At 44.6% G+C, this 72,089-nt stretch overlaps 1 protein-coding gene across 5 annotated transcripts; it reads right to left on the bottom strand.

The window, feature by feature from the left end:
- Positions 1–13,293: 13,293 nt before the first annotated feature.
- Positions 13,294–64,456, bottom strand: nudt12 (nudix (nucleoside diphosphate linked moiety X)-type motif 12). Of its 5 annotated transcripts, none has more exons than XM_041186316.1 (7): positions 64,376–64,456; positions 60,648–60,864; positions 58,648–59,237; positions 49,037–49,204; positions 41,572–41,685; positions 20,366–20,565; positions 13,294–13,757 (listed from the first exon to the last, which is right to left on the bottom strand). In XM_041186316.1, exons 2-7 carry the CDS (start codon positions 60,851–60,853, stop codon positions 13,647–13,649), a joined length of 1,389 nt encoding a protein of 462 aa, XP_041042250.1. In that variant the 5' UTR covers positions 60,854–60,864; positions 64,376–64,456; the 3' UTR covers positions 13,294–13,646. The 5 variants fall into 5 exon arrangements, 2 of the variants coding, with proteins under 2 accessions (XP_041042250.1, XP_041042251.1); XM_041186317.1 differs by lacking the exon at positions 64,376–64,456 and adding an exon at positions 61,194–61,292; XR_005942831.1 differs by lacking the exon at positions 13,294–13,757 and adding an exon at positions 45,646–45,839 and having other exon boundaries at positions 20,531–20,565.
- Between the last annotated feature and the right edge of the window lie 7,633 nt (positions 64,457–72,089).

Genomic DNA, 72,089 nt, shown 5'->3' with positions numbered 1-72,089 from the left:
TCCTACAACTGAGAAGAAGTCCAACACATAGGGCAGAACTTTGCCGTCGGCAAGCAGGGTGCGGGGCCTGCTCACCACCGTGTAAAATGATGCAGGATGACATCGGGTGGAACCCCTGAAGTCATCCCGCCTCATGTAAATTTTCAGGAAGGTGGGGGCGCAGCAAAATCAGCTGTGCGTCTGCCGACGTGGCCATTGACAGGATCATTAAAACAATTAAAGGACCTGCCCGTCCAACCTTAAGGTTGACGGGCAGGCCAGGAGCCCCGGTGACAAACAGATAAAACACAAAACCTCATCCACTGGCGGGGTGAGGTTTCATGCAGGGTTTTAAAATTTTTAATAAAGTTATTATGTTAATCATGAACATGTCCCATGAGACATTGTCACATGTTAGGGAATTTTTTTTTCTATTTTTAATATTTTTAAAAGTGTAAGTGATCTCCCTGAGGCAGCACTTAGCCTCTGGTAGATGTGCGCTCTTTCGTGCACATGCGCAAAAGAGCGCACTCTCACTTTTGGGAGATCCACCCCCGCCCGCACAGGAAGCACATAGCGCTTCCCGCCAGATGTCACGCTGGGCAGGCCTTAATTGGCCAGCCCACGTAAAATGACGGCAGGACCCATTTCTCCGGCGGGGATCGGCTCCCCGCCCGCCGGAGATTGGGTTGGGCCCGCCCATCCGACAGGCAGAAAATTCTGCCCCATTTGTTCAAAACTTTATCCTTATTGCTATTTTAAAAAATATGTATTTCCTGCTGAACCAAAAGATGGCTTCTACAAGTCATATGACTACAGAGTTGGCCCTTTTTCTGGGAGCTACCCCCAAGAGTTTCAAGAACAAAATAATTCCTTTCTCAGCTTCTGGAATCTCACTGCTCATTGTATAGACCCCTGGCAATCGTGAAACCAGGAGGCTCGCACATCGAAAGTCAAACTTGGGACTTTCCAGCCCATTTCAAAAGAGAACCAAAGGGACAGCATTTGCATCTGATAAGCTCACCTTGCTAGCAGAGTCAGTGGGTCTGCCTGGACAACAGATTCCTGGCACCAGACCCTCAATATGAATGGTAACTCTTTCAACAAGGACAATTAGGGATGGGCAATAAATGCTGACCTAGCCAGTGAAGCCCAAATCCCTAGAATGAATAAAAAAAAATAATGACTGGGATATGATCAGTCCTGGAATCAATGCCAGTTCCAGATACTGGATAAACATCCCTTTCAAAGTCATTGTGGAGAGGAAGGCCACATAACTCATGTAACCATTTTGAAGTCTCTATATGCCTTTGAGATCTGACAGTCAATCTGCTGTTTTAACATCCAATTGGTGAGCCATCAAGAAGCAGGCCCCTCCAGGCAGAACAACAGCCTGCTCATCAAACCTGTCTCTGCCAGAAGATTTTGTGCCATCACCTACAGAACTGACCCAGTCTCTGTACCAACTTCACCTTGTGGTTATCAGCACCAACTGAACAGCAAATGCTACAACTTCGATCTTCAGCCAGCTGAACCCGAATGCCTATGTGAAAAAAATCCTCAATGAACTCTGACTTTGAACTCTGGAAATCACATGAATTAATATTCAATTCTCTGGTTCTTGTTCTGTAAAACTCCTTTTTTCTATCCCCCACTTTGCTGTGTGTGTGGGTGTGTAGAGTGGAAAGTTGGAAACATTCCTCGGCTGGGTTTTGAATGTGAAGTAAATTAACCTTCTGAGCTAATCCTAACTCAAGTTTGCTGCAGATTATTTCTAAATTGTATCATAATAACCAAAGGATTGGGGAAAACATACCAATGCATATTTGAAAAAAATTCAAAACACCTTCTGCTTACGGACAGGTGGCAAGAGCAAAAGGTACAGTTTGCCTGTCTCTCTCCTGTCCATAACAAGTGGCATTGGAAAGTAGATAAGAACAGTCAATATATAATTCAGGCATTATTAATTTCCCCTCAAGTGTCCATGCCGCCAAATATCAAGCACGGATGCACAATATTCTCTGTTTGATTTTGGATTACTAAGCAATTCCTAGAAACAAGACTTCCATCATTTCCACTGCTAATTTGGCATTCAATGTGAATCCACAGATCAAAGATATTGCAGTACCATCATTTACATTTCTAAATTATACTTAATGCCAAATGCACAAATACTAAATGACTGCCATACAGAAAAGACCAGTCATTGCAAAAATTAATAGTTGGCACCAGAGGATCTTTCAGAGTTGAAACCAGCAATACCTCACAAAAGAACATTCCTACATCCAGCTGTTTGCAATGAGTTCATTTTAATCTTAGACTATAATTCTGAAATGATAGGGTGTATTGAGAGGATGGACTACTGATAGAATGTAAAGTCCAACAGTTCTTTTTTGCTTTTATATTCTTTGAAGTTATCTTTCAGAAGTTGAAGATATTGCTTTTCTGGAATTGACAGCTTGAATGTGGGATGAAAACCAGATTGCACATTGCACAAATGCAGGTTATCTTTCAAGGACAGACACTACAGCATTTCAATCTTCAGCGCCTGCTTGAAGGATAGTCTTGTACAAAAAAAGCTCATATTTATAAATAGCTAGTGAAATATGAATCCATCATTCAAAGGGTTTTAAATGTTCCAAGTAATTTAGTCCCTTTCCAAGACAAAAGCAAAGGTGAAGCACTGGATGACCAGATAAATCTCTAAAACCTTGAATAAGAACTTATCCCAGAAACCTATAGGTTAAATGTAGTCACAGAGCATATTTGAAATGCTTTTTGAATATGGACACAAAATACACAATGCAATTCTTTGTCTAGGCATTGGAAATGTTGTCACCAGATGTTTAACTAGCAATTTCATTTCTTTGAGCTCCAGATAAAAGATTCTGTTGACTGGCAAGTTTCAGCTTCTTGGGAATGATATGGAAGAGAGATATAATAGGTTTGTATGGAAGGAATATTCTAACTAGAAATCAATTTTGATCAATTATAATTTACATTCTTGAGATTGTAGCAGAGAGTTTTACATTTCATTTTATGTTACTGAAGGAGATTTTAAAAATCATTCATGGAAACTTTATGGGCAGAATTTTCTGCCTGTTGGGCAGGCGGAGCAGGAGCGGTCGTAGGCGGGCATGGACCCGATTAGCATCCGCAATTGGGTCCGTGCCATCATTTTGCCAATTAAGGCCCGCCCAGCCTATTTGCCGACTCCTGTGGATAGCGGGAGTGTGCGGGCTGCGGTGGGCGTGCACAGACCGCTGGGTCCAATGGCGACCCTGCAGTCTGTTTAAAGGAAGGCCTGGCAGCCTCCTGTAGGCTGCTCACATTGGCCACTTTGAGATCACACCGCAGGGAGTCGGCTGAGCAGGGCACACTGGAGAGAAAGGCAGAGGAGCAGGGCAGGCTGCAGGGTCTGCCACAGGAGCAGGGCAGGCTGCAGGGTAGGCCAATAGAGGGAAAATGTGCCCCTCGATTTTCAGATGACTGCCTTGCTGCCCTCCTTGAGGAGGTGGCAGCATGGCGGGAGGTGTTGGTCTCCCAGGATGTGAGGAGAAAGCCCCCCCACATGACCAAATGTGTCTGGGAGGAGGTGGTGGAGGTGGTGAGCTCCCGCCACGTGGAGCGGCGCACCTGGATCCAGTGCCGTAAGTGCTTCAATAATTTGTTGCGCACTGGAAGGGTGGGTACCATGTTGGCATTGGGCATTTAACCCAGTAGGTAGCCTTAGCCTTTGAGGCCCCCCCTCCAAAGTCTTACTGTTGTGACACTGCATTGAATCATGTTGGGCATTTCTCGTACACTGGGTGGGCAAGCAGATAGTGCCCATTCTTAGATCAGTCTGAGTGGTTCGTGAGGAGATGAGTTCTCCCCCGCACCATGTGTTGCCCTTAGTTGCACATGACTAGACTGGGGGCAACCTGCAGGAAATGCAGCTAGGCTCATACTCAGAACTCCAACACATGTCCTATTCACGGTGATGAGATTGTGAAAGTGGAGCCTCAAGGTGTCGTGGCCAAGAACTATCTGATGCTCTTGACGCTGCACGTAGTTGCGCATCCTGGCTATGGGAGCAAAGACCGTGTGTTTCCTAAAGTGAAGTACGCAGAATGTGTCCAAGGTGGCCGTTGGGGATGGTTGGAGCAGGCGTACTATCTTTGTGTGACTGATCAGCAGTAGCTGGGAGAGGAGGTACTGGAGGCCTGATATGGGCCACTGTGATTGGTATGCGGCGTGCGCGCATGCAGAGTCCATGTGCAAATTGCCACAATGAATGGTTTTCTCTTTCTCAGGAGAAGAATGCTCATAATGCGTCTGAGCGTTTGAGGACTGGAGGTGGCCAGGGTCACCCTGATGATGTTAAGCTACTTCGAACAGGAGGCCCTGGAGCTTGAGAGGCGCCATGCACCCAGGTCAACTGGTGTCCATGAGGTTGGGGTGGAACAGCCAGGTATTTGAGGCCAACAGTGACATCTACAATGTCCTCCCAACATTCATAGCACTGATGATTGTTTAATTTGTTATTGTTGCAACATTGCTCGGTCACAGAGTGATAGAGTCAGAGGTGTGGATCATAGAAAAAGGTCCTTCGGCCCTTCACGGATGCGTGGGTCAAACACATTCCGAAGCCTCCTAATCCCAGTTCCCAGCACTATGCCCATAGCCCTATATGCCATGACATTGCAACTGCACATCCAGGTAGTTATTACATGTTAGGAGGATTTCTGCGTCCACCACCCTTTCAGGCAGTGCATCCCACATTCCCTTCACACTCTATGTGCAAAAGTTGCTCATCACATCCCCTGTCAACCTCATGCCCCTTACCTTAAATCTATGCCACCTGGTGACTCATCCCTCCGCCAAGGGGAAAAGTTCCTTTCTGTCGACTCTATCTATGCCCCTCACAAATTTAAAAACCTCAATCATGTCACTCCTCAATTTCCTCTGCTGCAGGCCAACTAACCCCAGTCTATGCTATCTTTCCTCATAAGTCAAACTCTCCAGCCCAGACAGCATCCTGGCCAATGACCTCTGCACTCTCTCCACACCAATCACATCCCTCCTGTGAAGCGTATTTCATAACTGCACACAGAAAAATAACTGTGGCCTAGGCAGCGTTTTCTGCACTTGGAACATTACCTCCCTACTCCTATCTTCTATGCCTCGGCCAATAAAGGCAAGTATGGCATTTGCCTTCTTAAACATCTTATGTACCTGTCCTGATACTTTGAGGGACTGTTGAGATGAACAGCAAGGTCCCTCTGATCCACCTTACTTTCCATGGTCCTACCATTCATCGTCTATTCCTGTGCCTTGTTTGTCCTGCCTAAGTGCATCACCACACACTTATCCACATAACATTCCATTTGGCATTCATTAGCCCATCTGACCAGCCCATCCGTATCCTCCTGTAAGGTAAGGCTATCCTTCTCACTATTTGCCGCCACACCAATGTGCGTGTCCATTGGTTCTGGAAGGTTGAGCGCATAATGAGCCGGGGAAAAGGGATGAAGTATGTCATTGTGTGCACGCTAACTGATCCACTATCCTTGTTCATTTCAGCATCCTCAGAGCATGGCCACCAGGAGGAACTGCAGATCCTCCTCTCACACCTGAGGGCCCTCAAGTGTTACCTGCGTTACACCATTTCTGCGAGGTAGGCACCAGCACAGATACTAGCACCGTGGTGTGCATTGCAACATCGGCTAGTGTCCTGGGGCACAGTGGAGAGGGCACTTCACGTTCGCTGGAGGAGCTGGCAGAGACAGCAGTCGGGGATTCCACTTCACATGCACATGCTCAGTCATGGCGTGATGATGTGCCTCTGGAGTCGTCCACAACACAGCAGCTGCAGGAGCATCTGGGAATGTTCATGAGACAATGCTTCACTTGGTGTCCATGGTGGAGGAGTCCACATGGAGCATCACTGATGCAATGAGCCTCATGGCAGAGCGTCATGCTTCCTCCATGGAGAGAGTGGCGACTCTCGTGGAGAACAATCAGGTCCTCCTGGGATCATGCTCGGACCTGCAAGCCCTCATAGTGCCAGTGGCCACAGCTGGTCACTGCCAGTGTGGGAGATGGTGTGGGCTTCAAACTTTCTGACTCGTTGTCCATCCATCCACAATGACCAGGAAGGCCTGAGGCAACCTCATGTCAGCGCAGCAGCTGCCTGTTGTACCTGTGGGCTCCTCTCACGGCACTCCGACTGAGGGCACCAGCTCCTCCACCCCTCTCCCAGTGACCATTTCATCGGGTGAGACTGTGACGACTGGGGAGATGCCAGCTGTTGAACTGTCAGATCCCGCTCAGGCAGGCCCAGCACAGGCTCCACGGGCCAGAGGGTGACCGCCAAGATTATTGAAGCCAACAGGACAGCAGAGTCAGCAGGCTGTCTCAGATGCTACTCTGAGTGATGTGGTGGCAGCAAGGCGTAGCACCCAGAAACAAAAGCATAACGCGCCTTAGGCACACCACGGGTTTCTCACTGGTGCTTTTGTGTTGGCCCGAGATTAGGTACTTATAATGTTTTTCTGCTTGCTTAAGATTTTGTTTTGGATTTGTGAGAACTTCTGATGGTTCAAATAAAAACCAGATGTGTTACTATGGCTGAGGGTGTCGCCTTTGCTCTGCATTTGTATGTTTAAGATAAATGTCATGAGTGTTTGTTTGGACATTCAAGTTTATGTCCAAAGCCCTTAGTTGCAGCTGATGACCTGGCAGATTTAGCACTTAGGTGCCGAATATGGAAGTGCCAGGCTAGGCTGGTCCTCCTGATCCATTTGTGTTGAGCTAGCTGAAGGTTCATTGGATTAAAGCCTCCTGGGTGTCCCTGCCTCCTTGGTGTCCACAGTGTCCCCCCTTTCCAACGCAAGATTGTGGAGAGCGCAGCATGCAACCACTATCAACGACACATGATCTGGGGGGTACTGGAGTGCACCCCCTGAACGGTCCAGGCATTGGAAGTGCATCTTGAGAAGGCCGATGGCTCTCTTCACCACAGCCCTTGTGGAGGTGTGGCTCCTATTGTACCGCTGCTTAGCTTCTGTTCTTGGATGGTGGAAAGGCATCATAAGCCACTTTCTGAGGGGATAGCCCTTGTCAACCAGCAGCCATCCATCAAGCCAAGCCAGAGGACTAAAGAGCCCCGGCACCTGGGAATGCCTGAGGATGTAGGTGTCGTGGGAGCTGCCTGGGTACCTCGTGCAAACTTTAGAATCTGCATCCTGTGATCTCACACTATCTGCACGTTCATGGAGTGGAAGCTCTTCCTGTTGATGAAGGCACTGGGCTCACCTGCTGGCACCTTGATGGTCACGCGTGCGTCTATTGCACCCTGCATGCGGGGGAAGCCAGCAATGGCTGCGAAGCCTCTGGCTTGCCATGTCTTGGCTTTCCCAGTCCCAACGGAAGTGGATGAAGGTCAATGCACTCCTGAACACAGCGTCTGTGATCTGCTTGACACAAGTGTGGACAGCTGATTGGGAGACACCGCAAAGATCACCCATTGAACCCTGGAAGGAGCCAGAGGCATAGAGGTTGAGGACAGCTGTGACCTTTAGAGCCACTGGAATGGGGTGTCCACCCACACAGTTAGGGGAGATCTCAGGGCCAATCATCTGACAGATGTAGTTGACTGGCTCCCTTGAGAGTTGGAGCCTCCTTCGGCACTGCACCTCAGTCATATTGAGGTATTTGCTTTGCCGCCTGTATACCCTGGCAGAAGGATAGTGGAGTCATTTGTGGCCTCATCCACCTTGGACAACCTCTTGGTCCTGCGCACCTTATGCCTGTGCCTGTACTCCCAAAGGTGGCTCCCCTGGAGGCTGAATGTGCAGTCCTAGCCTCCTCCTCATTCCAGCCCTCCCTTCCTCCTTAGAGGAGCTACCTCCAGTGGACATGTCAGAACCCATACCCAGGCTAAGGGGGGGCCTCCAGAAAGCTGCAGGTCCGATAAAGATTACTGACTGCAGAGTGCTGACCTGAAGGTTCAAAGTACACAGAAAGCTGCTGGAATTCGTTCTGAACTGTTGCAGATCACAAGTTTAAAACACTTTCTGCAATAAATACTCACAGACCAGATTGACAAACTCCACTGAGACCTCTTACCCCGCCTGTGGATGAGTTTCATTAAAAAGTCTCTTACCCGCCTGCCCGTTGCGCCCATGCGCCGACCCGAAGATCGCACAGGTGCCTGAAAATCACTGTTGATTGACGATTTAAGGGCCTTAACAAGCCCGTTAATTAATGACGGGCACACGTCGAACTTCATCGTGCACCCGCCCAGTGAAATATTGCGATGGCACGCAGTGACGTCGGGACACTCATCTGAGGTCATTGCGCGTCATTTTACGTGCAGACGTGCAGGACCCGTCAAACAGAAAACTCTGCCCATAAAGAATTGTAATCTGAATAGTTTTATTAAACACTCATGAACATTGAGACCAAAACAAAAATAAAAATACTTGGAAAAACTCAGCAGGCCTGACAGCATCTGCGGAGAGGAACACAGTTAATGTTTCGAGTCCGTATGACTCTTCAACAGAACTAAGGGAAAATAGAAGAGAGGTGAAATATAAGCTGGTTTAAGAGGGGGTATGACAAGCAGAGCTGGATAGAGGGCCAGTGATAGGTGGAGATTGACAAAAGATGTCATAGACAAAAGGACAAAGAGGTGTTGAAGATATTATCCAAGAAATGTGCTATAGGTGACATTAAGGGTAGAAAGCAGGACGAGCAAGGTACAGATAGCCCTAGTGGGGGTGGGGTGGGGGGAAGGGATTGAAATAGGCTAAAAAGTACAGATAAAACAATGGATGGAAATACATTTAAAAATAACTGAAATAGGTGGGAAAAGAAAAATCTATATAAGTTATTGGAAAAAATTGGGGATTGGAAAGGGGGTGGGGATGGAGGAGAGAATTCATGATCTAAAATTGTTGAACTTAATATTAAGTCCGGAAGGCTGTAAAGTGCCTAGTCGGAAGATGAGATGCTGTTCCTCCAGTTTGCGTTGAGCTTCACATGAACATTGCAACAGGCCAAGGACGGACATGTGGGAATGAGAGCAGGGTGGTGTGTTGAAATGGCAAGCGACAGGGAGATCTGGGTAATGCTTGAGGACTGACCGAAGGTGTTCCGCAAAGCGGTCACCCAGTCTGCGTTTGGTCTCTCCAATGTAGAGGAAACTGCATTGGGAGCAGCGAATGCAGTAGACTAAATTGAGGGAAGTGCAAGTGAAATGCTGCTTCACTTGAAAGGAGTGTTTGGGCCCTTGGACAGTGAGGAGAGGGGAAGTAAAGGGGCAGGTGTTGCACCTTCTGCAATTGCATGGGAAGGTGCCGTGGGAGGGGGTTGAGGTGTAGGGGGTGATGGAGGAGTGGACCAGGATGTCCCGGAGGGAACAGTTCCTGTGGAATGCCGCCAGGGGGGTGAAGGGAAGATGTGTTTGGTGGTGGCATCATGCTGGAGATGGCGGAAATGTTGGAGGATGATCCTTTGAATGTGGAGGCTGGTGGGGTGATAAGTGAGGACAAGGGGGACCCTATCATAGTTCTGGGAGGGAGAGGAAGGTGTGAGGGCAGATACACGGTTGAGGGCCCTGTCAATCACTGTGGGTGGAAAACCTCGGTTAAGGAAGAATGAAGGCATGTCAGAGGAACTGTCTTTGAAAGTGGCTGCATCAGAACAGATGTGACGGAGGCGAAGGAACTGAGAGAATGGGATGGAGTCCTTTCAGGAAGCGCGGTGTGAGGAGCTGTAGTCGAGGTAGCTGTGGGAGTCGGTAGGCTTGTAATGAATATTGGTGGACAGTCTATCACCAGAAATTGAGACTGAGAGGTCAAGGAAGGGAAGTGTCAGAGATGGACCATGTGAAAATGAAAATGTTAGCGGGGTGGAAATTGGAAGCAAAGTTAATAAATTTTTCCAGGCCCAGCCGAGAACATGAAGCAGCACCAAAGTGATGTACCAGAGAAAGAGTTGTGGGAGGGGGCCGGAGTAGGACTGGAACAAGGAATGTTCCACATACCCCATACAGAGATAGGCATAACTGGGGCCCATGTGGGTACCCATAGCCACACCTTTTATTTAGAGGAAGTGAGAGCAGTTTAAGGAGAAATTGTTCAGTGAGAGAACAAGTTCAGCCAGACGGAGGAGAATGTTGGTGGATGGGGATTGTTCAGGTCTCTGTTCGAGGAAGATGCGGAGAGCCCTCAGACCATCCTATGAACATTGAGATATTGAACATAGACAGGTTCATGTATTTACATTCAGTATAGTATTGTATACAGAGTACATATCAGCAATGAAAAATACCTTATTTAAATAAATTTCATTGAATTACAGAACTGTTTTTAAAAACTAGTTTGGCAATGCAGTTTTATTACTGAGTATCAGTAAGCAGGTTATTGCTAAACAAGTGCTGCTTTCTAACAGTGTCAGTGACATTTTATGTTACCTTGTTGATGATTGAGCATAGACTGGATTGAATTTGTCCTGCTCTTGCAGGGCAGGAGCTAGAATCATAGAAATGCCTGGACAATTTACCACGTTAGCGGGTAGATGTCCATATTATCGCTGTACTGGAACAGTTTGGTTATGGATGTGGCTAGTTCTGGACCACAAATCTTCAGAGCTCAAGAGGCCTCAGAAGGAGGCTGAGATCAGGGCCCAAGATGGGGGGGTTGCGATGGTGCCAAACACTGGGGCCCTGGGCTCGGTGTTTTAAACAGAGTTCTCAGGTCGTCCACCATGAGCTGCAGACTTGAAGGACAGGCTTAAAAAAATCCTAGCTGTCAGACTGAGAGTTCCGATTTATTTAAAGCCGTTCTGAAATGGCAGTTTCACTGCACTGAGTTGCTGCGCTGCTGCTTCCGACCTTTGGACAACTTCGTGGTTCCGATTGATTCTTTTGAAAGGTTCACCAGAAAACCATATTGCTGCCTGAAGGTCAGCAGCAGCAGCACAGCAACTGTCATGAGAGTGCACTCAGTTTAAAAATGGTAAGTGAAATCCCTGCAATTTACAACCAATTGGATGCTGTGTGTGTTGTGTGGCGGTGGGGGGTGACTTTGTGTTGAGTGGGGGTTGGGGGAGGTGGGTTTTTCACGGGTTGACCAATTAGCCACCAGCCATATTGAAGCACACACTGAAATGCTCAGCGCTGCTGTGGCAGGGTTGGGAGGAGGGCGGGCGCTGACGTAAGCGCAGGCGAGCGTTGTTTGAAAGTTCCCTGAAGGCAGAGAGCTGCCTCAGGAAGCTAAGACGTCAAAGCAATTAAATAAAAATTTTGAAATCACGAAAAAATGCCCAAGCATCACAATCCGTTACCTGAACATATACATACTAAAAATTCTGTCCATAGATTTTTTTTCCCTTTCATTTAATAACGGAAACCTCATCCCGCCCTTGGATGAGGTTTCATCAAAAGTGAAAAGTCTGCCTGGCAGATTTGCCTGTCCGTTAATCATAAGGTTGGACGGACCATAAAAAATCAGGGACAATTGGAACTTTAACAACTTTAATTGTTGGCAGGCATGCTTCTGACACCCGCGCGTGCCCCTGACTGAAATATCTCACGAGTGCAGGATGATGTCGGGAGGCTCGTCCAACTTCATCTTTTGAGTCCGACTGGGTCGGGCATGCGCCCACACTCTGACCTAAAAATTCTGCTGCATGAACTTACTGTCACTGTCTTAATATGGTGCAATGTGCAGGACATGTTAATGAGGGCTGAGGCAGTCACCAAAATCGTCCGCAGTGTTACAAATAACTAATGGGATATTTTCCTGTCAAATTAACAATATTGCACAATACTTTTAAAGTAAAATTTGTACTCTCTTATTTGTTTATTAGTTGCAGTGGGATAATCTGGAGGATGCACACAAACTAACACTGCACTATGTTATTGCTGCTCTTAATTAATGACCCATGCTGCATATATATCAGACTATATTTGTTACCAGGTGCCAACAATGTGCATTATCATTTCACTGGGGCCTTTCTGTGATTGATGAATTAATTGGTGAATTTTGAAATGTCATGCGTGATTGAGGAGGAGGGTTAAAGTGGGGAGTAGGGGAATAAGGGGCCTAGAAGCAGGAGAAGTACCAGGGCCCATGGTTTCACTCCTTGTCCAGGATGGATCATCCACTTGGCACTTCTAGCCATGTATCATGACAAGGATATTTGGTTTTGCAATAGGCCTGGTAATTTCAAAGAACCTGCAATATCATCACAACATCCCCTGTAAAGTATATGATGTAATGTTCACTATTGTTGCTAGGTGTATAATGAGTAACAGCAACCCCGCAGCTCTCTTCACACTTCTGATTTTATTTTCCATGATGCTCATTGACTGCCATTTGGCTGGAGATAAAAGTGAAAATTATCCCCTATGTGCTTCATGGATGCAAGCAGATTTTTTATTGGACATTTCTCTGCAGGGATAAAATTAAGTCTTGTTTCTAACTTGTAAATGTCTTAAGAAGAGATCAACAGCTTTAAGCTGTTTTGTTATAATTTGTATTTGAAGGAAAACAATTCTGAAAATAGAAGTGGTGTAAAGCTCTGACGACTGTAAAGAAACACATCCAGATGTCTGGGAAAAGTGTCAAAAATTTCTGGCTTGGGAAGCTGCTCTGAATTGAGAACAGAGCAAATCACTCTTATAATTAGAAGTAACAAATCATAAATTTCTAAATCAAAATCACTTCAAATTAACGTTACAAATTTTCCAATAAATGCAATACTAATTTTAAACCTACAAATAAACAAATGTTCATGAGAATTATTTGATAGGTTAGTGAATGTTCATTTCAAAATCAGTCTTCAAACGACAGGGGCTGAATTTTATGTCCTGCAGGCAGCCGCGTGCCCGACCTGATTGGGCGCAAAATCGTGCGAGAAGATGTCGGGCGAGCGACCCAACATCGTCGTGCGCTCACACGATATTTCAGTCAGCGGGCGTGCGCAGAAGTCGGGAGCACGGCCGCCGACAATTAAGAGGGCAATTAAGCCTATTAATGGTGCAATTGTCTCCAATTTTTCGAAGCCCATCCAACCTTACAGTTAGCAGATGGGTGAATCGGCCAGGCGGACTTTAGCATTTTTCATCAAACCTCATCCAAGGGCAGGTTGAAATTTCTGTTATGAAATAAAATAAAACTAAATATTTATGGGCAGCATTTTTATCAGCTATATTTTCAGATGATTGATTGTGATGCATGGACATTTTTTTCAGCTTTTCAAACCTTTATTTAATGATTTTCAGGTCTGCAGCTCCCTGAGGCAGCTGTCTGCCTTCAGGAAGCTTTCTTGCAGCACTCACCCACGCCGAAGTCATTGCCCGCACTCCCACCCTGGCAGCGCTGAGCATTTCAGCACGTGTTTCACACTGGCAGGCCGTTAATTGGACAGCCAGAGTGAAATTGCGGTCAAGGGCTGATTGCGATTGGCGGTCTGTTTCCTGACTGCTCTCCGGCCCGCCGATTGGGCACGCCCGCCAAAGGTAAAATTCAGGGTCAGCGCTGTAGTGGGTGAAAGGTTATTTCAGTAATGGTGTCTTCTCTTTTTGGTAATATTGTTATGGTCTTCTCACAAAGATTGACAGATCAGCTGGTTTAATTGCAGGTCAACAGAATGATGCTATCATCATGGTGAATTCAGAGATTTGCATTCTTTTTAAGCCAATTTTTAATTAGTCCATGTGCGATAGTTTGCTGTGGTGGAATGCTAATTGGATGCTCACCATGTTGTGTCAGGATTTCAGCGATCTGCGATACCAGCAAACAAAAGAAAACACATTAGTTTTCAAACTGAATTAATTTTCAACTGGAAATATTAACTTGATTTTCAAATGACATTTTGAATAGCTGAAATAACATTAATTTAGTTTGGCCTCTAATAATTAAAGCTACTTTGCAATTTCATTATGTACTTGTAATTGCATACATTTTTGTAATAAGCAAGACTGTATACAATTTAATCACAATCAGTTTATTTGAGATAAAGATTACTATAAACTTCAAAGAAAAATAGTAAATTAGTAGGGCTGTGTCACAAATAGAGTTTAAGCTCTGGTCTGCAATTAAATCAAGGAAACAGAAAAATAATTTGTTTTTATAAGAGCAAAATACTGCAGATGCTGGAAATCTGAAACTAAAAACAGAAAATGCAGGATATACTCAACAGGACAGACGGCATCTTTTGAGAAAAAAAAACAAAGTAAATGCTTCAGGTTGATTACCTTTCAATAGAACTGGGAAAAGTTAGAAATGTAACTGGTTTTAAGCAAGTGAAACAGGAGAGGTGGAAAAAGAACAAAAGGGCAGGTCTGTGATAGGGTGGAAGGCAAGAGAGATTAAATGACAAAAGAGTTGGTGATACCAGGCCAAATGCAGTGGCACTGGGACAAGTAAAGAAACAGAAGGTATGTCTAGAAGAGATATGAATAGCAGAATGTTGAACAATTGCCATCCAGAAAGCAAAAATAGGGAAAAACGAGACTAAAACTGAAATGTGCAGAGAAATAGGAAACAAAATGGGGGTAGAGATTATAGTCTGAAATTGTTGAACTCACTCTTGAGTCCGGGAGGCTGTAGTGTGCCCATTGAAATATGAGATGGTGTTCCTCATGCTTATGTTCAGCTGCACTGGAACAATGCAGGAGGCCAAGGACAGAAAGGTGGAGAATTGAAATGACGGGCGACTGGAAGCCCAGGGGTCACGCTTGTAGACTGAATTGAGGTGAATTGAAAACGGTCACCCAGTCTGTGTTTGTTCTCCCCTACAGTAGACAACATTGTGAACAGTGAAGACAGTATACCAAATCGAAAGGGGTACATGTAAATCGCTGTTTCACCTGGAAGGAATGTTTGGGCCTTGGATGGTGAAGAGAGAGGAAGTAAAAGGATGGTGTTGCATCTCCTGAGGTTGCATGGGAAGGTGCCATGGGAATGGGATGAGGTGTTGGGGGTAATTGAGGACTGGGCCAGGTGTCGTGGAGGGAATAGTGCCTATGGAATGCTGAAAGGGGAGGGAAAGGTGCTTTTGGTAGTGGCATCACACTAGAGGTAATGGAAATGGCAGAGCATGACCTGTTGAATACGGAGGCAGGTGGGGTGCAAGTTGAGGACGAGGGGAGCCCTATCATGGTTCTGGGAGGGAGGGGAAGAGGTGAGAGCAGAAGTGCAGGAAATGGGACAGCCATGGTCATGGCTCCTGTCAACCACAGTGGAGAAAAATCCTTGGTTGAGGAAAAAGGAAAACATTGGAAGTTTTTGCTGGTGAGGAAGGTAGCATCATTAGAACAGGTGGGATGGAGATGGAGAAACTGGAAGAATGAAGTGGACTTCTTACAGTAGCAAGGTTTAAGAAAGTGTAGTTGAGGTAGCTGTGGAAGTCAGTGGGCTTATAGTGAATACTCATAGATATCCTATCTCCATAAATGGAGGCAGAAGGTGGAATCTTGCTGAGGTCTTGCCTGCTGGGTGGAGAGCTGGCGAGAGACCCATGTTTCCTCTTATCCAGAAAACTGACCTAACCAAACACCAATCAGGTTGTGATGAAGCCAGCAGTGGGCCTTCCCCTAGAATCCCTGGGGGCCTAAGTCCTGCCTGGTGCTGCTGCCAGAAGGACACCACTCCCAGAGCCCCAGGAATGCGGAGGACCCAAACTACAGTTAAGTGATGTGGGGGGTTTGGGAGGGGGCGTGAAGGAGGGGGATGTACTTGCGGGGCGGAGGTCATGGGGAGAGGGGACAGAGGGATTGGAAGCAAGGGCAGGGGGGTGGCTCCCAGTGGGGCCCCCCCCCTTCCTGATGTCCACTCGCTCGACCAGGCACTGAGTGCCTTTAATCAAGGGACACCTCCCCCCAACCCCAGTGACAAGTGGTGGGTACAGGTTTACCTCTTATGCACACCATGGGGTTCAGGTTTGCCACCGTACTGCCTATGTAATTGTCCTTCCCGCCTCTAAGCTCTTTACCAGCGAGAGCAGAAGATTCTGCCCAGAGAAGTCAAGGAAGGGAAGGATAAATTTGGAGAATGATCATGTGAAGGTGAGAGAAGGGTGAAAGCTGTAAGCAAAGTTGATGAAATTTTGCAGGAAGCAGCACTTATACCTCTTTTTCTGGTACATTGCAGACTGTGAGGGAGGGGCCCAGCAGGATTAGAACAAGAAATGTTCCGCATATCCCATCATAAGGCAGGCATACAAAGGACCTATGTGGTTATTCATGGCAACTTCTTTTACTTGAACGGCTTGAGTAGAGTTGAAGGAGAAGTTGTTAAATGTGAGAACAAGCTCAGCCAGGCAGAAGATGCTGATTGTGGATGGAAACTAGTTGGGCCTCCATTTAAGGAAGAAGTGGAGATCCTTCAGTCTGTCCTGGTGGGGGATGGAGGTGTCGAGAGATTGGACATCCATGGTGAAGAGGATGGTTTGGGCCAGAAAAATGGAAACTGCTGAAGTGGCGGAAGACATCAGAGGAGTCATGGATGTAGAAAGGAAAGGACTGGACAAGGAGGAAGAAATCAGTTCAAAGGGGTATGAACAGGCTGAAATGATAGGTATAGAAGGGAAGTCCTGTTTGTGTACCTTGGAAAGGAGATAGATGTTAGCTGTTCAGGGTAGGGGTACAATGAGGTTGGAGGCTGTGGAGGGAAGATTTCCAGAGGAGATGAGATCAGTGACACACCTAGAGATGATGGCTTGATATTTGGTAACTTGGTCATAGTCCAGAAAGATGTAGGGGGAAGTTTTGGAAAGTTGGCATTCAGCCTGTGTAAGGTAGAAGTTGAAGAGTCACATGGACTCGAAACATTAACTGTATTCCTCTCCGCAGATGCTGTCGGACCTGCTGAGTTTTTCCAGGTATTTTTATTTTTGTTTTTGTTTTGGATTTCCAGCATCTGCAGTTTTTTGCTTTCATATTAAGGTAGAAGTTAGATTGCCAGACAGCAATAGCATTACCTTAATCAGCAGGTTTGATGATAATGTTAGGGTTAGCTCTGAGAGAATGGAGTGCAACAAGTTCAATTTTGAATTCTTATTCACTGTTCACGATGCGGTCTGCTCTACATGGGAGACCAATGCAGATTAGGTGACTGCTTGATGAAAGCGGGGTACCTGCATGGGCCCCAGTTGTGCCTGTTTTTTTGTGGGGTGTGCGGAACATTCCTTGTTCAAGTCCTCCTCAGTCCCACAACTCTTTTTTTATGTACACCGATGACTGTATCAGTGTCGCTTCATGCTCCCGTCTAGACCTGGAAAGATTTTTGTCAATTTTTCTTCCACTTTCCACCCCTCTCTCACCTTCACACAGTCCCTCTCCGACACTTCCCTTCCCTTCCTTGACCGCTCTGTCTCCATTTCTGGTGATAGACTGTCCACCAATATCCATTACAAGCCTATTGACTTCCACAGCTACCTCGACTACAGCTCCTCACACACTGCTTCCTGTAAGGACTCCATCCCATTCTCTCAGTTCCTCTGCCTCCATCACATCTGTTCCAAATGATATCAACTTCCAAAGCGGCGCTTCTGACATGTCTTTCTTTTTCCCTAACGGAGGGTTCCGCCCACTGTGGTTGTCAAAGTCCTCAACCGTGTCTAACCCATCTTCTACACTTCTGCCCTCACGCCCTTCCCCTCCCTCCCAGAACTTTGATAGGGTCACCCTTGTCCTCACTTTTCACCTCACCCATCTCCATATTCAAAGGATCATCCTCTGCCACTTCCGCCAACTCCAGCATGATGCCACCACCAAACACATCTTCCCCTCACCGCCAACTGCACCCCCCCCCCCACCCCTTCCCCCCCCACTGGCATTCCGTGGGCACCTTTCTCTCCGTGATACCCTGGTCCACTCTTCCTTCACTCCCAAATCCTGATCCCCTTTCCACGGCACCTTCCCATACAATCGCAGATGGTGCAATACCTGCCTCTTTACTTCCTCCCACTTCACCGTCCAAGGCCTGAAACATGCCTTTCGGGTGAAGCAGCGCTTCAATTATACCTCCCTCAATTTGGTCTACTGTACTTGCTGCTCCCAATGCGGCCTCCTCTACATTGGGGAGACTAAACGCAGAACACCTTCGTTCAGTCCGCAAGCATGACCCAGACCTTCCTGTTGCTTTCTATTTCAATACATCATCCTGCTCTCATGCCCATATGTCCTTCCTTGGCCTGCTGCAATGTTCCAGTGAAGCCCAACGCAAACTGGAGGAACAGCACCTCATTTTCCGATTAGGCACTTTACAGCTTTCTAGACTTAACATTGAATTTAACAACTTCAGACCATGAACTCTCTCCTCCATCTTTACTCCTTCTTTAATCCAATTTAAAAGAAATAATTTTTATTAAATTAAAAAAAAATATTTATTTTCATTCATTTATTCAATTTTTATCCTTTGCCCCCAACCATCCCCTGCAACAGGGCCATCAGTCACTTGTTTCCATGTTGTTCTTTCACAGAGCGCTGACCCTTGTTCTTCTATTGACACATTCTACTATCTTACCTTTATGCCACTATCTTATGCACCTTCTTTAGCCTTGACCACTACCATTAACACTCCCTTTGTCTTGTGCCCATGACACCTTTGTCAATCTCTCCTTAACTCCAGCCTATCCCTGACCTTCCATCTTGCTCCACCACCCCCCCCGCCACTTAAACAGTATAATCTCCATCACATTTCTACACCTCTTTAGCTCTGTAGAAGAATCATACAGACTCTGTTTCTCTCTCCACAGATGATGCCAGACCTGCTGAGTTTTTCCAGCATTGTCTGTTTTTATTTGGGTGACTTTACGGAACACCTCCATTCAGTCCACAAAACATGACCCTGAGCTTCCAGTTGCCAATCGTTTTAATTCTCTACCTTGCTCTAATGCTGACCTCCCTGTCCATGGCCACCTGCTGTGTTCCAATGAAGCTCAGTCAAGGTTATCTGAAAAGGAAGAATGTGCAGGGCTACGGGGAAAAGTCACTTGGCAAACTGTTCCTTCAGAGGGCCAACACATTCATAATAGGCCAAATGTTTTTTGTTCCTAGCTGGGTGAAATAATAAAATATGATCTGAGAAAGTATAAGTTGGTTTATCAAACCGACTTCTGGGCTGTAACCATTCTGTGATCCAATATAAACTCAAGGAACAGCACCTCAATCTTTTCATTAATCACTTTACAGCCTTCAGGACTCAACAATGAGTTCAACAATTTCAAATCATAACCTCTTCCTCCATTTGTTTCCTATTTTTTTTCGGTTTTGGTCTCGTTTTTTCCCCTTACTTTTGCGTTTGAAAGGCAGTTGTTTCAGTCTGCCATTCACACCTCCTCTGGACATGTCTTCTTTCTTTACTTGTCGCAGTGCCACTCTGGTCCTGCACCACCAACTCTTTTGCCATTTAATCTCCCAAGTTTTCCACCTTATAACTGGCTTTCCCTTTGTTCTTTTTCTACTTTCCCCCCTTTCACTTGCTTAAAACCGATTATATTTCTAACTTTTCCCAGTTTTGATGAAAGGTCACAGACCTGAAACATTAACTCTGTTTCTCTCTCCACTGATGGTGCACGGCCTTCTGAGTATTTCCAGCATTTTCTGTTTTCATTTATAATTAGTTCTTACATTGCTGATGGAGTTAGTGAAATCCAACTGCTTATTTTTGTTTAGATGATTGTAAGCCCAGGCTTGGAAAATTAACCTGATCAAGTTTTTAAAGTCAAAGCAAGAAAGAGGGCTGCTGAAGCTTGGAACCCAACAGTTGTTGCATAGGTAAACTGGTCAGTGGCACTACACAAAAACAGAAATACCTGGAAGAACTCAGCAGGTCTGGCAGCATTGGCGGAGAAGAGTATAGTTGATGTTTCGAGTCCTCATGACCCTTCAACAGTTCATAAGGAATCGAAACATCAACTGTACTCTTCTCCGCCGATGCACCCAAACCTGCTGAGTTTTTCCAGGTATTTCTGTTCCTGTTTTTTGTTTTGGATTTCCAGCATCCACAGTTTTTTTGTTTTTATCTATTATGGTCAGTGGCACTTATTGAGTTAGTACAAGTTATTTGTGATGAGTGGGCTGAGTCCACCACATCCAAAACTTTGTCAAGTTGCACCAACTGACCTAGAACTTAATTGGGTTGCCTTGAGTTTGAGAAGGAATGTTAGAGAATTTTGTCTTTCCTGAAGTTTTATTTCAGATTATCCACTTACCTCAGGATACTTAAGGGTGAAAGAGCCAATGACAGTGTCAAACGTGTACAGGTTGTGGAAGAAATTGGTTTACGTTCTCAGATTATATTTTATTACTTCACACAGTTAGGAACAAAAATCACAGCATCAGATAAACTAGTTGTAGCCCAAGAATCTTAATAGTTTGCCCTACCTGCTGCCGACTGAACCAGCGGGCATCTATAATTTCCTCTTTGTCCACAATAATTTCTGTTGTTACTGCAACAGCTTGGCAACCAATCATTAGAGACGAAGGCATTGGCCAGGGTTGACTGGAAACATATTGAACATGCCCAACCTTGACTGCAGTTTCTTCTGCAACCTCTCTTCGAACAGCATCCTCTATTGTCTCCCCTGTTAACGAAAGTAAAGTGCTTCATAAAGATATCACAAAGCTTGCCACTTTCTCAATAATTCCCTCTGTTAATATTCAGGTTTACAAGTTCAAAGAAGTCACCCAGGTATTGTCTACAATTGGAGAACTTGATATTGGATCAAGAGCTTGTGGGTTTCTTCCAATCAAACCTGGAGGTAGCTGAGTGGATTATATATTATTTACTGGGTCTCTATTGCAGGATCATAAGAAAATGAATACAATTAGTAAAGTTGCTTTCATTGTTCTGCTCTGAAAGCATTCCCTCTGTCACAGACTGAAATAAACTTGAATGGATGTTTCACCAGATTTTGAGAATCAGCAGAATCTTCAAGATTTTTATCATTTTCTGATGATTTTAATTTTAATCAATAGAACACAACAGTAGGTACACACACCACGCCCCAGGACGTTAAGGGATTTCAACACGATTTAATCAGTGAAAGATCGTAAGCATTTTTCAGAACCTCATGCAGTGTTGGTCTCGACAAAATGATAATTACAGTAAACAGAGGCAAAACACACGTTGCCCATTGGCAACAATTTTTGGGTATACAAATGAGAAAGGTTTGTTTTTCAGTAACAGGAAACTGCTGGTACAATTTCTAACAAGAATTCCCTTTATTATTATTACTATCTTCCACCCTCTATAAACCCAGCTCATCCAAAACTCTGCTGCTCATTTTTTATCCCACACCAAATATCACTTACCCATAATTTCTGTGCTTGCTGATCTACAGTGGCTCCTAGTCCACCAACACCTCAATTTTATATTTCTCATCCTTGTGTTCAAATCCTTCCACAGCCTTGGCCCTCTTGTAACCTCCTCCAACCCAAAACCCTCCAAGAACTCTGCATTCCTCCAACCTTGGGACCCTTTTGCATCCCTCACATCCTTTGTCCCACCATCGGTGGTTATGCCTTTAGCCCCTAGGCTCCCTCCCCAACCTCTACATCTCTTAGGCAAAACTCATTTCAACTCAATAGTATTTTTGAAGTACTTTCCAGCATTATGGTTCTTCTAATGATATAAAACGAAGGCAAAAAAGAATTTTAAAAATGTTTCAAAAACAATGCCTAACAGTAACTGCTTAAGAACACTGTTTGTGTAAAGCATGCCACCATATACATTTCAACAGTTTTTTAATGTATCTAAAAATAAGTGGTCTTGGAAGGTACAGAAGCCATAACTGGCTTTGATAAATCTCAGACCAAACTGCATGCTTATGCAGTTTATTATCATCAAGACACTGAATACAACTTAGCTTTCCACTTGAAGGGTTGAAGAGTTTTTGCACTTACTGTAGATTGTGGCATATAAGTTGACACCATTTTCCCATCCGCAAAAATCATGTTTTTGCATTATTTGGTGTGTAAGTCGACCACCTTTTTGCAGCCATGACATGCTATACTCACATTAGTAGTCAGCCCCAATTTTTCACCCCACAAATGCAAGTTTTAGTTGCCAGTATCTTATAACTGGGTGCAAGAAGTGTGGGAGTTTAAGACACGCTTACAAAGAGCAGACCGCAGATATCAAACGACAAAGAGAAATGCATCTTCCAACAAAATGAATGAGGATAACTCCCCTTTCTTCCAGCAAAATGAAAGATTTCAAGCCAAAAGCCATAACATTTGCTAACTCGTCAAATAACAGTTGCAGTAAGGGAATTTGGTGCTAATGAAAAGCCGGTTCAAGAATGGTGCAAGAAGAAAGAATCTGCTCTGAAGAAGATGCTCAAGACTAGATGTGCCATGAAAATAGGGACCAGCCACTGCCCTGATCTTGAGAAGCATGTATTGGAACGTGTCCTTGAAAATCACCACCAGAAATTCAATGCGTATATACGCACTTGAGTGGATCAAATCAAACCCTTAGTCCAGCAAAGATTTCAGGACAACAGCTAGTTGGTGTAGCCGCTTTATTGAACAAAAAGGTTTTGTGTTGTGGCAGGAAACCAAGGTCGCTCAGAAGTTTCCAAAATACCTTGATGCCAATATCACCAGTTTCTAGCAATTCACCATCAGATAGCGGCAAAAACATATGTACCCAATATACCATATCGGCAACATGGATGAAGTGCCCATGAATTTTGATACGCTTAGCAACCGAACTGTGGAGTGGAAAGATTCAAAAACAGTTCTAGTGAAAACCACAGGACATGAGAAGACACAATTCATGATGTTTCTAGCCTGCATGGCCGACAGAATGAAATTAAAGCCTATGGTAATGTTCAAACGTAAAACCATGCTGAAAATCAATTTCCCTAATGGAATTCTTGTGCATTTCCATGACAAAGGTTGGATGGAAGATGATGGAGTGAAGTTGTGGATCAACGTGTGGAATAGGCATGCCGGTGGCCTATGCAAAGAGCGTAGCTTATTAGTGTGGGACACATTCAGATTCCATGACCTGAATTTTTCAGGCGGTGGGCGGGCTCAGAAGGAGCGGACAGGGGCAGTTGCGGAGCCGAATGCCGCCTGCAATCGGCTGCGCGCTGCCATTTTATGCGGGTGGGCCAATTAAGGCCTGCCTTGTTTAAAATGCGACTGGTAGCGCTCAGCACTACCTATGCGGGTGGGGGGAGGGGGGGAAGTCGGGGCCAGTGCTCTTTCACACATGAGATGGGACATGTTTTTATTTTCATGAAAATTTTTAATTTATTTAATAAAAGCTTTAGGAAACTTCACCCCGCTCGTGGATGAGGTTTCCTAAAAAACACGAAGGCCGCTTGGCCTTTTCGCCTGCCCACCAACCTTAAGGTTGGATGGGCAGCATTAGCAAATACTTCAATTAATTTCTTAATGGACTTAATAAGCTGTTTACATAACGGCAGGCGCGTAGCCGACTCAGGCGCGTGCCCACAGAACGATATATCATGGGACTGTGCAATGACTTCAGGACGCAAGCCCGACATCATCATGCGTCATTTTATGCATTGGAGTGTCGGCCCCTACCCCGCTCACAGACTGAAAAATTCTGCCCCAGAGAACTGATGAGATCAAGAGGCGCATACAAAGACACAGTACCCACATTGCAGTTATACCAGGGGATCTAAGGTTCAATCTTTGGATGTGTGCCTCAACAAGTCATACCGTGCTGAATGGTATAGGTGGATGATTGAAGGAGAAAAAACCTTCACAAAGAGCGGAAATATGTGTGCTACCCTGCTTGATGTTTTGTGTGGCTTCACCATTGAAGCGTTGGCTGGGATTGGTGCACAAACTATCATCAGATCGGTCCAACAATGCAGAATGTCCAATTGAATGGATGGAGATGAAGGTGATTTGTTGTGAAGGGATGATTTTGAAACCAAAACACCTGATCCTTACAATTATGTCATAGCCTGAATTTGACTTTTTTAAAAAATGCTTTTGATTGTGGTTAAATGTATATTTGTAGAATTACTTCGTTCATTAAACTGTGGTACATTAATTCAATATGAATTGAATGTTGTCGACTCTTACTGCCCTCTGAACTAGGGCAACTAGGGATGGGTAATAAATGCTGGCCTGACCAGCAACGCCTACATGTCCCATCTCATGAGCGAGTAAAAATATGAATTACCAGTGTTTTTTTTTTGCATGTCAAAATGGCAATCACACACACCAGCGGTTCACATTTTATACTCAGCATATAAGTAGACCCTCCCATTTTTGGAGGCTTCAAAGATCGACCTATATGCTGCAATCTATGGTAACAGCAACAAGATGAACTGTTCAGCTATAATGCAATCTGGCCAATAATCCCCTCAAGACATTTGGACAATTAACCAATGGAACATTTCCAATAAGGCTGCACCTGGCATTGGGAATGACCAGGAGGTGGTTCCATGCACACACTCAATTTGGTCAATCCTGTGAAAACAACCCCAGCTGCCATTTGAAAGGAAGCCAGAGAATAATCAATGAACATGCTTCATCCAGCATTCTAATGCCCTCTAGACATCCACAGTCATACACACAGAACCAACCCAGTGCCTTAGCAAGCTCTGTTTTATATTCCTAGCATTACCAGGTCCTCTGCTAGAAATGATCTGGTCCTGACAAGAAGTAAAGCTATCCAAATTTGGAGAACTATGTGAGGCGAAGAGCATGTGAGGTGAAATCAGGGGATTGGGAAGCCTACAAAGACCAACAGAGGACAACTAAAAAAGAAATAAGGAGGAAGAAGAATAAACATGAGGGTAAACTAGCCAGTAATATAAGATTGCAAGAGTGTTTTTAGATATATAAAGGATAAGAGAGAGGCAAAAGTGGACATTGGGCCGCTGGAAAATGACGCTGGAGAAGTAGTAGTGGGGAACAAAGAAATGGTGGAGGAACTGAATAGGTACTTTGCATCAGTCTTCAAAGTGGAAGACAGGAGTATCATCCCCAAAGTTCAAGAGAGTCGGGAGGCAGAGGTGAGTATGGTGGCCATTACCAAGGAGAAGGTGCTAGGAAAACTAAAAGGTCTGAAGGTGGATAAATCACCTGGACCAGATGGATTACACCCCAGAGTTCTGAAGGAGATAGCTGAAGAGATAGTGGAGGTGTTAGTGGTGATCTTTCAGGAATCACTGGAGTCAGGGAGGGTCCCAGAGGACTGGAAAATTGCTAATGTAACCCCACTGTTTAAGAAGGGAGTGAGGCAAAAGACGGGAAATTACAGGCCGATTAGCCTGACATCGGTCATTGGTAAGATTTTAGAGTCCATTATTAAGAATGAGATTTCAGAATACTTGGAAGTGCATGGTAAAATAGGGCAAAGTCAGCATGGTTTCATAAAGGGGAGGTCATGCCTGACAAATCTGTTAGAATTCTTTGAGGAGCTAACGAGTAGGTTAGACAAAGGAGAGCCAATGGATGTTACCTGCTTGGACTTCCAGAAGGCCTTTGACAAGGTGCTGCACAGGAGGCTGCTCAGTAAGATAAGAGCCCATGGTGTTAGAGGCAAGGTACTAGCATGGATAGAAGATTGGTTGTCTGGCAGGAGGCAGAGAGTGGGGATAAGGGGGTCCTTCTCAGGATGGCGGCCGGTGACTTGTGGAGTTCTGCAGGGGTCAGTGTTGGGACCACAACTTTTGATTTTATACATTAATGATCTAGATGAAGGAACTGAGGGGCATCCTGACTAAGTTTCCAGATGATACAAAGATAGGTGGAGGGACAGGTAGTATTGAGGAGGTGGGGAGGCTGCAGAAGGATTTGGACAGGTTAGGAGAATGGGCAAAGAAGTGGCAAATGGAATACAACGTGGGGAAGTATGAGGTCATGCACTTTGGTAGAAAGAATAGAGGCATAGACTATTTACTAAATGGGGAGAGAATTCAGAAATCTGGAATGCAAAGGGACTTGGAAGTCCTAGTCCAGGATTCTCTTAAGGTTAACTTTCAGGTTGAGTCGGTAGTTAGGAAGGCAAATGCAATGTTGGCCTTTATTTCGAGAGGACTAGAATATAAAAGCAGGGATGTGCTGCTGAAGCTTTATAAGGTTCTGGTCAGACCACATTTAGAATATTGTGAGCAATTTTGGGCCCCGTATTTAAGGAAGGATGTGCTGGCCCTAGAGAGGGTCCGGAGGAGGTTCACGAGAACAATCCCAGGAATGAAAGGCTTAACATATGAGGAATGTTTGAGGACTCTGGGTCTATACTCGATGGAGTTTAGAAGGAGGAGGAGGGATCTGATTGAAACTTACAGAATACTGAAAGGCCTAGATAGAGTGGATGTGGGGAAGATGTTTCCATTAGTAGGAGAGACTAGGACCCGAGGGCACAGCCTCAGAGTAAAAGGAAGATCTTTTAGAACAGAGATGAGAAAAAACTTCTTTAGCCAGAGAGTGGTGAATCTATGGAATTCATTGCCACAGAAGGCTGTGGAGGCCAGGTCATTGAATGTATTTAAGACCGAGATAGATAGGTTCTTGATAAAGGGATCAAAGGTTACGGGGAGAAGGCAGGAGAATGGGGTTGAGAAACTTATCAGCCATGATAGAATGGTGGAGCAGACTCGATGGGCTGAATGGCCTAATTTCTGCTCCTATGTCTTATGGTCTTATCTACATCCATTTATCTGCAAATGAAAAGTATTTGCATTTACATAATGCTCAGCAGATGTCCCAAAGTGCTTTACAGCCAATGAAGTACTATTTTGGCATCTAGTCATTGTCGTAATATAGCAAATGCGGCAGCTAATTTGTGGACAGCAAGCTCCCACAAACAACAGTGATAATGGCCAGATAATCTGTTTGGGGCTGAATTTTTCCGATCTTGGCGATACCCCAACATCAGGGCCACTTTTAGGTCCTGACCCTGTACAGGTTTGGAGTACGCTAAACGCAGCATTTTGGGGCAGGCTAATTAGTCAATAGCCTCCGTGATATCTGTTCAATGACAGATTGCAGGCATGAGAAGGTGGCAGGTGTTAGAAGGAGTGGGTTCCATTTAAAGGGCACCTGCCTGCATTCAAAGGCAAGCAGCCTGAGTCAATCCTGAGGGAACTGGCTTTCAGAGCAGTAACATGGCAGCCTGTTGGGGCAGGGTGGCCTCAAGATTCTCCGACACCGCCCTGGAGGTCATGACAGAGGTCATCTGAGCCAGGCACAACATTTTGTTTCCTGAGAGTAACAGGCAAACGCCTGCCAAGCAAACAAAGGAGGCATAGCTGACGGTCACCAGAGAGGCCAGCAGGTGAAAAGTGGTGAGCAGCTCTTGGATCCAGTATGTATTCTGGCAAGGCTAACATGAAATGAAGTCAAGCTGTCAGCCGTGAGCATCTTATGGGATGGCACAGCTCTGAGCAGGATGGTCTCAAGGCAGGCAGTGGTTAGGTAGGAGATTATTGTCCATTACCAACCCTCACCAGAGGGATGTGATCAAAGTGATGTAACATTAAGACTAACCTGTCTCCACCCAGGTCCTAGGTTGAGAACAGGTTGGTTTAATTTCAGACTGCTGTCAGGGAGTGGGATGGAACTGATAGCTAAGGAATGGACTTTGCAGCAGAGATCCTAAATAATGGCTTCAATTTTCCTTATATTTCACTGTAGAGAATTTTTGTTCATCCTGTACAGGATGTTGAATAAGCAGACTGATAATTTAGCAACAGTGGAGGAGTTAAGAGAGGTATTGGTGACTTAGAGCTGATTGTCATCAACGTACGTGTGGAAACTGACAATGTGCCTTTGGATGATGTTGCTGAAGGGCAGCATGTGAATAGAAATAGGAGAGAAGCAAGGAGAAATCCTTGGGGGTTGGGGGAGCATGTGGGGCATGAGAGGTAATAGTGTGGAAGCAAGAAGAGAAGTCATTGCAAGTGATTCCCTGGCTATAGCCAATAGATAAGAATCGAATCAGGCGAATTCAGTCCCATCCAGTTGGATGACAGTGGAGAGGTGTTGGAGGAGAATAGTGTGGTCCACCATGTCAGAGGTTGAAGGCGTCTTAAGAAGGATGAGGAGGAATGGTTTGCCTTTGTCACAATCATGTAGGATGTCATTTGTAACTTTGGTAAGAGCCATTTTGGTACAATGGCAGGAGCAGAAACCTGGGATGGAGGCATTCAAACATGGAGTTCTGAGAAAGATGGGCATGGATTTGGAAGGCAACAGCACATTCAAGGACTTTGGAGAGGAAAGGCAAGCTGGAGATGGGGAACAAGTTTGCAAGGACAATTGGGTCAAGGGTTTTTTGAGAGGGGGTGCTGAAGACAGATCTAAAGGAAAGAGGGACAGAACCTGGGGACAGAGAATCATTAATAATGACATGGGCACCAGGAGGGGGAGTAGTTATTTTGTTATAACTAATGTTATATTGTTGAGTTGAGAAGCTATTTTGCCTATAATTGTTCAAAAGATATATGCTTAAATTGTGACATGCCTTAAGGGTGACAGGGTGATGAGAGGATGACAGGGTGAGGTTGACTGAAGGCAGTTAGCCTCCTGGTAGCCATGTCTTTGGATATAGAATATAATCATTGGACCCATTGAGCGGTACCTTGTGCCCTCCCCCATGATGAGTTTTGTTGTGTGGGGGCAGTTAATTGAGTGGGAGGGTGGTGGGTGAAGTCCTTGGGTGCTTTCCCATCTCCACCCCATGGAGGGCCTTCCAGGTCTTTAGCTAATTGAGGCCCTTAAGTGGGCAATTAATGTCCTGTGGGGAGCAAGACAGGCAAACACTGGTGTGCTTGCTTGAGGGCTCCTGGGGGTGGGGGCCCTCTTTGAAAAGCACTTGGTGCCTGATTGAGAGACCTGGCATCAGGAGGGGATGGGGGGCCCACTGAAAGCCACCCTCTGTCCTTGCTGTCAACCCTTCATCCCCTAACCCCCACCCCACCCACTTCAACACCCACCCCACGACCCTCTTCTACCATTACTCACCTGTGCCTGGGTCCCTTGTTGATCCGAGGCCTTGGCTGGGTGTAGCACTCTCCTCTTTGATGACGCTGAGCATGAAGGATTGCCGGCCGCTAACTGGCTAGCGGCTCTTGGCAGGCAGGAGGACTTTTGGCCCTTGGGTCTTTGATCTTGGGAGAAGGCCCGCTGCTGGCCTGTTAAGAACAGGATGCGGGGGGCCTCCTTGAAAAGAGGTGATGTGGAGGTCGCGTCTCTCCTGCTGGCGGCCAAGACCCGTGTCACCTCCACAAGATCCCGTCCATTGTTTCTCTGCTGGCTGGCTGAATAATCAATCCACTTAGTCCCACTGTACTGTTTTCCCATTCTCCTTAACTTTTCACTTTCAAAATCTCAACTGTCTAGACTTTGCCCTCCAATCGTCATGACATTTCTATAGCTTCCTTCCTATCTGCCCAGCTGCATTCCCACCTTCACTTTTACCTTCGTCACCATTAAAACCTTTACTCTCTCTCCCCCTGTCTGTTCCCCTTGGGAAGCCTTTCATCTCTGCTCCATTAAATGGATTTCGTGGTTTAGTAATTTATTGTGAGTTCAGGCCGGACCACATAAAGCAAAATCAGATCCTGGTCTTGTCTGCAAAAACTGCCCTCTATTCATCCCAGAATGCAAAGATAACCTCCAGCTTCTTTTCTCTACTACAAGCTGTCTTCTTAAACCACCTCTCCCCTGTCTCCTCCACCTCCTTCTTCTTTTTAGACAATCCCTCGGGATGGAGAATTATTTGCTTCTAATCCAGTTCAATGGGTTCTGAGATAGTTAATAAGTCCAACGCACGATCAGCAGACTCTGCCGCAGGCAGGACCAGTGATACTTGAAGGATTGGGTGTTTGGAGGGTTGTGTGCTCTTTCCAATGACTTGATTTTGCCTCTATGTTCCCGATGAAGTCATTTGATGTGTTCAGTGTCTTCTTGGGTGAGCCATCTCCATTTTGGTCTGTCACAAGCCAAGGACTCCCGTGAGTCGGTGGGAATGTTTGACATCTTCAGGGAAGCTTCCCTAAAGTGTTTCCGCTGCCGTCCTGTGAGCCTCCTGCCGTGACCAAGTTCCAAGTAGAAGTCCACCTCACATCCAATAACAAATTCACGGATTTCTTTATCGCCAAGATCAAGACCATTTAAATCAACTGCCTCTACCACTTCCCTCCCTTTCTTGGCTCACTGGGTCAACTTCTCCTCTGGATCCCTCCTGCCTAGCCCTGGACTAGTTTCTCGCTGATCTCCTCTCTTGCCCTTTCTAAGCTCATCTTGTCCATGAGAACCATCTTTTGTTCTCTTCCCTTTCTGGCTCCCATGTTAGTTGGTATTGTTAACTGTTCCTTCTCCTCAGCTTCTGCTCCTCTCTCCTTCAAATCTGCCATCATCTCCCCCTCTATAAAAAATCCTTGACCCCTCCAATCTTGCCAACCATCACCTCATCACCAACCTCCATTTACTTTCCAAAGCCCTTGAACATGTTGTCACCTCCCAAATCTGTGCCCATTTTCCCCAGAACTCCATGGTTAAATCTCTTCAATTAAATTTCCATCACTGCCACAGAATCGGACATCTTTTGTCAAAGTCACAAATGGCATCCACCTCGGAGGGTATCCCTCTCTGTCCTTTGACACAGTTGATCACACCATCATCTGAAGCTGGGTGGTTCTGTGCTCACCTGGTTGCATTATCTACATAATTGGAGTCAGAGAATCACCTACAATAGTTTCTCTTCCCACTGCTGCATCTTGTCTGGGGATAGCCTTGGCCCCCGATTTTGCATCTCCATGCTGCGCCTAAGTGATATCATCTGAAAGCATTGTGTTATCTTTCACATGTACAAGGATGACACAGCTCTACCACCACAACCTCTCAACCCCTTCACTGCCTCCAAGTTGTCAGACTGCTTTTCGGTGAGCAGAAATTTCCTCCAATTAAATATTGGGAAGACTGAAGGTATTGGCTGAATTTTCTTGGTTTGGGTGTGATCCCAACGTTGGCCTCAATCCCGGGTTGGGAACCTAGAAGTGGCTATGGCAGGAAGTTGGTTGCGATCTTCCTGGATGTGATCAATGAAGAAGCCTTATCCGGGAGCCCCGTCCAATTAAGGACAATGGGTGGAACAGAGAAGCAGGAGGCCCAATGAGAGGGCCCACAGCAGTCTGGCAGGCAGTTGCATGGAGGAAGGTAGGTGTTGCTGAGGTGGGGAAGACCAGGAGATTGCCTCAAAATCAAGACACACTCTGCAGCATTGGTAAAAATAATAAAACACACATGGTCACTGTTGTTGGGTCGTATATATGGAGGGTGAAGCCCCTCCACGGGATAGCTTGCAGCGGGAAGGTGGCCGTTGCCTCCCAGCAGATCTGTCCTAATTTGATCGAGTAGCGGTGTTGATTGCCCTCTGCCATGCTACCGGGAGGCTATGCCCAATTGTCTGCTGGGCTCTAGACTCAGCGGGGAGGGCACTGCTGTTGGGAAGTTCATGGCGGCACCATCAATACCTTCCAATTGGCCTATTGATGGGCTAATTGGCTACTCGCTGGAACATGTCAAGAAGCTGACCTGATGTGCTATTTCACAAATTTGCTCCCAGCGGCGTAGAAAATTCAGCCCAATGTCTTCGGTACCCTCCACAAACTCCTTTTGCTAGCCCATTGACTCCATTCTTCTCCCTGGTAACTGTCTGGGGCTCATCCAGGCTATTCGCAAAATTGGTGTCATATTTAACCCCGAGATGAGCTTCCGATCATTATTTGCACCATAACAAAGACAATCTTTTTCCATCTCTGTACCATCGCATGCCTCCGCCCTTGTCTCAGCTCATGTACTGCTGAAACTCTCATTCATGCCTTTGTTACTTCTAGACTTGGCAATTCAAATGCACTCATGGCCAGCCTCTCACATTCTAGATAAAAGCAAAATACTGTGGATGCTGGATATCTAAAATAAAAACAGAAAATGCCAGAAAAACTCAGTGGGTCAGGCAACATTTGTCAAGAGAGAAACAGAGCTAACTTTTCGAATGTATGACTTTTAAAAATTCATTCACGGGATGTGGGCTTTGCTGGCTGGATCAACATTCACTGCCCATCCCTAGTTAGCCTTGAGAAGGTGGTGGTGAGCTACTTTATTGAACCACTACAGTCCATGTGGTGCAGGTACACCTACAGTGCTGTTAGGGAGGGAGTTCCAGGATTTTGACCCAATGACAGTGAAGGAACGGTGAAATATTTCCAAGTCAGGATGGTGAGTGACTTGGAGGGAAACTTCTAGGTGTTGGTGTTCCCATCTATCTGCTGCCCTTGTCTTTTTAGATGGTAGTGGTGGTGGGTTTGAAAGGTGCTGTCGAAGGAGCCTTGGCAAATTCCTGCAGTGCATCTTGTAGATGGTACACACTGCTGCTACTGTGCATTGGTGGTAGAGGAAGCGAATGTTTGTGGATGTGATGCAAATCAAGTGGGTTGCTTTGTCCTGGACGGTGTCAAGCTTCTTGAGTGTCGTGGGAGCTGCTCTCATCCAGGCTAATGGGGAGTATACCATCACACTCCTGACTTGTGCCTTGTAGATGGCGGACAAGCTTTGGGGAGTCAGGAGGTGGCTTACTCGTCACACGATGCCTAACCTCTGACCTGCTCTTGTAGCCACAGTATTTATATGTCTAGTCCAGTTCAGTTTCTGTTAAATGGTAACCCCCAGGATGTTGATAATGGAGGGATTCAGTGATGGTAATGCCAATGAACATCAAGGATGATGGTTGGATTCTCTCTTGTTGGAGATGGTCATTGCCTGACACTTGTGTGGCACGAATGTCACTTACCACTTGTCAGCCCAAGCCTGGATATTGTCCAGGTCTTTCTGCATTTGGACATGGACTGCTTCAGTATCTGAGGAGTCGCTAATGGTGCTGAACATTGTGTAATCATCAGCGAACATCCCCACTTTTAACCTTATGATGGAAGGAAGGTCATTGATGAAGCAAACACTATCTTACAACAACAAAGTGCGGCATTTCTGTGCCTAGTGTTTATGAAGATGGTTGGGCTGAGGACACTGCCCAGAGGAACTCTTCGTCAGAGCTCCCACATTCTATCTTCTGTAACTCTGAGGTCACCCAAAACTTTGCTGCCTGTGTCCTAATTCCCACTAAGTTATGTTCATCCATCACCCCTGTACTTGTAGACCTACACTGGCTCCCAGTAAACAAAGCCTCAATGTTAAAATTCTTGTCCATTTTTTTCCAATCCCTCCCTATCTCTGTAATCTCCAGCACCACAACTTTTCAAGTTCCTCTAATTTGGTCTCTTGAGCATGACTGTCATGAAAGTATAATAATTCTCATAACGTTATTGTGATTTATTGTAAAAGTAGGTTAATAGTGGGGTTTAGATAGTATGTGTGTGTGTGTGTGAGATTTAATTGAATTGGAGACAACTGGTCTGGAAGCTTTGACTCATCAAAAGAAGCTAGGTGTGAAATGCTAATTACATAAACATGGCTGGGGTTTCAGGATGTGAGGTTAGGAGACTTTGTAAATAAATCAAGATAGTTTGAATTTCAGAGATGGTCGGATGTTACACCTAGCCAGAGAAACTAGGCCAAGCAGTATGTTTAGTTTTCCCAAAGGTTACTGATAGTTTTAGCACCATGAAAAGATTCATATTATGAGAAAGGTAAAGTTCCAAAGACATATGGGAACAATGGGATTTGCATTAAAAGGGAGAAACACGTATAAAGGAGAAGAGGCTATGTGTCAGAAAGGAAGACATTGTAAGATCTACTAGAAGTGTGAAAAGCCTCCAGTATTTGTGCATTAAGCTGCTGTCTACAGAAACCGAGCTGGGAAAAGTTACTTTGAATTCTACTGTCCAGGGGTTTCATGTTGACTTGCCTGGGTCTGTTTAAATCTATTTGTTTTTATTGTTGCCTTACCAGGGGTGTAAATGGAAGCCATATTATTTGGGCGTTTTAGGAGTTATTATAGTGGCAACTTGTAGACCTGTGTAATGTGCTTTAAATTTTTTCTTTGGTTAATAAATGTTTAGTTTAGTTTTCTAAAAAATTTCTAAAGTCTTGGTGGTCTTGTTACTGCTGAATTCAGGGCATACATCTTGAAATAACTACAAACTGCAAAATCATTGGGCAGGATATTGAGGTCGGCAAGGGGGGGGCGGGGCATCGTCACCCCGTGCCATTTCAATTTGCAGGTCAGCGGGGGCGCAGCCAAATCAGCTGTGCGCCTGCCGACCTGTCAACGGCCTACTGAGGCCATTTAAAAAGTAATTAGACTAGCTAATAGACCTGCCCGTCCAACCTTAAGGCTGGGAACCCTGGCTGGCTTTAGAAAAAGCATGAAATCTCATCCACGGGTGGGATGATGTTTCATGTACATTTTTAAAAATGTAATAAAAGTTTAATTAAAAGTGATGGACACGTCCCAACTCATGTGACATTGTCACATGAGGGCACATGTCGGGGAAATTTTATTTTTCTATATTTAACATTTTTGAATTTGGAGCCAATCTCCCTGAGGCAGCACTTAACTTCAGGGAGATGGGTGCGCTCTTTTGCACGCATGCACGAAAATGTGCACTCTCGGCTTAGGGCCCGCCCCCCCCGCCACCCCCCCCCCCCCCCCCCCCCGTCTGCATAGGGAGCGCATAGCGCTTCCTGACAGAAGTCACGCTGGGTGGGCCTTAATTGGCCCGCTCATGTAAAATGGCGGCGCGCGCCCACATGCGCCCGCTCCTGAACTTACCCCCCAACAGGGGGAAAATTCTGCCCATTGTGATCGCGTGATAAAGTTTCCCTCGTGGATCTGATCCGCCTGGCACACATCATCTGCCGCATCATAACAATGGTTTTAATCACTCCACCACTGGTGGCCATGTCTTCAGCTGCCAAGGCCTTGAGCTCTGAAATTCTCTCCTGAAACCCCTCCGTCTCCTTTTCCTCCTTAAACTCTACTTCTTTGACTAAGCTTTTGCTCATCTGCCCTAATTTCTCTTTGTGTGGCTCAGTGCCATATTTTGTTTTATAATATTTTCTGTGAAGCAACATGGGACATTTTATTACGCTAAAGGAGCTATATAAATACAAGTTGTTGTTGTTTAGCTTTTTTGAAATATTTATCCACTTCGGTTAAAAAAAACCAACATAATTGCTCCTACTTCAACCACAGTTTCTGTTAGGCCTCCCTATGTCTGAGCAACATTTTCCTTTTGTTCTTTTAATCATCTTACATTCATGTCCTCCAACTATTAGTTTTGCTGACTAATGGAAAATTTCCTTTTACTTCCTTTTAGAAGATCTTTTATAATATTGAATACCGTAACTATTAATCCTTTAAACTGTCTATACACTAGTGAGAAAAATATATTTGTTCTTCTATCTTCATAATGAAAACTTCTCATTCATGGTATCTTCAAAGTAAATTTCCTCTCTATGATGTTGACATGCTTCCTAAGTACTGTGCCCAAAAATGGACACAATGCTAACCATAGTCTAACCAGTGATCACTACAGATTTAGCATTATCTCCTTGTTTGTGTACTCTATGCCCATGCTTATCAAATCAAGGAATCTGTATGCCTTTTCACTGTTTTATCATTCCATCCTTCCACTTATATAGACTTGTGTATCTAGGGCCTGAACCTTTGCTCCCCACCCAGGACATATCTCAGCTCCTCAAACACAACCTGGGAGAAGGTGCACTGGAACTAGGGATTATCATTCTGGGGTGGTGGGATTCTCTGGGAATTGGGCTGGGTGACCCCAGGACGAGTGGGGAGGCTGCTGGGTGTGGCGGTGGGCTGGGCAGAAGGCCTGCCTCGGTGTGCCAGCACTTTGTCAAAGATTTTAAAAAATGCATTGAAACAAAAACAGCCCTCCAGCCCTCACACACTCCCCATGCATCATCCATTGCCAACCCAAGGAACCTCATACCCTCTACTCATGCCCTATGGCCTCTCATACCCTCCATGGCAACCTTTGTCCCCCATTCACCCCCATGACCCCTTGTACCCTCCATGCTAACCTATGCTCTCACCCTATGGTCCTTTATAGCTGCTGGGCCAGCTTAGTGACAACTCATGCCAACCCATGTCCCCCACCCACCACCTTTTTCCCTTACACCTACCATGCCAACTCCTCCAGTATCCACTATGGGCCGACATTAGGTGCCATGCTGAGTTTAAGTAAAATAAAGTTCTAAGTATTTATTACAGACTTTATTTTAAAAGAAACTCTCATTCATTAAAAAAAACTTCACTACAGTTACATTCCTTCAACTGCATAATCCCTTATAATGTTAGGAACTACAGATAGTTTTAAGTAAGTTATATGTGTATTTCTGTGTGTTAGGGATAAGCCAAAGCTTTAAGTTTAAATTTAGTTTAATTTTTTTTACTTGTGGGTTAAAAGGGTGAAACCTGCATCTAGTTTCATTTAAAGTTTTCTCTGTGAAAGGGAGTCAGCAGATCTAGAGCTGTTTGTGCATCTGATATTTTAATAAAGTTGTATGACCCTTGAGGTAGCTCAGGGAAATTAAAACAAAGTAGGGAAAACTGTGCTGTTGCCTAGCAACAGGGGGCCCACAGAGACAGGGAAAAACAGAAAAGCAGGTTGATGCCAGTGGTTTGGACCATTTCCACAGAAACTGCCAGAGTAGGCAAGACAGGAGCTGCAGAGAGCACACTTCCCAAAAGAAAAAAAGAAAGGTCCAGAAACGGGGAGTGGGACAGAATGAGATCCCAAGGAGACCTTCTAGTCAAAGGAAAAGAACAAAAATCTGAAAAAGGTTCTGTTCAGTGAAATTAAAGTAAGGAGCAGCGGAATAGGCTCCAAATTAAAGGGAGAAAGCTGCAGGGAGCAGAATCAAAGCAAAGAGGGCTCGAGAGAAGCCAGGAGGTCTGAGGAGACAGCCAAAGATTGGTGAATCCTTTCTACAAGCCTGTAAAGCATTGGTGTTCTGTTGACATGGCTGAGTATCTGAGACAGTGCATGGAAGGTGAAGCTTAAATGCATGTGGTGATCCGGGGATAGAAATATCGGAAGGAGAGATCGAAATCCTGAAGGTGAATCCTTGTTGAAGATGTCCAAGTGAAAGACAATTTTCCATGCCCGTTGAGGGTGGGTTTGTTTGGTGGTGTGAGTGGACAATATGGCGAGAGGGCCAAAAATCAGTTTCACAATGTTGTGAAACCAGCTTGCAATCGTCCGTTCTGCCCGTTAATGGCAGGATGTATTTCCCTCCATCAGACGTCGGGAGCTTCCTTGTAATAAATCTGCATATTATTATGAGCCTAGTCTGCCGGAATCATCCCCCCATGCTGGATCATCTGAGCATGTCGGAGTGATTGGACACCTACACGTTTCACAACTGTACATGAGCGATGTAAACCTGTTGAGCTGCACTTTGCTCGTGACTTCGAGGTTTGTTTGCCTACCTCGCTGTCATCAGCTTCACAGACAGCACCACATCATATTCAGGTGGGTTCGTGGGCAGGTCTCCACCTAACAGACCAGCCATAATGCAGGATTGACTTTTCAATGGCTGCAGGGCTAGGGTTTGCTCGGGGAAATGGGGGAAGTGGCCTCAAGCAAGGGAAGAGGCTGCAGGGTGGTGGCTGTACTGAAGAAGGGAGTATCCCAGAGTTTGTATGGGGGCGCGAGTTGATCAACTCGGGGAAGTGGGGGAAGTGGCCTCAGGCAAGGGAAGAGGCTGCAGGGTGGTGGCTGTACTGAGGAAGGGGGTATCCCAGAGTTTGTATGGGGGCTACTGTCCAGAGTTGATCTGTGCAAGTGGCCTCAAGATGATGAGGGCTGAGGAGGCAGTCTCCAGAGGAGATGAGGCCAGATGGAGATGTGAGGGCGTGTGTGTGTGTGTGAGAGAGTGAGTGGTGGTGTCCCTTGAGTTAGTAGTGAGAGATGCCAGTGATTGTGTGATGGGCTTGTGAGTTTAGAATGATGAGATGGTTGCCATACCCTGGCGGCACGGATGAGATCATTTATTCTCTTTCTGCATTGGATGGCCAACCTCTTCTGTGCAGCATCAACACTGATCACCAAACCAGGGTGATGAGATTGCAGGACCTCCTGCGACCAGATCAGTGGTAGAGGACATCACGGCAGGCCTCCACGGCATCCAAAAGGCGTTCCAGGGACGCATCACTGATTCAGGGGGCTGCAGTCTTCTTGCCTGTCAGGGCCATGTTTTCTGTGCAGCAGTCCTGGGCTGGAAGCATTAAGAGGTATGCACGTGGCTGCACTTTAAATATGGCACTCAGTGCGAAGAAACGGCGAGGTGACAGCGTGGTGGGCAAATGAGAGCCTGCCTGCCATTGAAACTGTGCACATCCCAGGAATGCATGATTGATGAAGCGGCACTGGGATGATATGGCTTGAAAAGCTGTCATTGTGGTCGGTGGTTGAAGCGTTCTTTGTCCAGCCCACTATGCACTTAGTGCAAATCTGGGAGGATTCCACCCAGAGTTTCAGTGGAGACTGGTTAGCTCATAGTGACAAGTGACTGGGGAGTTGATGAGAGATCCATAGCATCTGCTTTGGGTGGCATCTGTCACTTGGTTTCAGAGTGTGGTGTGTTGCCTATTGGTTTAAATGGATGGTGTACTTACTGTGAACATTAGAGTATAAGATAGATTTTGTAACTTGTGTTATCCTTACAAATCTGTATATAATCTGTAAAGGTATACTTGTGGGTGAAGGAGTAGTGTAATATAGTTCACTGTTCTTCTTAAATAAACATTTTGTTCTTTTGTTAAAAGTTCATCAGCAGACCATGTGACTTGGTTCAGTGGCCGCCCTCCATGTTTCTAAACACAAAGTAAAGGTAGGATCTATCAAGCCAGGCTCCATCCTGGGATCTGACTTGTCCAGTAGTAACATCAGCTGGGATCATAACAAGAACAACAAATATTTCATGCAAGTGCTTAATCCCCTATAAAAACAAGCAGTGAAGTTCATAGTCTCACTTCAAAGAATCTATAACCACTTGGAGCTGTCAATAAAACTGCAAAATGGAAGGCATCCAGTGGTGATAATGGAAGGCTGTGAAGTCAGTCATGCAGCAAAAATCCAATAATGATAACCTTCTGGCGTTTGTCAACAGAGTGAAATAGCAAGCAATTTTCTTTAACACTACAAGTTTTTTTTTCAAAGTTTTAAAAGGCTGGAGTTTTAACCGCCTTGACAGCCTGACAGTTGCTTTTGACAGTTCATCTTGACAATTCCAATGAGGTTATGCACATTCATGTCCACTTTTAACTATCCCAAAGGGCAACTTACCTCTCCCATAGGGCAATTTACCTCTCCCAAAGGGCACCTGACCTCCCAGAAAGGTGTCCTGGAACCATATCCAAAGGAGTACCCTACCTCTCCAAAAGGGCACCCCACCTCTCCAAAGGATTCTGCAAAGTTTAGACCTGCTTCTACCAGGTCTAATTTGCACATGCCATTTTTCCCACTCTTAGCTAATGAAAATCAATCATGACTGGAGGCAGCTGCTGTTTTTTAAGGGCAACTATCTCTACGAAACACATATGCGTGGATCACAACCCGGCCCCGTTCCCACCCCCGCAAAAATGATCGGTGCCGTGTTTGAGGCAGGACTTCCATATTTCTGTTTCTTGCGCCATTTTTGTAACGACAGAGGGCTCTCATGCCTAAGTGTTTAAATTTCCCTGCTCTTTTTTTAAAATTTTGCCATTTAGTGCATATTTTCCCTCCTACTCCTGCCTCAGTTTCATCTCATATCTATCTGTCCAATCTATTACTTGGCTCTGCTCTCCTGAAGGCTTTTAACTGTCCTCTTCAGTTAACCAAGATCCCAGTTTTGGATGCCATTGACTCAATTATTTCATCACCTATTTTCCACCATAAAATCAGCGCTGTCAAAAAGATCGTGGAGTTCTGTTTTGGACTTGAAAAATAAATTTATGTGAAACACCAGATGTGTTGTAGATTTTTTTTTATATCAACGAGCAAGCCTGTTAAACGCTTAAGGTTATTCACTGGTTCTTGTTATGGAAAACAAAAATGTTCTGTTACTATCAGCTTATAGTGGTGGGAAATTAAAGTAAAAAGTTAGATCTGCTGGCATCAGCTTTTGGATGTTCACTAGAAACGGAGGGGTTGTTGCTTTATTTCAAATACTACACTTAAAGTAGCAAACACAAACTGAATCCCATTCTAACTACTAAAGAGGTATAAACCTTTTCCTCCATGATTTCTCTAAACTACGATTTCTTTCCTCTCCCCAAATATCTGTATTCTTCGTCAAAATTGTACATGATCTAGATTCTCAAGTTTATTCCCTCATATCAATTTTAAGCAATAGTTTTGTGTATACAGAATCACACTTAAGGGATGTTTGTTTATAGTGAATGAATAGGTCAAATTTTGTTTTCATTACATGGCACTCTGGGATTTATACATAGGCTTTGGAGATTGTATTCAGTGATTCAAACCTTGATTATCACACATAAACTTAGATTTTACATAGAATTACATAGAATGTACAGCCCAGAGACAGTTCATTTGGTTGAAATGGTCCAAGTGTTTATGTGAGTTCCACATGCTGTCCACTCCCAGGGAAAAAAAAGTTTCTTCTGAATTCCTTAACAGATATTTTAGTGTATATCTTATATATTTATGGCCCCTAGTTTTGGTATCCTCCATGAGTGGAAACATTTTCCCCACATTTCCCCTATCACCTTGATCAGGTAACCCTTCAGCTTTATCTTCTCAATGAAAGCAGCCCCAGCCTGTTCAAACTTTCCTGATTAGTATAACCTCCCAGCTTTGGTACTATTCTTGTAAATCTTTTTTTGCATTTTCTCCAGTGCCCCTATGTCCTTTTAATACTGTGGAGTCCAAGATCACGCAGAATTTAGAACAAGGTTTTACACAAGTTTAATGTAACTACTCTGTTTTTCACTTTTCTCTCCATAGAAATTAACCTCAGTGCTTGGTTTGCATTTTTTATGTATATAAGATATACACTAAAATATCTGTTTGATACGTAATGAAAACAATATTTGACCTATTCATTCACTATAAACAAAATATCCCTTAAGTGTGATTCTGTATACACAAAACTATTGCTTAACATTAATATGAGGGAATAAACTTGAGAATCTAGACCAAGGTTTTATACAAGTTTAATGTAACTGCTCTGTTTTTCACTTTTCCCTCCATTGAAATTAACCTCAGTGCTTGGTTTGCATTTTTTATGACCTTATTAGTTTGCGCAAACACTACTATTAGTGATTTGTGTACATTTTCTGAGAGGCATTATTTTAATAACTGTCTAAAATAAATAGATTACTTCTAATGTTATAGTAACATTGACTTGAAAACGGTGACCATTGAGGATGTGAACTATAACTGTCTCGGCTAAGTTAAGGGACCTATTATATATTATTTTCCTTGATCTGGCTATTTCTGAGAAACCTGTCATAAAGCAGTAGAGCTACAACATTATAAGACCAAGCAATCAAATACATCACTTTTTCCAAGCTTGTTAAACCATATCGCTTTCATAAGACATCTCAAAACAGCAAAATTGATTTTTTCATATGACATGAAACCTTCTCTCACCTGGTTCAATAAATCCTGCCAGACAGGAAAACATTCCTGGAGGGTAACGCTTCTGTCTTCCCAGAAGACAATTATTGCCATCAGGATGAATGACCAGCATTATTACAACTGGATCTGCAGAATGTAAAAATATCATAATGGTTTTATAAAGTGTATGCATGCCTTAACCTGATAAATGCTTTTAAAAGGTGCCCACGATACACCAGAATACTCCACACAGTCAGTTATGCAATACAGCCTTTGTTCCATAAATGGAAGTGATTGAAAATATGACAGCAGGAATCAAGAGAAGCTTAAGGTGGATGAACCTCACAAAGCTTGGTACTTGGGTAAGGCTCTTGCCTCAGAGTGAGAAGATAGGGACTCAAGCTGTACACCAAGGCCAGAATTTTACTGAAGATGAGTCATATGGATTTGAAATGTTAACTCTGTCTTTTTCTCCACAGATGCTGTCAGACCTGCCCAGTTTTTCCAGCAATTTTTGTTTTTGTTTCGGAATTTTACATTGATCGGGTGGGTGCTCGCCCGACCTGAACAAGCGTGAAATTGTGCGAAATGACGTTGGGCGTGCATCCCGATGTCACTGCGCATGCGAGCAATATTGAGGTCAGTGGGCGCGTGCAGGAGTTGGAGCCGTGCCCGCCGACAATTAAAGGGCCAATTAAGGCCATTAAAAACCCTTTTGTCCAAGATTTGTCCATGCAATTTCATGCTTGTCACATGGGCAAAAGGGGCAGGTGGGCAGCCTGTTTTGAATGAAACCTCATCCAAGGATAAAAAGGGTCTGTAGCATTGCCATTGTGATTAGTGAGGAGTTTAGGAGATAGTTTGCTGCTGGTTGCTTAGTGAAACTTGACAGCTTTATCTGTTTTGAGCTTCAGTCTTTGCATTGCTAGCCTTCATTTCAGGGCTCATTGGTGTCTCCGGGGCCCCTGGAGGATTTATACTGTGTGGACCCTTCCAGCCACCAGACAGCCTCCTGTTACCTTGGTAATGGGGATTGTTTAGTCCACTGGTAGTACTTTCTTTGAGGAGAAAGAGAGGGCCAGAAGGAGAGGAGGGCAGGTGTCCATGGGCAGCGTCCAAGGAAGCGACCTGTGAGGGGAGAGGTGCAGGCACAAGGGGCGCAGTGCCAGCAAGAAGGCCAGGGCTGAAGGGGCCGCAGAAGGACACTATCCTGCTGCCAGGGTTTACAGGCAACGGTGCAGCTACCTCAATATGTCCGAGGTGCAATGCCAAAGGAGGTTCTGCCTCTCCAGGGAGACTGTGACCTCTATATGTTAGATGATTGGGCCTGAGATCATCTCCAACTGTGTGGGTGGTCATCCCATGTCAGTGGCTCTGAAGGTAACGGTGGCCGTCAACATCTATGCCTCCAGCTCTTTCCAGGGGTCAGTGGGGGATCTGTGTGGAGTGTCCCAAACAGCTGTCCATAACTGTGTCAAGCTGGTGACTGACGCCCTCTCTGTTCAGGCGGGTAATGGCATGTATTCATTTCTGGATGGACGAGGCCAGCCAGACACAGCGACTCAAAGGCTTCACTGCGATTGCTGGGTTCCACCTCATCCAGGGTGCCATCGATTGCACACATATGGCCACCAAGGCACCAGCGGGTGAGCACCCACAGGTGCCAAGGCTGTTCATGGCTTCAGCTCGACTGCATGGATGGCTGCTGGGTGACAAGAGCTATCCATTGAAAAGGTGGCTTATGATGCCTCTCCAGCACCCAAGAACAAAACCACAGCAGAGTTATAATAGGATCCATGCCTCCATTAGGGCCATGATAGAGAGGACCATTGGTCTGCTGAAGATGAGATTCAGATACCTGGACTGTTCAGTGGGTGCACTACAATGCCCCCCAGAGCATGTGTCTCTGATAGTGGTTGCATGCTGCGCTCTCCGCAATCTGGCTCTGGCAAGGGGGACCCACTGGAGGAAGAGGATCTTGAAGCAGCTCCACAGGCCACAGATGATGACTCCAGTGGTGGATCAGAAGAGGAGGAGCCAGGGAAGAATATGGTGAGGACGTGGAGGCAGACCTCCAGATCCTTCAGGGAGGCAGGGACACCAGGGAGGCCTTGATTCAACACTCCTTCAGCTAGGCTGCCTAGGCACTGCTGCCACCTCATGCCAGGGGTGCTGCCTCCTTACTGAATGTTTGAAAAGATCTGTTCCAAAGTCCACTCAGTACCGGTGCAATAAAGTTTAGAGCCACTCATGTCGAGTATGAGATACTGGTGTGCCCTGCACCTACAAAACAAGTGAAACATACTCAGGTCATTAACACAAAAATAAAATTTATATAATGTTGGCACTCACAGAAAATGAACATAACAATATAAGGTGTTAATGGTCACAGCACTAAACAAATTAACAAAACATGGCAGAACAGACGATCTTGTGCTCACGGTGCCTTAAACTTATATATGTGAGCGCTGTGTCTTTGGGACCCCCACCCCTCACTGGCAGTGGCACTGGAGGCAGCCTGCTGAGTGGGCCTTGATAACCTTGGCGGTTGTCCTCTGGCCGGTGGAGGGTGTGCAGGCCCCTGCTGGGAGGGTGTGGCCAGCGCCCCAGCTGGACACTCCTCAGTCATCACAACCTCATCAGATGCCAGTCACTAGCAGAGGGACAAAGGAGCTGTTGCCATTATCCAGAGCACCCTGAGAGGAGCCCACATAGATGACAAGGAGCTCGTGTGCCAACATGAGGTTGGTCTGGACCTCCCTGCTTGCCATTGATGGACGGGCACCTAGCAGAGATACTAGGTGCCTAATCCATCTCTCCCACTGGCAGTGACCTCCTGAGATCAGTGCCTGTGTGAGGGCTTGGAGGTCCGAGCGCAACTCAGGAACCCCTGTTTCTGTTCATGGAGCTGCCTCTCCATGAGAGTCGTCACTCTCTCAATGGAGGAGGCAGCGTGCTCGACAATGAGGGTCAATACATTTCTCATGCTCCACATAGACTCCCCCATGACAGAGACCATGGCACACAAACCCTCAGGAATCTCTGCCAGATCCTCCTGCGCATCCCACTGGACATCCAGCATTTGCCGCCTAATGGACAACTGCGGAAGCTCATCATCTGCCTTGGACCCAACATGGTCCTTGTCTCCAGCAGTCCTCCAACTGCCTGCACCCTGGACACTCTCTACCTCCGCTTGCTCCTCATTTAAGTGTGCTGTGCCCTCACCGCTGTGCACTGACATTGTAGCCGACGATCTAATGCCACTGAGGTGCTGGTATCTGCGCTGCCTGGTGCAGAGAGGGGGTGCGATGCAGGTGCATCTGACAGGCACTGGTCCTCTGGCCTCAAAGGTGGCCCATCAGGATGCTGCACTCATTGGCTGGATGGCGATTCTAGGGGAGAAAATTGACATCATTAGTATTAGTCATCACACTGTCACTGTGCATGCCACGTGGGCTGGTGAGACAATGGAGCTCTGCAACATGGGTGCCATAGTCTTTCAATGAACAATGGGGACTCCAGGTTTGAGGTTTCCATTACAGATGAGACAACACAAGAATATTTACATACTCCAATGCTCACATCTGTGTACTGCACTCTTACCTTCATCAGCGCCCCTGCCTCTCCATTACCAGTGGACCGAGTGGGCACTGGCACTCCGTCTCCAAGGCACTCACTTCATACCTCGTCAATGTGAGCAGGTCTGGGGGGGGTCACCGCCTGTCCTTGATCTCTCGATGTTGTTATGGCTTCTCTTCTCCTGAAAGCACAGGGGAGCATTGATTATTCCACTCTCTACCTGCAACATCATTGCAGCCTGGCCAATACCACCTGAGGAACACCTTGCAGGGCACATCAAGTTGTGGCCCTCAACCCGCAAAGCATTCAGGCCAAGCAGCCAGAGATCACCGCCTTGGCCAGCACCGATATTACTGACAGTTGGCACTCAGACTCTTAAACCCGAGCACCACGGTGGTTGGCCGGCTGTTACCACATCGCCACACAGATCCGTGCCAACTTGGTACTCACCCTTGCAGAGCACAGCAGATTGTTGAATCTTTTGTGGCACGGTACCCATGTAAGCTACACAACATCATGGCCACTGACCTGGGCTGCCACCTCTGCCAATGCTTTCTTGATCAGGTGTGGTGGCCTCCTCTTGCTATCCCTGGAGATGAGGATGTCCCGCCTGGCACTAACCTCCTCCACGAGGATTCCTAGATACTCATCCAAGGGGTGGGGGGAGTGTCCACAGGACTTGCCCTCCAGCCTCGCAAGCCCAGCAGGTGCAGATGCCATTGCTGCTGAAAAAAATGTTTCGTCAGACAACTCCAAAGCTACAACGCCAGACAACTCCAACATCAGGCAACTCCAAAGCAGCTCCCCTGGCAGCCTTCAGGGAGCTGCCTCTACTACTTTTCAATCGCCCACTGGGTCGCCATTGGACCTGGCGCCTGACAGGATCCCACCCCCAACTGGCCCATCCGACCCATTGAGCAGATGCGTTTCATGCTGGGAAACCCTTAATTGGCCACCCAGCATGAAATCATGTTGGAAACGCAACCTCGCCTGGGAGCGGATAATACGTTCACTTCCGGGCCTGCCCACTTGGCGCGCACGTCAAGCATGAAATTCAGGCCCAAGATTTGTGTATGTAAGTTAGATTGGTACTCTAGTGCAGGACAGAGTGGTTATGTCTTTTAGGTAAGATATTGAAATGGAGGAGCCATCAGCCTCGAGCTGCTCACATGGTTGCTAGAATCTGTTGATCCATTATCTGAGGAATACCAGGGAGTTCTCCAAGAGGTAAATTCAGAAATCCCATAATTCCAGTATTGGCCCCCACTCAAACAGCATGGATCAGAGACCAGCCTACAACATTATAGCCTTAATTCTCTGATCCACAATCTCCTCAACCATGGATTAACGTTGGGATGTTGAATTCACCTTTGCGTTCTCGCAACATTCCTCTCTCCAATGCCATCCATCTCATTGTTATTTTTGAGATCTTGCTGTGTGCAAAATATCTGCTATGTTTGCCCGAAACTAGTCATTCTACTTGTCAGTGTGATAACTGATAGATGTGAAGATGTGAAGAAGTGCTACGACCACATTAGTCTTCCTTGATTTGGGCAAAAAGAATCAGACCAGAAATTGTTTCTTTCAAGTATAGGTAGGTCACAGAACAAACAACAGTGGAAAAGAGAGACCATGGGTGGAATTTAATGCCCTCTCTGGGTGGCAGGGCAATCAGGTGACCAAGTGGTTGGGACCCTGCCGCCTTCCCTCCTCTGCTCCAATTAAGTCTGGGGGATGTGGAGGCTTGTGGATGATTACCTGTCCCGCTGCCAATTGAGGACCTTAAGTGGGCAATTGATGTCCACTTTAAGGCTTCATCCTACTACTGCTGGTATGAGGGTGGTCCCTTTTTATCAGGCACTCATGCCTGATTGAGGGACCTTGCATCAGGAAGGTTTGGGAGGCCACTGAGAGCCACTCCTTTGCCCTTCCTGCTGACCCCCCCCCCCACCACACTTCCTCCTCTTCCTTCCCTGTGATCCCCTCTCCCTGGGTCCCTTGCCAATCCTGGGCCTTGGGTGGGTGCATTACTTGCAGCAGCCAATGCAGAGCTGTTAGCCTCTGATTGGCTATCAGATCTCAGTGGGCAAGATTTCTGCCTAGGGAAGGTCTGCAACTGCCCAGTTAAGTGGCTGATTGGCACTTAATTTGGTGGGCTTTCCTGAAAGTAGGTGATGCTGGCAGGCGAGATCCCTGTTGCTATATTAAATTCTGCCCCATTGGTTTATAAAGGTAAGCTCAAATAAAATGGGTTGTGCAGAATTGTATGAAATATTTGACCTACAGCATAACCATATTTAGAACAAAATCAAAATTACTTCCTGCATATAAAACCAGGGATTCTATTAGCTTTTTCTTGTAAATGACCTTTTCTGCTTGCACTGTCATCTTTAAAAATCTATGTAGCATCACTCTAGATGTCTCTATCTGTGAATTTTGCTAAAGCTCTGATCATATAAAGGTATAGTTCTCTTTCACTCTTCTTTTATTCTTAATATGCTTTACAGTTCTCTGCATTAAACTCAATCTGCTGCTTATTTGTCCACTCTACAAATCTGGCTATATCCTCTGTGATCTCAGCACTTGAATACATCCACCAGATTGGAATGTACTAAAGGAAGATTTATATCCAGCCTCTATGATGCCTATTTTACTGATGTTCAACACTGGCAGATATATCACCTGCCACTCAGCACGTGCCAACAAATTACAGCAAGCAGCCCATGAATTCCAACCATACATTTTAATGGGCAGAAGTTCATGGACAGTGCAACCTGTTACTAATGGGAGAGTAGTGCGCAGATGTGAATTGGCCCTTACAATGTAACATTCTGCACACAGTGGAGCTAGTTACACATTTAGTTGGTGAGGTGAAAACGTAATATCATGTTTATTTATTTTTTAAAAGCAATTTGGGAGCTTTCTGGTTAATTTCAAAAGAGAAAGTCTTTGGTACAAAAATGTATTGAAATAAAACTAAAATATGTATCTATACCATTCAAACTGTGACCTGATCTGTCACTACTTCACATGAATTTAATTTCATTAGAAAAAACTTAATCTGCCACTGCCCAGTTAAGTGGCTGACTGGCACTTAATTTGGTGGGCTTTCCTGAAAGTAGGTGATGCCGGCAGGCGAGACCCCTGTTGCTATATTAAATTCTCACTATACCAGGAATGTTGTGCTGACTTTACACCTATAGTGTAAAGGCACTGAAACATGTACCAGTTTTGCTGTGCTGTGACTTCCAAGACTAATTCAAGAAGGAGTAACTGCATCAGTACCAATCCATAGAATTCCCACAGTCTATCTCATCCACAACATTGTGATGACTTCTTGGATGGGCAGGCATAACTTGTTCTTAGTACACTGTTCCACTTTCTCTAAAATTTTGACCAATTTGGAGTTATCATGAAACATTATCTAATACGCCTCACCCCTCTTATTCGTGATCAGCATGAATTAGAATAAAAACTAACACTATTACTTAATTCTGTTGATATGAAATCAATTTACTTTCTCCCCTGTCAAACACTGATATTTCTTGGCTAAGCGATAATTCTGGCTGTTCTGCGAGCAGGTTTCTGTCAATGCTGCCCTGATCCAGGTGTAGAAAGTGTGCCAATGAATCTCACATGTCTTTGTTTTTGAGCCTCTCACAGCACTACTGACATTAGGAACTTTGTTGAGTGAGAAGAGGACAAAACCTTTATCCCCCTGTTCTGTGCTGTCTAGCACTAGTTGCCCAATGTGCTAAGTTACTGTGCTGCTCTAAAAATGACTAATTTCATAGTTTATTAAAGTGCAAAATTAAGTTTATAAACTGACAGCAAACCGAACCAAGATTGTACAACAGTAGTCATCTTTCAGCAGAATAAATATTCAGAGGAAAACTTGCTTTGCACATATTTCCCATACCTACACGTGGATAGCAAGTATTATGAATACCCTGGAGGCTCAGACAGTTTTCCATCAAGCATGTCCTCTTGTAACCACCGTCTTGAACTTTTGTACTACTTCCACAGGTAGGACAGAACTTATACCTTCCATGCCAGGCAAGGACGGACCTGGCCTGCGCTACCACACCTAAATAAAAAAAATACATACAACCTGCGTCAAGAAATAGACTGTTTGAAACACATATAATATTTGTATAAAATGCAAAGTATTACAGGTGGAAATCCAAAGTAAACACAGCAAATGTTGGAAACACTCAGCAGGTCAGGCAGCATTTGTAGAAAGAGAAGCAGAGGGTTAGTTATTAAAATCAATAACCTTTGTTCAGAACTCAGAGATGTTACAGATGAAGATGAAGAGCTAATAAGTGGGTGCAGAGACAGGGAAAGGGCATGAAAGAGAAAAGTGTCTTTGATTAGGTAGAGGACAAATAATTAACTGACAGGAGTGATGATGATGAGCTCTAAGTACAATCCTGGGCCATTCTCTCAGATTTTCAATGCTTTCTTTTCCCTTTGCTATTCCGCTGTAATTATTCACACATCCACTGGGCACATCTTTTGTTTCTCCAGTTTCTCACCATGTTGGAGTGTCAGCTCAGTGGCAGCACCCTTGACTCTCTGACTCAGAAAGTTATGGGTTGCAGTCCGACTTTAGGACTTGAGCACAAAAACCGAAGCTGACACTGTAGTGCAGTACTGAGGCATTACTGTGCAGATGGAGATACCGTCTTTTGATTACAATGTTCTGCTTTCTCAGGTGGGTAGAAAAGATCCCAAGGCACTACTTCAGAGAAGGCCAGGGGAGTTATTCTTGGTGTCACGGCCAATATTTATCTCTCAATTAACATCACTAAAAACAGATAATCTGGTCATTATTGCACTGCTGTTTATGGGAGCTTGCTGTGTGCAGATTGGCTGTTGTGTTTTGCTATAACAGTGATTACACTTCAAAAGTATTAATTGGCTGCAACGCATTTTGGGATGTCCAATGATAGTGAAAAGTGCTATATAAATGCAAGACATCTTTCACTATTGCCTCTTCTTGCCTTGCACCAACACAACTTCTCTCATTTTATCTTCTCATGTCCTTCACCCAATTACGGTCCGTTTCTTTTGCCTTTACTTTCTTGCACCCTTTTCCATGGCTATGTACCTGTTTAAAAATCTGTAGCTGTTAGTATGTAATATCTTCTGGTTCAGTGAAGATTATCAACTTGAAACGTTAACTCTATTGTTCTCTCTCTATGGAAGGGAGGCGGTATCGTAGTGGTAATGCTGCTGGACTAGTAACCCAGAGGCCCAGGCTAATGCTCTGGAGACACGGGTTTGAATCCCACCTCAGCAGCTGGTGGAATTTAAACTCAGTTAATAAATAAGGAATTTTAAAAAAAACAAGTCTCGGTAATGGTAATCATGAAACCATTGTCGATCGTCGTAAAAACCCATCTGATTCACTAATGTCCTTTAGGGAAGGAAATCTGCTTTCCTTACCTCGTCTGGCAATGGGCTAACAAGCCACTCAGTTGTATCAAACCGTTACAAAAAAGGAATGAAACCGGACGGATCACGCGGCAACGACATAGGCACCAGAAACGACAATGGCAAATCCAACCCTGTCGACCCTGCAAAGTCCTTCAAACAAGTATCTATGGGCTTATGCCAAAATTGGGAGAGCTAACACATAGACTATTCAAGCAACAGCCTGACATAGTCATACTCATGGAATCATATCTTACAGATAACGTCCCAGGCACCACTGTCACCATCCCTGGGCATGTCCACCAGCAAGGCACATACACCAGAGGTGGAGGCACAGTGGTATACAGTCAAGAGGGAGCTGCCTCGGGAGTTCTCAACATCGATTCCGGACCCCATGAAGTCTCATGGCATCAGGTCAAACATGGGCAAGGAAATCTCCTGCTGATTACGAAGTACCGCTCCCCCCTCAGCTGATGAATCAGGGCTCCTCCATGTTGAACAACACTTGGAGGAAGCAATAAGGATGGCAATGGCCCAGACTGTACATTGGGTGGAGGGCTTCAGTGTCCATCACCAAGAGTAGCTCGGTAGCACCATTACTGACCACACAGGCTGAGTCCTAAAAGACATAGCTGCTAGACTGGGTCTCCAGCAGATGGTGAGGGAACCACCAAGAGGGAAAAACCTACTTAACCTCATGCTCACCAATTTACCTGTCACAGATGCATCTGTCCATGACAGTTCTGGTAGGAGTGACTGCCACATAGTCCTTGTGGAGATGAAGCCCCTTCACAATGACCCTCCATCATGTTGTGTGGCACTACAACTGTGCTAAATCAGATAGATTTTGCACAGATCTAGCAACTCAAAACTGGGCATTCATGAGGCACTGTGGGCCATTATCAGCAGCAGAATTGTACTCGAACACAATCTGTAACCTCATGGATCGGCATATCCCCCAATTTACCATTACCATCAAACCGGGGGAACCAACCCTTGTTCAATGAAGAATGGAGGTCGGCATGCTAGGAGCAGCACCAGGCATCACTAAAAATGAGGCTGCAACAGAGGACCACTTGCATGCCAAATAGCGAAAGCAGCATGTGACAGACAGAGCTAAGGAATTCCACAACGGATCAGACCTAAGCTCTGCAGTCCTGCCACATCCAGTCATAAATGACTGTGGGCAATTAAACAAGTAACTGGAGGGGGAAAAGACACAAATATCCCCATCCTCAATGATGGAGGAGTCCAGCACATCAGTGCAATAGACAAAGCTGAAGTATTTGCAATGATCTTCTGCCAGAAGTGCCGAGTGGATGGTCCTTCTAGGCCTCCTGCTGAGGTCTCCATCATCACAGGTGCCAGTCTTCAGCCAATTCGTTTCACTCCACATGATATCAAGACATGGCTGAAGGCACTGAATACTGCAAAGGCTATGGGGCCTAACAACATTTCAGCAAAATACCAAAGATTTGTGCTCCAGAACTAGCTGTGCACTTAGCCAAGCTGTTCCAGTTCAGCTACAACACTGGTATCTTCTCGGCTATGTGGAAAATTGTCTAGGTATGTCCTGTACACAAAAAGCAGGACAAACCCAACTTGGCCAATACCGCCCCATCAGTCTACTCTCGATCACCAGCAAAGTGCTGGAAGGGGGGTCATCAACAATGCTATCAAGCGGCACTTACTCAGCAATAATCTGCTCACTGAAGCTTAGTTTGGGTTCCACCAGGGCCACTCAGTTCCTGACCTAATTATAGCCTTAGTCCAAATGTGGACAAAAGAGCTGAACTCAAGAGGTCAGATAAGAATGACTGCCTTTGACATCAAGGCAGCATTTGACCGAGGGTGGCATCAAGGAGCCCAAGCAAAAGTGGAGTCAATGGCAATTGGGGAAAACTCTCCACTGGTTGGAGTCATACCTAGCACAAAGGAAGATGGTTGTGGTTGTTGGATGTCAATCATCTCAGTCGTGGGACATCACTACAGGAGTTTCTCAGGGTAGTGTCCTAGGCCCAAACATCTTAGCCTGCTTATCAGTGACCTTCCTTCCATCACATGGTCAGAAGATGCACAATGTTCAGCATTATTCACAACTCCTCAGATACTGAAGCAGTCCGTGCCCAAATGCAGCAAAGCCTGGACAATATTCAGGCTTGGGCTGATAAGTGGCATGTTAACATTCGCACCACACAAATTCCAGGCAATGACCATTTCCAACAAGAAAGAATCCAACCATCGCCCCCTGATGTTCAATGGTATTACCATTGCTGAACCCCCCACTATCAACATCCCAGAGGTTACTATTGACCAGAAACTGAACTGGACAAGCTATACAAATACTGTGGCTACAAGAGCAGGCCAGAGGTTAGCAATTCTGCAGAGGTTATCTCATCTCCTGACTCCCCAAAGCCTGTACGTTATCTACCAAGTATAAGTCAGGAGTGTGATGGTATACTCTCCACTTGCCTGGATGAGTGCAGCTGCAACAGCACTCAAGAAGCTCGACATCATCCAGGACAAAGCAGCCCACTTGATTGGCACCACATACTCAAACATTCACTCTCTCCACCATCGACTCACAGTGTGTACCATCTACAAGATGCACTGCAGGAATTCACCAAGGCTCCTTCAACACCACCTTCCAATCCCATGGCCACTACCTTCTGGAAGGACAAGGGCAGCAGATAGATGGGTACACCACCACCTGGAAGTTCCCCTCCAAGTCACTCACCATCCTGACTTGGAAATATATCCTTCTGACTTGGAAATATTCCTTCACTAACGCTGGGTCAAAATCCTGGAACACCCTTCCTAACATCACTGTGGGTGTACCTACACCGCATGGACTGCATGGAGGCAGCTCACCGCCACCTTCTCAAGGGCAACTAGGGATGGGCAATAAATGCTGGCCCAGACAACAAAGCCCACATCTCGTGAATGAATAAAAAAAACCTTCCAACACCACTAGCTGCATGTTCCCCTCCAAACCACACACCATCCTGACCTGGAACTATATCGCCATTCCTTCACTGTCACTGGGTCAAACTCCTGGAACTCCCTGCCTAACAGCACTGTGGTGTAACCACACCACATGGACTACATTGATTAAAGAAAGCAGCTCACAATCCTTCTCAAGGGCAATTAGGAATGGGCAGCAAAAATGCTGACCCCCAGGTCCTTGTGAAAGAATAGAAAAAACTGCTACCTGACCTGCTGAGTATTTCCAGCAGTATTTCTTTTTATATGTATTTATATGGTCACCTTGGTTGTAACAAAAGTTTTTAAATCAACACTGACTGTCATTTAAAAAATTTAAATGCCAATTTCAGAATCACAGAATCACACAATTGTTGCATTGCAGAAGGAGGCCATTTGGCCCATTGTATCTGCACCAGCTCTCCGAATGAGCAACTCACTTAATACCATTCCCCCGTCTTCTCCCCGCAACCCTGCACATTGTTTCTTTTCAAATAATCATCTAATTCCATCTTGAATGCCTCGATTGAACCTGCCTCCGCCACACTTTCAGGCAGTGCATTCTAAACCCTAAACACTCGTTCTGTGAAAAAGGTTTTCCTCATGTCAGTTTTGCTTCTTTTACCAATTACCTCAAATCTGTGCTCTCTCGTTCTCAATCCTCCTGCCAATGGAAACAGTTTCTCCCTATCTACCCTGTCCAGGCCCCTCAGGAATTTGAATATCTCCATCAAAATCTCCTCTCAGCCTTCTTTTCTCCAAGGAAGAGTCCCAACTTCTCCAATCTAATTTCATAACTGAAGTTTCTCATCCTTAAAATCATTCGCGTAAACCTCTCAACAAGAGATTTATCAACAAGAAAAGGAAGTAAATCTCTTTAAGCTTTGAAAATGGAAGGAGGAATTTCAACAAAGACTCAAAAATAGTTTTGGTGACCTAGATGTTGAACAGATGGACCTTGAAACAAAATGTGATAAAGTTACTACAATAATAACTTAAGAAGCTGCAGTAACAAGACAATCAGACAAAATAAAAACAAGGAAGACAAGGAAATTGATGTATTTGATCCAAAACAAAGTACTCAGGAGAATACCACACAAAAGAGTCTCTGAGAAAATTGCATATATTGAAGTGGTTAAAATAAGTTGGAGAAAGCGACACCAAAGAAACAAAGAGCAGCAATTAGAACAATATAAGAAGCAGGGCGAGGGCCAAAATAAACTTTTAAAAGGACGAAGGCACCAAGAATTCAAAGAAAAGCAGATGGCAACCTCACATTAAGTAGGGAAAAGTGTTTAAGGTATGTTCAGGCTTCTACCAGGACTTACAAAATTCTAAAACAGAAGGATCTGAAGGCAAAGAAACAAAAGTCACCAGACACAAACCAACAAACAAGGCAAAATACATTGAAACGGATGAAAAGAAACAGGGCCTGGGGGAAGATGAACTAACAAAAGAGATACCCAAAGAGGGAGGAAATGAGACAATTACACAGCTCATATTCTATACAACCAATTAGTCAAAGAACAAAATATACCAAGAAGTTGGAAAGAAGCAAAAATTATTCCTCTTCATAAGGTAACAGCTGGTGCTATTGGGGGGGATTTAAACTAGGTTGGCAGGGGGCTGAAACCTGAGTGCAATTTCAGAGCAGGGAACGGGAGGTGGAGAATTAGTGAATGAGTCTGAAAGACAGAAGAAGCACAGGTTAAAAAATGTACAGCACAGGAATTTGGCAGTGTTAAAAGGTGCATATGTAAACGCAAGGAGTATAGCAAATAAAACCGATGAGCTGAGGGCACAGATAGACACATGGCAGCATGATATCATTACTATAACGGAAACTTAAAGAGGGGAAAAATGGCAGCTTAACATCCCTAGATATAGAGTTTTCAGGCAGGATAGAGAGGGTGATAAAAAGGTGGGGGTGTAGCATTATTGGTTAAAGAAACAATTAAAGCTGTGAGGAGGGATGATATACTAAATGAATCATCAAATGAGGCCATATTGGTTGAGCTCAGAAATATAAAAGGGGCAGCCACATTGTTTAAAGTGTACTACAGACCCCCAAATAGTGGAAGGGAGTTAGAAGAGCAAATATGTAAGCAAATTTCTGAGTGCAAAAACAATAGGACAGTAATAGTTGGAGACTTCAACTAGCCTAATATCAATTAGGATATGAACAGTGTGGAGGGCACAAAATTCTTGAACTGCATCAAGAGAACTTATTCAGCCAGCATGTAATAAGCTCAATGAGAAGGAGTGCAATTCTAGGTTCAGTTTCAGGAAATGAAGTTGGGTGAATGGATGAAGTAGCAGTGGGTGACCATTTTGGAGATAGTGACCATAATACAATTAGATTTAGCATCATTATGGAAAAGGACAAAGATAGAACAGGTGTAAAAGTTCTAAATTGGGGGAAGGCAAATTTTATAAAGCTGAGAGGTGAACTGGTGAAAGTGGACTGGATATAGCTACTAGAAGGGAAAAGTGTCAAATCAGTGGGAAGTATTCAAAAGCGAGATTCTACAGGCACAGTGTAGACATGACCCACAAAGAAAAAGGGTGGTACTGCCAAATCTAGAGACCCCTGGTTATCCAGAAGTACACAGGGTAAGATAAAGCAGAAAAAGAAAGCTTATGACAGTCACAAAAAATGTAATACTGTAGAAAGCCTAGAGTATAGAAAGCACAGGGGTGAAGTAAAAAAGGAAATTAGGAAAGCAAAGAGAGGAAATGAAAAAATATTGGCAGGCAAACTCAAAGAAAACCCAAAGATGTTTTACCAGCACATTAAGAGCAAGAGAATAACTAAATAAAGGGTAGGGCCTATCAGAGATGCACGTGGTAACTTGTTCATTGATGCTGAAGATGCAGATATTCTAGTTAAGGAGGAGGAGTGTGAAATATTACATACAATAAGCATGAGAGAGGAAGTATGGAGGGATTGGCATCCTTGAAGGTGGATAAATCACCAGGGCTGGATGGATTGTATCCCAAGCTGTTAAAGGAAGCCAAGGAGGAAATAGTAGATGATCTGAGAATCATTTTCCAATCCTCATATAATAAAATAAAAGCAAAATACTGCGGATGCTGGAAATTTGAAACAAAAATAAAAATAGCTGGAAAAACTCAGCAGGTCTGACAGTATCTGCGGAGAGCAATACAGTTAACGTTTCGAGTCCGCATGACTCTTCATCAGAACTTCATCTGTTAACTATATTCCTCCCCACAGATACTGTTAGACCTGGTGAGATTTGCCAATCCTCACTGGATACAGGCAAGGTATCAGAGGATTGGAGGTCTGCAAACATTGTACCATTATTTAAAAAGGGCGCGAGGGATAGGCCAAATAATTATAGGCTAGTCAGTCTGACTTTGGTGATGGGCAAATTATTGGAATCAATTCTGAACGACAGGATAAACTGTCACTTAGAAAGGCGTGGATTGATCAATGAAAGATGTTAGTGTCCTGAAATAGATCACTGATGGCCAGTAATGTGAAATGGGCTTACAGTGAATTGGTTACCTATGTTGCACTATATCTGATATTCTTTTCCATTGTCTTCGTGATTGGGAACCAATTATATCTGCCACAATACCATGGGAGACCTGGGAAATAGTGTGAGCATGCAGTGGCCCCTGTTGTAACAATGCTACTTGTTTTTAATTTTAAAACAGTCCTGCATTATTGATTCTACTAATAACAACCCCAGTATGCTACACATTTAAAAACTATGGGCACCAAAATGCATTTAAGCAGAGGGAGTCCTGCAAGCCTAAAGAACACGTAATGGACTGAAGCACTGAACACTGAGCAGATTCCTAGTAAAGGAGACGGTCATGAATCAAAAACTGGATAAGACAGAACTTAAGCCATAAAACTAATCTTCAAAAGTGGGCCTTCAAAATTTATATGTTCTAAGTATAATATCATTAATAATTTACAAGGACAGTGAAGTGAATAAGGCTATAAAATTGCTACGTTAATGGACAACTTCAAACTATAAGTATAAAATGTTTCCATTGAGTGTTTGTGATCCCTCTTACTGAAGCCATCTTTATCCCATAACAATCATGTGTAGTGGAACTGAATTGGTTTTCATTAGTGGAAAGGAAATATGGACCAGGTTTTTCAAATGTTGAAAGGGATAACAGAGATTGAAAAATCATTGCATTTGGGCCGTGAATGTAGAACTGGAGGATATGCGAATAAAGTGAACATATCTTTAAAAATTTCCAGATGAGGAGAGTCCCCTTCTGAGTTTTGTATATGTGAGAGGTGTTCAAAACCATGAGAGGCCTGGACAGAGGACATAGGGAGAAACTGTTCCCTTTGTTAGAATGGCTGTGAAATAGAGAGCACCAATTTTAAAGTAACTGGCAAAAGGACCAGAAGCAATGTGAGGAAAACTGATTTATACAGTGGTGGTTAGGAGCTGGAATGTAGTACCTGAAATTGTGAAAGAGGCAGATTCAACTGTACCTTTCAAAAAGGAATTAGATAATTATCTGATGGTAAAAGATTTGCAGGGCTATGGGAAAAGGTATGGGAGGAGGACTAGCTGAGTTGCTCTTGCAGAGAGTCGTCATGGATGTGACAGGTCAAATGGCCTCCTTCTGTGGTGTAACCATTCTCTTATTCTATACGAGGCGGATTAGAGTCCCAGATACAATACTTAAAGCTGTATTTATAAATGCCTTCAAGAGTGATCTGTTTAGGAATGAAATTGAGGAGCATAAGAATAAAATAGAAAAAATAATCAATTGAGTTATGGAACATTGGGGCCATGCATTTTGGACCCAGTGAAATATACCAAGGAAGGCAACTAGTTAATCCATTACAAGGAACTCAAGTTTCAAATTAACTTTGGGGAGGGTCAGGGGGAAACTTTGCAGAACCTATTTTCAGGGGAAAAGAATTGGGATCACGCCCTATTCCTATTCCATGCTTTTAATGTTTTTAACAGCTTTTTATTGTAATTTTAAGGATCAAACGTAATGTAAGTTAAAACGCTGGCTAAGCAATCTGCAGTGACTGAATATTTTTCCTATTTACATTCATAGACTTCAGACTGCAATTCAGTACTGAAATGCTTTAATACTCACCGGCCTCCTCCTTACTTAAGTTCAATAGATGTGGGATGAGCGGCTGGAGAAAGCAACAATCTGGGTATTTAACCCTAAATTTTTCTGTAGCAACAAAATCTGCATTTACCGCAAACCAAGCAATAAGTCCATCATCCTCAGCTAAGGCATTGTCTACTGCAGATTTAACACAAGATCCAGAATTGTTCCTCTGTAGCTCTGTTCCTAGGAAAATAGAAGTGACTTCTGGTTTGGCCAAGAGCTGCTCTACATCCTCATACTGCAATCTGCAGAGGTGGATGCCAGTTTTTCTGGAGTCTTCACATTTTGCTGAAATAACCAATGGATTTAAATTGGAAAACAAAATGTAGACAGTGGTTGATTGAATCTGTTTGTTTTTTAACCATTCAGAGTTGCTTCTTTTTTCACTTAGTCTATTGAGCAAAGTTCTGCTGAAATAATTCTCACTTTCTTCTGGGCTGTCATGCCACGTTCTTGATCTAGCACCAGATTTAGGATTTGCCAATAAATCAGCAACATGCTTGTGCCCCCAGAATTTTGCAATATCCAGCGCTGTTTGTCCTGAATTATTTGAAATAGACCTGTTGCACCTGGAGAAAAACAAGAAATGCACAGTGCACTAAATTAGACTTAGTACACTTAGGACTCTGACCTTGGTATTCAAATCATGTTTTTTCAAAAGGTTACAAATGAGCTTTCAACTAAAATGATGCCACCAGCCGATTACTTGGTGGTTAAACCAGGAGACATAGCAGACCTTTGCTGGTCTCTGCTAAAATGTTTTAACCTGGAATGTGTTATGTTGATTTGGCCAAAACAGCAAGGGCACTCTATAAACCAATCAGCGTAAGCAATAATAGGTATGTTGTCACAGATTATGTTGTGGGCTCCCCTGATTTACCTGATGAATAGCACAGTCTTACAAAGAAGGATGTTCACAGCTTTCATGCTCAGTCTGGCTGAGTTAGCTGGTTTCAGCCAGGGCAGCAAGAGTATTAGAAATGGTATCAATGCACTTGGCTGCAGCACATTGCCCAGGGTTCCCACATTCTAATCTCTATAATGTAGAAGTTTGCATTCATAGACTCAACTGCAGACAGTACAGCAATGTCCCCAAGACGGAATAAGACTTACAGTCAAGCTTCACTGATGAATAATTGCAATCTAGGTAAGTTACTACATGGTACCTGATATGGCTGGAAGCATATCTAGTGGGATGCTAAAACCTTCAAGAGAAAATTGCAAGTAAAAAAAAGCACCAGACTGTTGAAACAAGCTGGAAGGCCAAGATTCCAGGCAGAACTTTATAAACAAGTTCCTGTTCTGAATTGCAAACTAACAAATAACTACATGCTGCTTACTGCAATTCAATTATCTTTTCAAAAATTCATACCTAATAGTTTGTAACTTGCTAAAATGACAATTTTTGCAGTTTAATTTCAGAAAGATTGCAAGGAGTTCAGTAATTTGTAAACTGCAGAACTGTGTAATATGATTACTGTAACTCCGCAATTTTTAAAACAAGAATTTATTTTCCACAGCTTGGTTTTATAAGACAAATGAGCTTGAGTATCATAAACTAAAACCTTATACAAGTTAATTAATGGTTCGCTTTGCTCCTTTTTATGCAGGTGCCATTCCAGGCATTGTATAAGAGTTCCACAGGAACTTGCATCAATTAGGAACTAGAAAATAAATTTCCTCCACTGCACTTTTGGTGCAGAGCCCTGCTTTCTGATAGTGCGCACCAGAAAATGGTGCACACCCAGCTCACAAATTTTCTGTTAATTAATTTTTGTAGATCAAGTTAAAGACCCTTAGATGTTATTTGAGGATTCCGCTATCTTGATTTAGTCATTACTGTAATATTGAATTCCAAAGTTATTGAAAATCTGATTCCTTTTAGCTAATGTGTACTAGCAAGCCTAGGTATAGCTCATTGTTTACAGCTACAGTTCTGAGAGATTACTCAAACCAGTCATTAAAGACTGTTTCTTTACCCTTTTTCAAGAAGCAGCTGGGCAACCTCAAAATGTCCATTCCTGCTAGCGTACATCAAAGCAGTCCAGCCTCTTTCATCCATTTCATCCACGAGAGAGATAGAATAATTTAGCATTGTTGACAATTTTGCGGCATCTCCTTTAGCTGCATTCTCGTGGAACTGTGTGATAATTTCTTTCTTAGGATTGTTTTCAGTCTCTGCCATCCTTATTTTGCCTAAATTGGTAAAGTATATATAATGAGTAAATTACATTCAATATGGAAAGTGTAGATTACTGCATTTGAGGAATTAATGTGAGGGATGTGAGATTTATAAATACTTAAAAAATACAAAGGCTGCCCAATTTTTTTTATTGATGAACAGTAATAATCCTTTATAAAAAGAAAAACACAATAGTGATAGGAATTAAGAGCTGAAAATATGAGAAACAAAAAGATAGAATATTTCAGGTGAGACCTTTCATCAGAACTGAACATCTCTAATTCTGGTGACAGGTCACACACAAAAAATTAACCCACCCTTTCTCTTTCAAAGATTGACTGACCTGATGTACATTTCCAGCATTTTCAGGTTTTATTTCAGTAATATTCCTTGATGGGTGCTTTGTACACAGAACGGTGTTAACATACAGACTTATGTTCTCTGAAGTTTAGAAGAATGAGAGGCAATCTCATTGAAACCTACAAAATTCTGAGGGGGCTTGATAGGGTGGACGCTGAGAGATTGCTTCTGCCGGTTGGAGAGTCTAAAACATGGGGGACACAGTCACAGAATAAGAGGCCAATCATCTAGGACTGAGATGAAGAGAAATTACTTCACTGAAAGGGTTGTGAATCTTTGGAAATCTACCCCCAAGGGTTGTGGATGCTCTGTCATTGCATACATTTAAGGCTGGGATAGACAGGTTTTTGGTCTCTCAGGGAATTAAGGGATATGGGGAACAGGCGGGTAAATGGAGTTGAAGTCCAAGATCAGCCATGATTGCACTGAATGGCGGGGCAGGCTTGATGGGCTATATGGTCTACTTCTGCTCCTACTTGTGTTGTCTCCTTTTACTATTTTAAAACAATAATTATAGACAATGACTATTTTGCAGTTTACATTTATAATTTGCCAATGTGTCCTAATCAAAAGCTTTACCAAAAATACATACAAACCATCCATAAGAATTAATATAATAAAGGAAGTAAGGAACAATTTACAAATAAATATTCTCCATATAGTTAATAAATAGTCCCGGATCTTCCAGTTTCTGGGTTGCCAGGGACTGGACGTGCCTCGAGGGATGTGCTATGGGACTTCTCGGATGTCCCAACACAAGGACTTTGAGAGAATTGCCCAGGAGGTTTCAATTCCCAATGACAATTCGCTAGCTCACCGGTACCCTCCAAGAAACCTCCAACTCTGAGTTAGAGTCAGAGACTTTGGAGTATTCTGTCTTACTTACCTGGGTAGCTGCCCAGGAAATGTTAGACCAAAAAAAGCCACGTCTAACTCCTGGGTAATATGCAACTGACACCCCCCGACTCCCCCTTTGATCCTCCAACTCCCCTGTGAATCTCCAGCCACTCTTGACCTCCTGACTCCCACCCTGATCCTCCGACTACCCCCCAACCCTCCAACTCCCCTCCGATCCGACCTCATCACTCTACCCTGCTGGCACCTACCCACTCTTCCACCTATCACCGTATCCACAGTCACCTACCACCCTGTCATCTGCAGCCCTGACACCCTGCCACTGTGCCCAGCTGGTACCTGACCCACCCTACCCACTTATCTCACTCACACTCATTCACTAACACATGGAAAAGTTATTTAAATGTCCCAAAGCTTTTCACTTTGTCAGTGAATGAAGACTTACCAAAATATGACAGCTGATGCCGTAAAAATGGGGAATGGCTTGGCTTCCCTCAGTGATGCTGTACTATGAGGAAGGACTCTAAGAACAGGTACTCTTCCCATTTCTGAAGAGGCTCTTTTTGGAAGTCTGGGCCAGAAATGCAGAGCTGCATCTTAGTGCAAAATAAAGGAGTGGAGTGGCGAACCAATGGCGATTGCCACTCCTTGGAAGATTTGGCCCTGTATAATTTTAAAAATCTGTTCTACAAACAGAAAGCTTGGGAGAACAAAGATTTCACAACTACTTGGTGTGATAGGTTCAAGCAATTTTTTTATTACTTTATCACCTACGGTTTTACCACTCATGCCATGAATAGCAAATGGCCTCAAATATTCTTCTGGGTGGGACAGTGATTTACTTGCACTTCTTCCACTGCTCATAGTGTGGACTCATCTACATTGGGGAAACAAAACAAAGCAGGTGACTACTTTGCTAAACATTTCTGTTCAATCTGCAAGATCAGAGCCACTGGTGGCTTGCCACTTTAATTATCTATCACATTCACTTTGAACTCTATCCTTGCACTTTGACACTTTTCCAATGAAGCTTGAAGAAGAGAACCTCATTGTTTTCACAATCCTCTGGCCTTAAAATTGACAATTTATGACTTTAACCATAGCTATTTTTTTCTTGGCCAGTAGAGACTGGTAATGTAGGATTTGTGTATGGAGGAGGATGTGGGCTGGTGTATGGGAATGGGGATCACTTTCCAGTATACAGCTAATAGGTGGTGTCTACCTGCCTTTGCTCTTCTGCTATGTTCCTCGGCCACTGGAACCTGCTGGATTTCACAAGCTTCTCAGCCCTCTGGGTCTGCTATATTTTTATTTCAGTAATTTCTCTCATTGTGCCTCCTTTTATCTTCTTATCACATCTGCCATTTAATCATCACATGTTCTTACCTAGTTACTTCACAATTTTTTTTTATGTATGTGTTTATTTGCCTCACTTCCATTCCCCTTGCTCTGTTCCTCTTTCTAAGCTGCTCGTCTGTAACATCTTCCAGGTCTAAGGTCTTACACCTGATATGCTAATCCTACTTAATTCCTTCACAGATGCTGTCTGCCCTGCTCAGATTTTTCTATTTTTATTGCAGATTTCAACATTTGGACTATATTACATTCAGTAAATCACTCGTTTTGATGTCTGCTCTATTTACTCCATGTGTAGGGTGAGGAGGGGTGAACAGGGTTTATTATCCTTCTGCAGAAACATAAAAGCTGCCTGCTAGGAAGCTAAACAAAATCAATGTGTGAAATGGAGTGGGATGAAAAACCGAGTAACCGATTCGCCACTCGATTCATCATGGAAGAAAAAAAGCCTTGTAATATATAAAGAAACACTTTGTTCATAATAAAATTTGTCTCTTTATTGAAACAACGCCCGTATCCTGCATTGTGTGAGTGAGATAGATATCTTTTGCGTGCCCAGCTTGTCCATCCTCTGCACTGACTCAGCAGCCCGAGAAACTAGTTTTTATCTGAACAACCGTGGCAAGAGAAACCGAGTTTGCACCTTTCAGCTCGCCCATGTTGTATCTGCTCCGGCAACAACCCTGCACCTCCCAAAACTTTACTCTCCCCCCGCCCATTAAATGGATAACCTTCCTGGACTATAATCAAAGCAAAAATAAGGTATATTTTTACTTCGCAGCCTGAAATGTTACCATTTGTGCCCTCTAAACAAGAAATAAACGATTGGCTAAAATTTAAGGTGGGTCATTTCCCTTTGAGGACAGCGGGCACTGGACGAATGGAACCTTGTTCTCCGGGACTGAGCCGTTTTTGAAGGTCACAGCTGCAAAAAGATGAAAAGCGCAAACTTACACCAAAAGCCGAGCAGGAAGTGTCAGGCTGGGAGCGGTCAGTGTCTCAATGTGAAAGACGCAGCTTACAGCTCACACTGACAGATCGGAGCACTTTGCACATTTCACAACAAAATCAGGGACTGAAATGTGCAAAACATTTTTTTTCAAAAAAAGACACGAGATTCTTTTGTGCTAAAATTAGAAATAAGTGAAGGTCTGAAATTTAATAATTTATAACCGAGAATCTCTGGGCCTCACTAGTTGTTGCATTACGGGAGTTGTAGTTCCTAATCTTGGACTTCCTCATTGACATTGGTGCCAGTCACAGAGGGCTCCTTCCGGATTGTACATTTAAAGACTGAAAGTTAACCTCACTGAACAATCACCTACAGTTCTTGATGTTTACGTTAGTGGCTGTCCCGCGGTGTTGTTCCTGGAGAGTTTGAGGACAACCTAGTCTATAATGTACAGAGTGTTTGACAGCGTGGAACCCTCATGAAATAATGTAAGGGATCCTTCGTGGGAGGGGGTTGGAGGAGAGGGCCTTGAGACCATAATAGCAAGGGGCAGCTTTAAAATCTTCTAAAACTTACAACTTTATCTGGTTGAGTCACAGCACTACCAGTACTCTGCTGGTCGACACTCACCTGCAGTTCTGCTCGAATCATTCAAACTCACACTGGAGAATTCCAGGATCAGTCTCCTACAGGCTATCCTGAAATATGGACAAAAGGCATCCCTTAAGGGGCACGGGACAAATTCAAAATAAGGAACAATTCCTTAACATACTGGATAGTTGGTCACCCAGGACAATCTAGTCGAAATGGACAGAGTAAGGACAATCACGTCTATAGTGAGCAGAGTATTTGAGGACAATCTTGTCCAAAATGGGTAGAGTGTTTTGGACAATCTAGTCTATAATGGACAGTGTTGTTCCATGTAAGACACAATATCGTTGGCCATTGACTCCCCAAATTTCTATCTTACGAATTTTTTCCACTCTAATTATTTTTTTGCATTACTCAATGTTTTTACTCCTTTACACTCTGTCTTAATTCCTCACCCATCAGGGCAACAAATTAAATGTATCCCACCATTTCTTTTTTGAAAGTGTTGACCCCAGCTGGAAACACCACATTGCTGAAAGTCAGTATAAGAAGCTTCTAGAAAGAATTAGGATTGAAAACCTCTCGTAAATATAGAAATTGCTGGAAACACTGGGCAGGCCAGGCAGCATCTTTGGAGATGGTCACAGAGCTAACAGCCAGGATTTATCCTTTGGAGGAGTCCTGGGAGGCGGGAAGACTAGCAAAATGGCAGCAGGAGCAATTGGGAGGGAGGCCCCGACGTCTTTCTGCCAGCCACGGGATATTTTGAGAGATAAGGATGGCAGCGTGTTGGCCTCCCACTGAATGGAGGCAGGAAGCTAATTAATCCAATTAGTTGGCCTGTTAATGGCAATTTGATGCCCTGGATGGTATTTTACTGTCATCTGAATGGCTTCTTGCTGGGTGCATGAGGAGACCACCAGGTGCATTGAGGCTGCTTTCCGAGAGCTCCATATGGTGGGGGACCAACCCAGTTGGCAGCGGCCTCCCCTGTGGCTCTACTGCTGTCGGTGGAGGGTTCATTCCCATTTGCCTACCTGGCTCTGACACATAGAAAAAATTATCATCAGCCCTTCAAGGGCACCTTCAAAATGGAAGCGTCATTTCCTTCTCCCTGCCGCATCAGCAGCGGCCATGTCTATTGGCGGTGCTGTCAAGCTGCTAGACCCCTCATTGGGACAGTGATCCTGGTGGCCACCGCAGGTAGAATCCTCTCTGCGGCCGGGCCATTCACCCTTATGGGGCAGAATTTTCAGGTCGGCGGGTGGGTCAGTGCCAGTATGGGAGATGGATGAGGCACCCAGTATCCCAGCTAAATGCTCATCCATCAATGGTGAGCAGGGAGGTCAAGAGCGACTTCAAGTTGGCGCACCAGCTGCCTGTCATCACTTCGGGCTCCTCTCAGATCATGCTGGATGAGGGCAGCAGCTCCTCTGCCCCTCTGCCAGTGACTGTGGCATCTGATGAGGCTGCGATGACTGGGGAGATGCCAGCTGTAGCACTGGCCACTCCCTCTCAGGCGGGGCCAGCACAGGCTCCACTGGACGATCGCCAAGGACATCAAGGCCAATCAGACAGCAAAGTCAGCAGGTTCCTTCCAATGCCAGTGCCAGCAAGGGGGGCACCAAGACATAGCACTCGCAAACATAAGTTAAAGGCACCATAAGCACAAGAGGGACAGTTCACAAGGTGATTTTCTGTTCATTTATGTTTGGTTTACATGTCTGCTGGTGTGGGCATCAACACCAGTAATTGTAATGTCATAATGATTTCAATTTGACAATAACATTAAATTTACTTTGGTTTTGATGGCCTGAGTATGCTTCACCCTTTTTCTTTCTGATGTGTGTACGCCAGTATGTAATGCTGGACGTGAGTGGCTGGAAATTTTATTACACAGGCATCGAGTGGACTTTGGGTGCAAATGAAAGGATCATTTCAGACAGTTGGGATGGAGGCAGCAGCCCTGGCGTGAGGTGGAAGCAGATCTTTGGCAGCCTAGCTGAAGGAGCATTGGATCAAGACATCCCTGGTGTCCATGCCTCTCTGAAAGTTCCAGTCATCTGCCTCCATGTCCTCACCATGTTCTTCCCTGGGCTTCTCTTCTGATCCACCACTGGAGTCATCAAGATCCTCTTCCTTCAGTGGGCCCCCCCTTGCCAGAGCCAGATTGTGGAGAGCGCAGCATGCAATGACCATGAGAGACACATGCTCTGGGCTTGGGGGGGTGCGGTGGGGAGAAATTGAGGGTGCCCTCTGAACGATCCAGGCATCTAAATCTCATTTTCAGCAGACGTATGGTCCTCTTTATCACTGCTCTTGTGGAGGCATGATTCCCATTATAACTCTGCTCTGCTTCTGTTCTTGGTTGCTGGAGTAGTGTCATAAGCCACCTTTTCAATTGATAGCCTTGTCACCCAGCAGCCATCTATCCATTCGAACTGGAGCCATGAACAGCCTTGGAACCTCAGAGTGTCGGAGAATGTACGCATTATGGGAGCTGCCAGGGTACCTTGCACAGACTTGCAGAATCAGCATCCTGTGATCACACACTATCTGCACGTTCATGGAGTGGAATCCATTCCTGTTAACAAAGGCATCCGGCTGACCCTCTGGCACCTTGGTGGCCACATGTGTGCAGTCGATGGCACCCTGGATGCGGTGGAACAGAGCAATCGCTGCAAAGCCTCTGGCTCGCTCAGCCTGGCTGGCTTCTTCCGTACAGTAAAGAATAAAGGTCAGTACCTGCCTGAACAGAGCTTCTGTCACCAGCTTCACGCAACTGTGGACAGCTGATTGGGACACTCCACACAGATTCCCCATTGACCTCTGGAAAGAGCCAGAGGCAAAGAAGTTGAGTGCCACTGGGACCTTCAGAGCCACTGGCAAAGGGTGTCCACCCACACGGTCGGAGCTGATCTCAGGGCTAATCATCTGACAGATGGAGGTCATGGTTTCTCTTGAGAGGCGGAGCATCCTTCAGTTTTGCACCTCGGACATATTGAGGTAGCTGCATTGCCGCCTGTAAACCCTGGCAGCAGGATAGTGGCGTCTTCTGCAGTCCCATCCGCCTTAAACTTCCTGCTGGCCTTGCGCCTCTTGTGCCTGTGCCTCTCCTCCCACAGGTCCCTCCCCTGGAAGCTGCATTGGGACACCTGGCCTCCTCTCCCTTCTGCCCCTCTCCCTCTTCAGAGGAGGTGCCTCCAGTGGAGAACACAATCCCCATTACCAGGGTAACAGAAGGCTGTCTGGTACCTGGAAGAGTCCACACAGCCTGAATCCTCCGGGGGCCTGGCAGACAGTAATGAGTCCTGGATTGAAGCCTGGAAATGCTAAGAATGAATCCCTGAACAGAGATGAAGCTGCCAAGCACCAATAAGCAACCAGCAGCAAACTCTCTCCAAAGCTCCTCACTGCTCACACTGGCATTGTTGCTGACTCTTTTTATCCTGCCCTTGGATGAGGCTTAGCAAATTGTGATCTGCTTGATTGTCCGTTTTGCCCATGTGACAAGTGTGAAATTGCACGAGCAACATAAAATCTAGCTTAATTGTCTTTTTAGTGGCCTTAACTGGCCTTGTAATTGATGGCGGGCGCGGCTTTTACTCCCGTTCACGCCAGCCAACCGAAATATTGTGAGTGCACGATGATGTCTGGGCACTCACATGACATCATCACATGCTATTTTATGCTCCAGCGGGTCTGGCGCGCACCCACCCACTGAACAAAAAATTCTGCCCACTGGCTTGGTACCCACACTGGACTCAGTCACGGGACCTACAAAATATGGTAAAATTCCAGCGAACATTGCAGCATGAAAGCAGTTTCAGACTGGATTGAGTTTTTAATTATTTTGAAATGTAATGCCACCCACCCAGCATTAATTATTAGAGCCATTTCCCCAGGTGCAAATGTCAAGGAAAAGTGGTAGAAATCCATGTGTATTGCTGAGTGGAGATGGTTGAGCTCCTGTTGTAGGTGCGGCTATTGCTGAGATTCAGATGCTGTTGACAGGATGTTCTTGTCTTATTTACCTGCAAAAACTCTCACAGAATACCGCTTTTCCCAATGAAACGTAGCACTGTGACTTTCCCCTCGAAGTGGTTTCTTGACAGGCTGTCTTCTTTTTATTCCCTTGGGGTGCCCAATTTGCCAGCATTCTGCTTTCATTCTCAAAGGGAATAAGTAACAGGAATACTATAGGAGGTAGCATTATTCCAGAATGTCTTCTGCTGTCAAACCAGTAGTAGACTCTGCATCACTTTGAAGTGGTTTTGTGTATTACTGAAGTGATTTGTTCAGTGGAAATGGAGTCTAGTGTTGGATTAAGTCACAGGCTACGAGTGGAATGGTGATGGCAACAGGATGAAGCTGCTGACAGCCAAGTATTACTTTAAAGTATTACTTTATTCCTTTTACTGGATTTTTAGCCCATCAGGACTTGGTGTCTATGGAACCACAGTCTTTACTCAGTCACTGCAGAGGTGTTAAGGGTTGTGATCTGTAGGGATCAGAACTCCAATTGTCTGAGGCAAGGGAGGTATTGGCAAGGATTGGGATAAATCAGATGCTGTTTATTGCATCTTTTCACACTTCCTTTTGTTCTTTCCCTCTCGGTTTGAGATGCAATTACTGTAAAACATCAATGTAGCACTTTAATGGCCCACAGCCCACAGCTAATTAGCTGCTCACTGAACGTCTGGGTGCTCAGATGGAATGACTAAAATGTCAATAGCGACTGCTTAACTCGCTGCCTGAAGGCTGCATTCTTTACAAATCTGTCATGGCTGACTGCATTGCAACTGGTCTGGGGATGTAGGGGACACGCAAGGACAATGCTGGATTAAAAAAAAATGTAATTGTTTTGGTTGGAGTGGAGGAAAATTTGAAATAATTGTGAAAGCTGAAAAGAAACACAAAAAGGTTAAATGGATGTTTTCATAAAGAGAAAAAAAACTTCACTGTACATGGATCTTTCTAAAGAACGTTGTCATGTGGTAGTATGTTTTGATAGGAAGAATATGGGGTGGGGTGGCGGGGGGGGGCGGTGGGGGGGGGGGGGGGGGGGTCACTTATTACTTGGCCTCAAGTCTAGGTGGAGTAAAGGAACAAAGGGATTTCAGAATTTAAGTGCACCATGTTGTGCCACTGGTGATCAAGGTCATAAAAAAAGCAAACCGAGCACTTAGCCTTAGAGGGATAGAATTGAAAAACAGGAAAGTTATGCTAAACCTGTATCTTGAAAAAGAAGAATGAGGGGTGACCTCATAGAAGTCTTTAAAATTCTGAAACTTTTGTGACAGAGTGGCTACAAGGAAAATGTTTCCTTTTGTGGGGAAGAGCATAACTAGAGACCATTAATATAAGACAGTCATCAAGAAATCCAATAGGGAAATCAGAAGAAACCTCTTTACCCCAAGAGTGGTGAGAATATGATTGAAATGAATAGTATAGATGCATTTAAGAGGAGTCTAGACAAACGTTTGAGGGAGAAGGAAATAGAGGGTTATGATGACAGATTTAGGTGGGGAAAGATGGGAGGAGTGCACTGAATAAATCTTCAGGAAACTGCTTCCTATAGTTTGGATTTTGCACTAGATGGCGTATGACTCTAGCGGGTTGGATATCCTGGGTGTTTTCTGAAGATTGAATGTTTTTAATGTTATGAAAGGCCTGAATTTTTGTACAGATGGAAAGCCTCCCCATCTCTGCAAACATGGCAGCAGGGTGGCAGAGGCCTGAATCCAGAGTCCTCATCCCCTTTCTAATTTACACATCAGTGGTTCACAGAGGCAATTGTACATGTTAAGGCACAGCTGCCTCCGTCAGATCTGATTTTGGCTAGTGACATGTCCAACCAAATAGAATGTGTGAGCTTTAGACCAGGTAGGAGAACGTCTGAAGCTGACAGAGCTCTTTGGAGAGGTAGGGTACTTTTTGGTGAGGTAAGTTACACTTGGAGAGGTAGGGTACCTTTTGGGGTGAGGTAAGTTACTCTTTTGGAGAGGTAGGGTACCTTTTGGTGAGGTAATTTACCTTTATGGAGAGGTAGTGTACCATTTCGGAGAGGTGGGGTAACCTTTTGAATATGGTCATGGGGCACTTTGGGAGAGTTAAGGTGCCCTTTGGGATTGAATGTGGACATGAATTTGTATAAGAAGTGCATAAACTTATTGGAACTGTCAAGCTCACAGGAATTGTCAAGACAGCTGTCAAGGTAGCTGTCAAACTGTCAAGGAGTTTAAATCTCCTGCCCTTTAAGCTAAGAAAAAAGCAGTCTGCAATGTTAAAGAAAAAATCAGTTTTCAATTTCACTCTGTCTGTTGACAGAAGCTTGAGGGTTACCATTATAGGACTAGCTATGCCTGGCTGATTTCACAGACTTTCATTATCACAGTTGGGTGCCTGTCAGTTTCTGGTTATAAACTGTTTGAAGTGGTACTATGAATACAAATGCTTGTTTTCACAAGGCATTAAAGGAATTTAAATGTAGTGAATAGGTTGTTATCAAGGGGAGTGTTTTTTTTCTTTTGAGATAGTGAATTCATCCATAGACACTTAAGAACTTAATTTAATCTTATCATGGGTCCTGAGGTCTGCCCATGGTGGATACTAGGTGAGTTGGCATGGAGGGTGTAAAGACAAAGGGTGGCAGATGGGGGCATGAGTTGGCACTAAGTTGGCATAGTGGCTACAAAGGGCCTTGTGGTTGGGTGGAGGGGCATAAGTTGGCATGGAGGGTGCGAACAGCCATGAAGTGTTTGTTGGGGGCATATGTTGACATGGGGACTGTAATGGGCATAGGTTGGCATGGAGGGTATGAGGAGCCATGGATTGAGGTTGTCAACCCATGCCATGCCCATAAACTGGCAAAGTCTCAGGATCAGATTAATCAACATTGCATATTTCTGCCATTTGGGCCCTTTTTTTTCTTAACAGCTTGGTGGGGGAGTTGGAGGACACTAATAGACGTGCTTTTAAAAGCTATTGAATATTATTGTTCTTAATGTACTAAAATAAACTGACTAATGTGCACCAACATAATTATCCAATGGTTCTGTATACATTAAAGTAATTTTCAATTAATTTAATTTGGGTTATGCACAGGCGGTGGGTTAACACATG

The sequence above is a fragment of the Carcharodon carcharias genome, chromosome 4 (assembly GCF_017639515.1).
Source record: "Carcharodon carcharias isolate sCarCar2 chromosome 4, sCarCar2.pri, whole genome shotgun sequence".
Classification (NCBI taxonomy): Eukaryota; Metazoa; Chordata; class Chondrichthyes; order Lamniformes; family Lamnidae; genus Carcharodon; species Carcharodon carcharias.
This window is presented reverse-complemented; position numbering and strand designations above follow the sequence as displayed.

Excerpts from the sequence above, each read along its gene's own strand:
- nudt12 (XM_041186316.1), bottom strand. The coding sequence starts at position 60,853 with ATGGCAGAGACTGAAAACAATCCTAAGAAAGAAATTATCACACAGTTC. Across the intron at positions 41,686-49,036 it reads TACTTGCTATCCACGTGTAG|ATCCAGTTGTAATAATGCTG; the intron begins GTATGGGAAATA and ends TACATTCTGCAG. Across the intron at positions 20,566-41,571 it reads GGCAGGATTTATTGAACCAG|GGGAGACAATAGAGGATGCT; the intron begins GTGAGAGAAGGT and ends TTTCGTTAACAG.